Source organism: Liolophura sinensis, chromosome 2 (genome assembly GCF_032854445.1).
Source record: "Liolophura sinensis isolate JHLJ2023 chromosome 2, CUHK_Ljap_v2, whole genome shotgun sequence".
Lineage (NCBI taxonomy): Eukaryota > Metazoa > Mollusca > Polyplacophora > Chitonida > Chitonidae > Liolophura > Liolophura sinensis.
Genome location: NC_088296.1, coordinates 14797953 through 14870041, shown reverse-complemented (window position 1 = coordinate 14870041; position 72089 = coordinate 14797953). Strand labels below are relative to the sequence as shown.

The 72089-nt window shown below is 40.0% G+C and overlaps 1 protein-coding gene and 1 long non-coding RNA gene across 2 annotated transcripts; both read right to left on the bottom strand.

Annotated features, from left to right (window-relative positions):
- Nucleotides 1-10869: 10869 nt before the first annotated feature.
- LOC135462512 (transferrin 2-like) lies at nucleotides 10870-17089 on the bottom strand. Its single transcript, XM_064739738.1, has 8 exons — nucleotides 16936-17089; nucleotides 16233-16496; nucleotides 15421-15725; nucleotides 14227-14410; nucleotides 13465-13708; nucleotides 12817-12941; nucleotides 11549-12271; nucleotides 10870-10877 (listed from the first exon to the last, which is right to left on the bottom strand). Exons 1-8 carry the CDS (start codon nucleotides 17087-17089, stop codon nucleotides 10870-10872), a joined length of 2007 nt encoding a protein of 668 aa, XP_064595808.1.
- Nucleotides 17090-26257: 9168 nt separating this feature from the next.
- LOC135463091 (uncharacterized) lies at nucleotides 26258-57146 on the bottom strand. Its single transcript, XR_010443517.1, has 3 exons — nucleotides 55623-57146; nucleotides 28733-28882; nucleotides 26258-27349 (listed from the first exon to the last, which is right to left on the bottom strand). It is a non-coding gene; the product is annotated as an uncharacterized LOC135463091 (long non-coding RNA).
- Between the last annotated feature and the right edge of the window lie 14943 nt (nucleotides 57147-72089).

Here is a 72089-nt window from a genome sequence, read left to right as displayed (position 1 = left end):
AGCTGCGACATATTCAAAAATCATCACGTAATGCTCGAATCTTTCCCAGGCAAATCGTGTGGGATTCAGGAACTGCGCGTGGCATTCTGTCACCATAGAAACTGTGAACACGTCATAAGTGGACAATACTTTTTATCAGAAACATTATTATCAAGAAGCGACTAAGAATAAGCATTATTTCCATTATATTTTATCTTCTATCAGTAACAAAAAATCAATAGACATATTTTGTTTAAATGTTTGAATGCCTTCTTTCTCTCCTGACGGCCACTTCAGAATCTATCATGTAAGCTCCAACTCACAATCACAATGTGTTCATTTTTACGGCTACATCTGACATATCATCTTACATTCACGTCTTCCATTTAAAAACACTTTCCTGTCATTTGTTTGAAGAGTGACGACGGAAAAATCTGCTATTAGAAAGAACCTTGAATGGTTAGGCGGAGGATCGGCAACACAGAGGTACGATAAGAAAGTGCAAATTTCAAAATCTCAGCACAATTCTGTAAATGTCCAAATCGAAAGTATAAAACTTGGTTGAATTACCCCCCAAAAGTTATACGGCCATAAAATAGAAGGTTGCTTAGTAATATCTCTCCAGAAATGCAATCTCCATCAAAAACGTCAATTTTTCGTTCAGACGAGCCACTGTGTCTTTAATTTACAGTATGAAGATCATCGCTAACCAGAACATTGTCTTTACTGAAGGCTTCATAAGTGTATCCCTAGGTGCTGTCAAAATTTCGTTTTAATTAACGTTTGTCTTCATATGTAAAAAGAAAACTTTATAACATGATCAGTTTTGTCATACTTTTGCATGTTTAAAATTCGTATTTCTGCTGTAGTCCTTCAATCATCCTTCACAGTACAGTGGACTGACGAAGTCATTTTGGAGAACAGAATGTGTTTCGAGTAAAAGTTCGAATCTTGGTGTTTTTTCTTTTCCTTTGCAACATACTTTTTGTGTGAGTAAAAATATAGGCTGTCTTCTATTAAATAAATGTTATCATGAATTACAGCGAATAATTGTTAAGCCACGATATTACATAATGTTTGGCAACTATAGCGAAATAGTACGGAAATCCTGGAAAGCACGTGGTCGTCTAGCTATCATTAACAGTATAAGGCTGAATATTTGATACATATTTATTTAATTGGTTGGTGCATAACTGCGTGCTCAAGAATTTTTCAACTTACATTTGTGGTGCAGTTATTTTCCTCACTTTGCAGTGTCTTATGAAAAAGATATTCCAGTGTGCCTGTGATGACCGATACATTGCTTCAATGCACTCTGTCCATATAACAGGAAAAGAAGAACACAATTGAAAAAGAACCAGCCTTACGAGTGTCTTAACAGCTGTCAATCACAGCTATAGACAGTTTTCGCTTCTTGAGGTGTACAGTTTCTTGCACTGGGGCAGATTCCCCGCCTTACCATACCTTGTCTTTTCTGTGGATAGAATACTTCATCGGTCCATTTAACACAAATTTAGACTATAGGCTCTAAGTGTACCCTCGCTGGTCACCACGGTGAGAGAGGGACAGGTTTGCTGTTATTATCAGGTACTTTTTCAAATCCAGCTCTCGCTGCTTCGACTTACAGCTTTAAATCAGACGGTCTTCCAGATATCAGCTGAAGGACATTGGTTGATACCGCGCACTCCGAATTCTTCAGTTTTGAATCTGATTGGATAAGAGAAAAAAAACGAGGTACGACATTAAACACCTTTCAAATAAGTGAATAAACAAACGTATGCGAACCAGTGTCCTGTCCATCACTCACTGCAGATTAATTGTGAATTTCTGCCCCCCTCCCCCATAGTATAATTCATAACCGTAAATGTAACAATTTGACCCTGATGAAAAATCAGAAATCTCTTACACGTTTCAATGTAAACATTACATATATAAAACATAACAAGCCCCGCAGAGCAGTCACTATGCCTCATAGATACGGTACCGAAAGCAAAGCACTGCGGTAACAAATCCAAGGACGATACATGTAGTTTGCTGGTAGTCATTAAGGCAAAGATTGTGGGGAAAACACGTTTTGTAGTTCAAATAACTGAGAAGGTGTCTGCACGTATAAAATATGGAGGATTAAGACTTTGGATTGTGACAATCTTGTGCGTGTTATTCGGCGGTAAACGTCGTTTTGTGATCTTTTGATCGTTTTGTACATTTAGGTCTTTTGAACATTATTGCTTTCTGGGGCTCTTGATAGGGTTTCTGATGGAAACTCCGCAAGACTTATGCAAAACCAATGTATCCGGCCAATCTCCTTGGATGACAATTGTTCACGAGGGAAGTTGCGTAATACACAGATCAACCGGTAATGTAAGGACAGATCCATTGGAGATGACAAAAGTAAGACAAGCACACAACTGCACATGTGAGAGATATGGGAAATCGTGTTAAATTTTCTAGGCCAACGTGCTTTGAGTTCGCTTGTTTGTTTCTTTGATTGGTGTTTTACGCCGTACTCAAGAATATTTCACTTATATGACGGCGGCCAGCACTATAGTTGGAGGAAACCAGGCGTGGTTTTGAGTTCGCTGCTTGCTTTGATATGCTATGGGGAGGGATTTAATATTACGGATTGTTCCTAGGAATATTTTGGTAGTGATTTTTGCTCTCAGCTAGTTTTTCGTTATATGTATCTCATTACATGTAGTTGTCATTTTTCCCAGAACACATCATTTGCGAACAAGTTAACATTGTTTGTGTTTTGGTATTTGAATGGTGAATTCCATGAACGCCAGTGTTGTAAAACCATGACATATTCGTACAAATACTCATACCCCTGCTTGATACTGACCTCATACTGAGTACACGTGAGCTATTGGCTTTTCACGCATTATCACACGAGATCTGCAATACTGGAGCATAGACTGTAAATTATAATTTGCGAGTCACGTGGTCTATCTGGTCGAGAAAAGCCAATAGAGCAGCGTAATGAAATTGATGCACATAGTTCCCAATGATGTCACCCTGTGGCATATCACTTTGTGCAAAATGTTTGTGAAACCGAGTGGTAAATACCATACAGCGTAGCTCTTAAGGCTTCGCACGCAGGTGTGCCTTGTTGTAACTCTGCAGCCTTGAGTGTCGTTGATCTTTTTGTTCTCGTTTAACCTTAACATATTCGGAGTGACTGCGCTGATGCGAAGGGCCATCGTTCCTAATCTGTATGTCAAAATGCTAATCAATCAAAGTCATCCATGTAATCATATCGATGTGTGTCCAGGTTATGCACGGCTGATGTATCACGTCCTGCCAATAACGCTTTGCGGTGACAAATCAACCGGAACAGGTCTGACTTTCATCAGAGGCGATGGCGAGAGAAATATGTATTACACGCTCTGTTTGACACCTCATATTATCTCCGGAATTTTTCATATACCTGACGAGACACAAATCTCTAGGGTATAGCGACACGATGATGCACTGCTGGTGACACAACTGAAATGAAAAAAAAAATACTTAGCAGTAGTCATGGTTTTTCTTTTGCTCCTGTTTTCTCCCGTATAACTTCCTTAGACAAGGAAGCTGAAGATTTCCCCACACTCACTGTTTACATACTGTACGTACTTGCACACTATGCCACGTTGGTGAAAGACAAGTTTGTCCATCAAAAAACGGCATAAATCAAAAAAAGTAATTTTATGTTTTTATCCCATAATTTGCCTGTGTCATTGATGTAACAACATTGATGTAAATTTTTAATATTCCACTCAGGCGCCTCCGTGGCTCAGCTGGTTATCGGGCTAGCGCAGCGTAATGACCCAGGAGTCTCTCACCAATGCGGTCGCTGTGAGTTGAAGTCCAGCTCATGCTGGCTTCCTCTCCGGCCGTACGTGGTAAGGTCTGCCAGCAACCACCGGATGGTCGTGGGTTTCCCCTGGGCTCTGCCCGGTTTCCACCGACCATAATGCTGCCTGCCCCATCAAATTTAACCCCATGGAATGTGAAAATAGCAGGTTTGATAAAAGGAAATGAAATGCTTGACAGTAAACGCCTAAAACAAGGTACTTACAAACACAAGATCAATCATCGACGACATCAGCATGCCTCAGGTTTTCACGAAATCAAAAACATACTTGCATACCATACGACTTTATAAAGCATCAAAGAGTTGTGTCGTGTGTATCGAACGGGTCTGCAAGATTATTCTTAGATCTAATACATTCTATATGCCACACCATACTCGATGGTCTGGTCTCACGGTGAACTTTTCATGTGTACAGTCATGTGGAAAAGCAAAACAGAAGTAAAATGAGCCTTTTAAAACAGCGTAGACACTTTTGTTGCATTCTACAAGTGTATGTGTACATATACTGTGTCTTCTTGAGGCAGGGCGAGTTCACATACTGCCGTCACTGTATTATTCATAGGACCAGAAATAATACTTTAACCAGTCACATTATACTGACACCAGGGCAAACTGTCCTGTTTCCTTTTTCTAATCGCTCAGTGAGGCAGCAACAAATGCCATTCTTAAAGACTTCGGCATGACTCGACACTAGTTCGACCACAGGTCTCTTGACTTCAAAGCGGGCGCCCTCACCATCAATCCACCTAAACGGTTCCAATAAAATAAGTTATCTCATCGAAGGCGTTCGTTGACCGCCTATCTTCACCATGGCTCTTACGAAAAGTGAGTACAGGGAAATCAACAATACTCTTTGTCCAAGGTCGGAACTCCTCCCGTATTTCGGGTGTGCTTGTCTGAAGAGAAATAGAAAGATAAAGTGGAAAGATCCGCTGGATAAACTAAACTCCTTGGCGAAACTCTGTTGCGCATAAGTGTGTTTCCTTATGGAATCGTTTTCCTTCATTATTTTTCGGCAGAATTTATTTGAGAGATTTTAGATTGATACAGTCTTCGTCTAAGTCCTTTCGCCTGTTAAATGGTGGTCGTGCACAAAATTGATCTGCTCGATGGCTAATTTTTTCAACAATATAAATATCACCCGAAAACTAATTGGCACAAAAACACATTTGACAGCTGACCAGAAGTTTTACGTAGCTATTGCCTGGCAATATGTAACAACAATAGAATCAAATGGTAGACCACTTATCGAATGACTTAGACCGTCGTTGCCATAGACACGGCCAGCGTTTAGTCTGGCAAGCGCGACAAAGCATCACCTGCCCTTGTCAAACTCAGATACTTTATTGCTTCTCATCACAACTAATTAACATGGCTTTGCACAGCAATTGTGCGGACAGGCGCCAAAACTGTCCAGAAAATACCACGCACCTTCTTATACATGTTTGTCCAAATTTCAAAACCAAAAACTGGTCGAGACCAGACAAAGAAATATTTACTTGACTTTTGATAAGGTTACCGGTCGAGCAGGTCAATATCCATGAGTACATTTGGTCGACTTACTAAGAAGAAATCTGACAGCATGACTGAAATATCTGTTGTTCACTGACTTTTCAAATACAAACTCGTCCTTTGCCTGTTTTATTGATTGATTCTGTGACTAAATGATTGACGGACGGGCGAATTGGTTGAATGATTTGCTTTCTTACCTTAATAACAAATGGACTTGCTGACTGGTTGCCTAAATGAATAAATAACATATCTGTGTTTCCATGCATGTAACATACCCTTCGCAATGGGAATTCGGCTGGGTGTGAAATCGTGGAATGGAAATCAGGGATAGCTCCTTCTAAGACCAGTGACCCCAGGCCTAAAAAGGGTTCAGCATGTTTACATCCCACGTGAAACTCCATGAACGATGGATTCGTTTGTCCAATCCACGCTGTCTTTTTTATTTGCACCGAATTCACTGAGTATAGTACTAGAGAGACAATACTTTAAAAACAAAGCCAGTGCATGTAACAGGCAAATGTCTATCACACATCTATCAATGACTTAATCGAACCGACAAAAATCAAAGTGTTCGAACCCGATGCCAGCATGTTGCGCTCGCCGTCATGTCTGGTTTGCTAAAAGAGAGACAATACTCTAAAAACAAATCGAGTGCATGTAACATGCAAATGTCTATCACAAATCTATCAATGAATTAATCGAACCGACAAAAGTCAAAGTGTGTTCTGCATGGCGTTCCAGTGAAAAGGCGCTCTACCACTTGCAACGCATGCGCCGCTCTCTACATTCATGTTACATCACAACCATCTCTCGAAACATTAAAGATGATCAGGCAGGGTCCAGTTCTTCGAAATTGTTTTGGCTAATACCGGTATTAAGTCATATTTTACATTTCAATTCTTAGTCAAATTGAGCAGCCGATGTAGTTCTCCAAAGTGACAGTACAGCAAGAACAGTTTTATTTCATATCTAGCACAGCCTTTTTAGGCCAAGAACAAAATTGATCACTTGGCTTCAGCATAAATCTTGTATTAAGTCTTAAAACCAGATTTGGAGGCTGGACCCAGGAGGCGGTTCACTAAACAAAAACAAACCAAAAAACTGTCTGAATTTTGTTTTCTGTAAATACATGAACTTGATAGGTATATATTTTATTTCTGTAGAGAATGAGTAATCTGACTGTTATGAGGCACCAGCGATTCAGATTAGCTCAAAGAAGCCGCAAAGGCTGTAAAGAAATATGAAAAGGCACAACAATTATTTTGGTAGTGATACCAATATATCGGTAGTCATAAAACGTACATTTATTTGATCATTTAGAGAACAATCAAAGAGAGTTAACAGAAATGTAAAAATGTAGGCCAGGACAATGTCTGTAAGTCATTGTATGGTAATGTGAAGACAACACAGCAAAGACAACACATCGTTTTTAATCCTTCTAAAGCAGCCACGTGCAGGGGCGTGTCATTCGTTACTATTTACACATTTACATGAACAGTTAGAATACACGTGAAACCATAATTAATGTAGATTACTCTCTATGCTGTAAGTCTTTCATTATATAGGGAGAACCTGCCTGACGAAAACTTCAGTAGTTGGAATCTAATTGGTTAAGATTCAATGATCATTACAAGAGCAAAGGTTCCTAATGAAATGAGCCATTGTACCTTGGGCATATTAAGAGTAGCTAATTGCCAACACTTATGAACTTTCATAGGCTGAATACGGCTAATTATTAGCACATTAGGGGTACAAATTCAGCATACTAGACATTGATGAGATTATTGACAATAATGTGAACACCGTGCACGATGATAAAGAGATTAGAAATATCCCGAGTTTTGACTCATCCTAACACAAGGCTAGACATCGCTGCTACATCAGGTCTAATTGGTCACTGAAGCCTCGAGTTCTAAACCACGAAAACCTCGCTGACTCCGCTTCGGTCTAAAATGATGATGGTTACGAACATCGGCTATTTAGTTTAAACGTACAAGGTCAATCCACACGTAATCGTGACCACTTATGAATGAGTGAAATTTTCCTCAGTAAAAAGAAATGAAACCAAAAAATAAATCAGATTATTCTAAAGGAAAACGATGGTTCTAAGTGGAAATAGATAACATACGCTTTTCAACACACGACTTAAAGCAAACCTTTTCGGCGCTTGTACTTTCCTTAGGTTCTTTACTCCGAGTTAAAACGCGTTTATTTATTACGCTTTCCTATATAAGATCTTATTATGCAGGGCAGGTAGAAATGGTCTGAAACAATGCATTAGAAACCAGGTGGCAGGTAGTTATTTTTACATACAAGAGGTACTAGAAACATAAAGCTGTCTATAAAATCCGACCTACTTTCTATCAAACGGCTGTTATTCAGGTCAAGGGAGACAACTGTCGATGACAAAACAATTACACGTGGCCTCTGTTTGCAGAGACCAAACAGCCTCCCTTTATTTCAATGCAATGTCTGTCCCTGAGTCACCATCATGTTGAATGAAATATCCAATGAACCTATAGGACGAAGACCTAATACAGTGCATGTACTCCTCGATCAGCATTACATGTCCCTACCACATGACCTTCTACTGTCCCTACTACATGAACATCCCGATCCCCATTATATGTACATGTACTCCTCCGTCCCTACCACATGTCTATGTACTCCCCGGTTTCTACTACATATGTTTCTACTCCCCGGCCTCTAATACATGTACATGTACTTCCCTATCCCCACCACATGTGTATGTACTCCCCCGTCCCCTACTACATGTATATGTTCTCCCCATCCCTACTGCATGTTTATTTACTCCTCGGTCCCTACTACAGGTACATGTACTCCTCGGTCCTGCTACATGTTCATATACTTCTTGGTCCCTACGTCACGTATGTGTACTCCCTGGTCCCTACTACATGTATAGGTACACCCCGGACCCTACAACATGTACATGTATGTGCATGCTAGAAGAATGCGCTCAGATCAAGTATAGTCAATATCTGACAGAGTGAACCAAACTGAGCCAAATCTTGTACATATACTGTCTGGATATATCTATATTAGTTGTCAAGAAATATCAACAGTCCCAGATACAAAAATGCATAAAGCACTTGCTTTGTCAAAGCTTCGTTACAATGCGCTGTGCTCAGTCGGCTAGCTTGCTAGCGCAGCGTGATGTCCCAGAAGCCTGTCACCAATGCGGTCGCTGTGAGTTCAAGTCCAGGTCATGCTGGATTCCTCTCCGGCCGTAAGTGGGAAGCGGCCACTATAATGCTGGCCGCCGTCGTATAAGTGAAATGTTCTTGAGTACGGCGTAAAAAAACCAATCAAATAAATAAAAAAATAAATAAACAAGGTGCTGCCCATACGGGAAAACATGCAAGAGCAATATGTTATAAACTGCAAGTCCATTTTAACGCTACATCTCTCCAGTGATAATCATTGCCATCGTGTGACATCACATGTACTGATTGGATCCCATGCTGGACTCGCATATTCCACTTACGTGATTATCGAAAGGTATATGAGTGGAGACGACCTGGCTCCTATAAAGACCTCCGCCATCGAGGCAGTGAGCATGCCAGTGCAGCGCAATGACGCAGGAGCCTCTCAACAAAGCAGTCGTAGTGACATCATGTTTGCTCATGCAGGCTTCCTCTTCCGTCGCACGAGGGAAGGTCTGCCCACAACCTGTGGTTGGTGTGGGTTTCCACCCCGTTTCCTTCCATGCTCCATAATGCTGCCGTTGTCGTGTATGTGGAATATTCTTGAGTACGGCGTAAAAAAAAATAGATAAATACATGATTGCTTATAGAGCAAATTAGTGCCCCTGGATAAGTACAAGACATCTTCCTTGTCTGGGAAGAAGCTAAAAAGCTGCAGCGGGAACACTTAATAAGGGAGCAAGGGTCACAAATAATCTAGCGTAATGGAACATTCCACATTTTATTTTATAGTCTGGACCCGTGTTAGCTCAACACAAATAAGGCAACAAATTACTTAATCAATGATTCTTTGCTTGAGATTGTTTTATTTAATTTTCACGCTATGCTTAAGAGTATTTGATAAGACAGCTGCCAGCACTATTGAGGGGCGGCTGCCAATATTACTGAAGGACGGCTCCCAGCAGTATTGAGGGATGGTTGCCAGCATATTTGAGGGACTGTTGCCAGCATTTTTGAGGGAGAAAACCAGACAGAGGCTAAAAAGGTACCCACAAACATCCGCAGATTGCTGATAGAGCTTCCTGCCGTACAATAATAGAGGAAGCCAGTATGAGCTGGAACAAAACTCACGATGATAGCATTGGTAAGAGGCACGTCGATCATTGTACTGTGCCTTCAGTAATAGGTTGAGTTAACGCTACTCAGAAAGACAAGCAAATAGAAGTGTAGTACAAGAGAATGTCATTTTCTTAAAATGTATGACAATTGTTGCTGAGGTGCGTTTTGGGAATCGCTATTCATTGGGTTAATTTATTCTCCGTTTTGTACATCGCACGCAATAATATTGCACTTATACGACAGCTGACACTACTCAACGGAAGACATTGGAAGTATACTATGAATGTGTTAAGATAGAAGCAGGTGTCATGTCTGGTGTCTTTTGAATTAAGCTTCGGTAAGGAAGAACAGCAGACATCATCGTAACTGTGCTGCTACAAGAAGAAAAGCACTGACGTGAACAAAGCTGTCAATTGTGGGCAAAACACTAACAAATGAAACAACATGCTTAAAAGAGTATTTATTTATTTGATTTATTTGATTGGTGTTTTACGCCAAACTCAGGAATATTTCACTTATACGACGGCTGCCAGGATTATAGTGGAAGGAAAGGGCAGAGGTCGCAGGTTGCTTGAAGATCTTCCCACGTACGGCCGGAGAGGAAGCCAGCATGAGCTGGACTTGAACTCACAGCGGCCGCATTGGTGAGAGACTCCTTGGTCATTAGGCTGCGCTAGCGCGCTAACAAACTGAGCCACGGAGGCCCCTCTTAAAAGATTAGATTGAAGACAAAAAATATTATTTATAGATAAAAACAATTCTTGGTGGATGGAATTAATATTCCCAGATATATAAAATTAAACTTTTAAGAGATGACATTTATCTATGTACATTGTTTAATGATAACATTTATTTGTTAATGACACAATATGTATAAAAGCTTGCATAAAAGTTTTATTAGTGTTAGTGCAATAGGGCGTAGACATCAGTAGACATTGGTAAATAACACAATATGCAAGCTCTGATAATAGAGGCAATATTTTGTGATTCAAATATATTTCTGCGTTTGAAATATATCGTCATATAGGATGGGTTTTGCCTCCAGCATCCACTTTGCTTGAGCCACGTCAACATGCATGCTGTAAAAAAGTTTCAGCTTTTTCATCTAAAAAAATTCCCACTAATTCGAATATCCTTACACACCATGGTCATTGTGACATTTGACCCCAGACATGATCTATACATGGTGTGAAAGTTTATGTAAACGACAACAGACAAAAGAAAACACTTGACATAAGCCTAAACACCTGTGGAAGAAACATGGCAAACATTATCTAAAACTTCTTTAATTACTTTATTATACCTGTAGAATTCATGTATATTACTTCTTGTGGCTCACCCTCCTACCTGTAGGTTTCATTTCAAATCGTGCACATGTATTTAACGTTGGAACGTTAGCCTGTGTACGAAAGTGCATACATACATTACACCAAAAACTTCACCAGGTAGCACTGCACAAGATAATAGTCTAAAGTCACAGGCATTCGTTTTTTTTTAAAACTATCGTTAAAAACACCCTAGAGTTAAGCATTTTTACTGTAATTGATTGAAGTGCGGAAAAAGTGAGGATTAATCGATTGACGCTGAATTAATTTGATGTTCTCTTTCATGTTACTGGAGAAAGCAACGTACTTTCCATGTGTTTCGTGGCGTACTGTTCAGAGATGTATGACGAGAATTTTGCCACCAACCCGATTGGAATGTGCGAGGGAGCTTTTCCAGTCGCATATACTTCATTGGACTAGACTGTACAAAATCCAACGCGGGAACAAATATATGCATAACCAATTTTGTATCTTAAAGTTAATCTTACAAAGTTCAGGTCAATGTTAAACAGGGAGACCAGAAAACACCAAAAGCAAAGAACAAAGTACAAAAACCATTCCAGTGGAATTCAGTTTTTGAGACGAACTTGTACATTGGCGAATGTCCAAGGCGGTAAGCGTGTTGAGATAGTCTTCACCTAGGATTTCCTCGTAGTTTTGACGCTCAAGAGAAATCCAGCGAAGCCATACTGTGTCGTCTTTAAAAATTTCATTGGAAGAATTTGAGGGCGAATCAAACATTTTAAATTTCACGTTGGTGTCGTTGCCAAATTGTAACTGCGCCGTCTGGAGGACATCGTAGAAATACCTGCGCGTTTCACTAGAGACGTCACTGTGAGTCAAAATGGCGTGCGGCGGAACTCTTCCGAGATTGCACGTGCGCCAGCTTGTGACTGGCTGTCGGCTTCCATCCTGGCACAGTAGTTCGAAGTCACGTGACCTTCGGTTCCGGGCCCAGGGTTGGGGATTGCGCCCGTCTGTATTCAGTGGAACGGTCGTATGTGCAACGAACGCAACATCAGCATTAAACTGAATGAAACAGCGAAATGCTCCATTGTACGAATAAAACGGATTACTGCTATTTCTGGCACACTTGTCCGCACCGCCGCACATGGAACACATAGTACTCGGATTGTCTCCCTTTGGATTGTATTTCGAATCCAGCGCACCGGGAATGCAGCTGCGGCTAAAGAACTCCCCGACAGATCTGGGCACGTCGCAAGCTTGTTCGGTTATCTCCCCCTTGGACACCAACAAGCCGATAGGGATATTCCAACCAACACTTTTCCCTATACCAGTGTGGCAAGACGTTTTCCCTGAAAATAAAAGCAATAACAATAAAGGGCAGTTATAGGTAGTAGTAACCCGGCCTTCTCCTACCATAATGCTGGCCGCTATCGTATAAGTGAAATATTTTTGAACACATCGTAAAACACCGTTCAAATGAACACGTAAATGCTTCTTTGGTACTACTTAAAATCTTTGGCCTTGTGTGATCGAGTTTAGTTATATGGGTGACGGAAACGTTCGGGTAAAACCGGCGACTGTTGGCAAGTGAAGATACTGACGTACATTCCGACATGTGACATACAGATGTGAACACCATATAATGGTCCTCAGTTGATAAGAGCATGTCCAAAGAGTTACTCACCGCTTTCTTTCACAAAGAACAATAAATAATTAGATCTACTGCATTTAGCCAAATATCAGTACCGATGCGGGTTTGTCGTCCAAGTGGCCACCAACATGGCGGCATTTGTACATTTATGTTGTGCACTGAGTTAAAAATGAACTGGTGCAAGGTTTTATTTGTAAAAAAAAAAAAAAAAAAAAAACATGAAAAAATAAGGTAGTGTTTCACCCTTCAGATTATTGATGTCGATGTCGTTATTGTCTTTCCTGACGACTGCCACCCCCCAGTAACCGTCCTCACCATCCCCTGTTGTTTGGGAACTCTCTGAGGCTATCGGAACAGTGTTATAATATCTGCGAACGGAAAACACGAAAATTAAAAAGATAAACAATGGATAGGAGTTTCATGCTGTACAGAAGTCTACTTTACTTCCACGATGGCAGTAGAGAATGGCGGAGAGCACAAAATAAACCAGCGGCATTTCACAACTGAATGACAAGCTTTCTGGCATATATGGCGTTCGACTTTTCAAGCGCAAAGCGAATTAAAATCAAAAGCTACGTTATTTATTGCAGATGTTGAATAGGGCAAAGTTAATCCAGTTTTACCCGAATTAAACTCTGATTCAGAGCTTAAGTCTACATTTCTACGACTGTGTTGGAGAATATATATCCCAGCTATGTATGATTTCGAAAACCAGGTCAGATGTATATGATTTAAAACAATGATGTACTGGCCAGGCACATTCACGTAAAGTCACTGATAATACGCACGGAGAATGACTAATGGAGTGAGGCACCCTCTTCATGCTATCTTGACTTTTGGGACAACATACCTAGCTCGTTTGCGCGCAATTACAAAATGTATTGCACTTACCGTCCACCTTTGTAAATGTCTGAGCCACCCGCTGACATTAAATCAGCCTCTTTTTGATTAAGTTTGTTCAGACACTGTTCAGCACTTCCGGCTCTCACGCAGCTCAAATCTCGCGTGATTCTGTTCGCCAAGTACGCCGCCTGCATGTCTTTACACTTGACTTCCTCTCCAGCCGAAGTCATGCACAGTCTCATCTTTGTGCGGCAGTTTGTGTAGTTATACATGGTAGCTAAATAACCGGCATCTATGAAATAGAAATGAAATCTTTCATAAATTTACAACCTTCATATTCTCTATATATTCCTTGCCCGGTCATCAGTTATTTTCATTAGACCTTAGCCTTTTTCATTTATTTAATTGTTGCCCAACTACTCAACAATTTTCATAGCTGCAATGTCGACCATTTTGCCACATTCGGTAACAAATAGAGCAAAGCTATACCTGTTATTTACCCACCCACCTACCCATCTGTTGAGGGCAACACAGATCAGGGCTATACCTGTTATTTATATGCACACTTACCAATCTGTCGAAGGTAACACAGATCAGGGCTTTACCTGTTATTTACCCACACACTTACGAGATCAAGGCTGTGTGTGTTATTTACCCATACAGATCAGGGCTGTACCTGTTACTACCCATACACTTACCAATCGGTTGACGGTAGCCCAGATCAAGGCTGCGTGTGTTATTTACCGATACACTTATGCATCGATGGTAATACAGATAAAGGCTCTACCTGTTATATTCCCCCACCCTTACCCATCTGTTGACGGTAACCCTCATCAGGGTCTAGCCCCTCCAGTACACGGGTCCTGTCGCTGAAGATGAGATTTTCTCCACCATAATTCGCTGAGTTGAACATCCGGAACTCTCGACTTCCGGGGCCGAAGAACCTGGCTGCACGGACTAGAACACTCCGGTACAAGCTTGTCATCTCTCTGGGCTAAAAGTACACAGATACATGTGGCACTTTGTAGTTATTTATTTATTTATTTGATTGGTATTTTACTATTTCACTATTACGATGGCGGCCAGCATTGCGCTGAGAGGAAACCGCGCACAGCCCGAGGGAAGAACCATAGCTTCCCACTTAAGGCCAGAAAGGAACCATATAGTTAAAACAATATGGTGGGAACAAGAGCGCTTCCATACAAACTTGTCAGCTCTATGAGCTATTAAAAATACACAAGGCACAAATACACCTTCATAGCAAGCACTCCAGTGAAGTTTGTGATGTACCTTGACTGTAGGGACACAAATCAGAGTGCACTACTTAAATGACGATTTGTCATCTGTCCAGCATAGCATAGATGGTGGAAAGTAATGCGAAGAGCACTAATAGTATGACGGGACACAAACACAAACATTTCAAAACGATACAGTATTAACGCAAACACTGTTGTACAATTTGGCCATGTCCGCAAGTTGTGGGTACACAACTCAGAGTGCATTATTTAGGCTTTACGATACCATCAGAGAGGGCATTGTACACGTTCGTCATCGCTCTGTGAGATCTACCCACATACACAAAACATAAGACAATGGGGAACAGGTAGTATTTAATTATTTGAATGACTACTTAGGAATATTTCACTTACTCTCAGGCAGTCAGTTTTATGATGAGAGGACTTCGGGCAGAAGTGTGCACGATGCATGCAGAACTTGGGAGCGGATACCAGCATGAGCGGATCCTGAACTTACGGCGACTGCATTGGTGAGAAGCCCATAGCTGATTGACCCGCACTGACATGCTAACCACATGTGGTAGGTCCACATACCGCTCTATCTAGTTAATTTTCCAACTAGTAAATTTAGGTCAATGCGTTCGTCAGGCAGTCCTCTTCGTGGCAAAATGGATTGGTTTTTTAGCAATCATACTGATTACCACTTTAAAGCGAAAATACCTCAAATGCGACATCGATAAAATAAAGAAATCTATAAGATTCGCCCTACCTTAGCTGCAGACGTCACTATAGTATCAGAAGGACGTGTGGCCCAGCTACAATTTGCCCAGTTAGCCACTTCCTCTACTCGACCGTCAGGACACAGAAGTCGAAAATCCTCCTGACGTGGAGGTGTCAGTTCTCGGTTAACGTAATACGCTGTAGCGTCATTTAATGTCGTGTGCGTAACGAAAGCCACCTCTCCGCCACCTTCGTGCAGGCATCGGAAAGCGCCGAGATAACCCGAGTACACATCGGCTTCCGAACACGCTCTGGGGTTTTGGCACAACGCACACACATTGCTCGGATTGTTACCTGCGTGAAAAATGCAATAATTCATTATTGTTAACTGTTTCTTGTTTTTGCCTTTCGAAATATAAATAAAATAAGTAAGCCTTATGGTCCTCTTACGTTTTACCATGTTTACAACAAGGTTTATCATTGCAAACTTCTGACCACGGTTACTTTGTACCATGGATACTTATACATGTACATAAATTTGAACCATGCATACACATATATATGTATTTGTACCATAGGATGCATCTATAAACTGGTTTTACGGTAATACCGCGGTATTTCTTTATAGGAGAATGAGCAAAACACCCCAGATATAAAATGAACGAGACAGTGATGCATCATGTACATGCATCCATACTTAACTGGAATCTTTGTCATCTTACTGCTACCTAACGTGTAATATATGGTGCACTTATCATAGAGTTAGTACGACGGATCACTGTATTCAAAGATCAATCAGTTGAGGACTAGGGCAGGGCTAAGCTTTGATGTAGGTGTATTAGAACATTGCATCGATTTCACCGTTTGGGTTGTTCTGCGGATCCATGGCTCCTGGCGCGCAGCTCTCGCTGAAAAAATCTCCTACGGCCTTTACAGAACCTTCACAATCTTGAATCGTCATTAAACCCTTAGTAACGAGATTTGCTACCGGAACCACCCAACCGGAAGTTTTCCCCACGCCGGTATGACAAGACTTCCGGCCTCGCAGAGCATCCAACGAAGTGACGGGCCCACCAGCTTTGATCAGAGCTACAGCCTTATAGCGGAATGCTGCTTCTCCACGAACTGTCCCAAACAGAAAGGTAAAACAGTTTCTTTACGTCAATGCATTGGGATAGTATAGGAAGTGAGCAGAGTTGTTGGCGTGCTAGAGCAGTGCGAAGCCCTATACAATGCAGATGATGTCAAGTCCATTTTACGCTGTCTTGTGCTGATCGCACGTGGAAGAGTTTGCAAACACCATGCGGATGTGTGTGGGTTCTCACAAGAACGTTAACCGACATCGAATGAGTGAAATATTGGCATGAATGAATATTAATCTATATTCTGCATTTTCAAATGCATCACATCAGGAGCATTTAAGAAACATTATAAATAAGAGAATCGTGTTTTAAATGAAGGTCAATACATTTGTTTTCTGTAGTTTAATTTTACAATAACTGGGGTTAGTGTTTCCAGGTAAAACAAAGTGCAGCTAAAAGCAGCCGGCACTCGCATTACATACCTCTGTTGTATTTCTCCGCCACGACGGGAGTAAGGTTGTAAAAAGTTCCTGCGGCAAACAGGTCCGTGTCATCTACCCTGACCAGATCAGCTCTGCCCTCACGTATCCACCTCATGCACTCATACCGGTGACGAGCCTGCCGGAAATGTTTCATTTATTGATTTGATAGTTGTTTTATGCACCATAAAAAACACATTTTAATGAAGCGAAGCATCTTCTGTAAGATATTAAACCTTTTGGCCGTGGAGAAAATTCAAATAAATATAGGCAATTCCTCGATCAGTTAGTGATTTTTTGTGTTATGTATAAGAAATTCGAAATAAATGAATAATCGCTTATGAAAAAATCCAATCATGGCGCATGTCTTCTATCATAACGTGTAGCTGTTTGTATAACACGACAAATACTTGTGCTGCTACAAGACTACAGTGTATTTCCGCACATATAAGTGTCGTTGCCATTTAGCAAAAAAAAAAAAAAAGAAATAGGTAGGGGTGTAAAAACCCAAGCATACATACATGAATACCAGAAAAATGCCACTATCTTCGTAAATATTAACTTTAATATTCTTAACAGCCTAGAATCTCTCGCCATTGCGATCGCTAAGGGTCCAAAGTCCAGCTATTGCCCGCCTCCTCTTCAGTCGTAAGTAAGAAGGTCTGTAAGCCATCTGTGGATGGTCGTGGGGATCTCCCGGTCTCTGCCTTATTTCTTCCTACCACAACGCTGGCAGCTGCCGTATATGTGAAATACTCTTGTGTAAGCGCGTATAACACCAATTAAACAAATAAATAATAATAAAAAAAACAATAATCTTAATTAATGTTAATGGGAATCCGTGGATAAGATTCAAGTCCGGCCAAGAAATGTGGGATCTACGTATAATGACTCTAATGGATGGATCCAACACATCCGATGTTCCATAAACTTTTCTCGTGACAACATTACTTTTCATTTCATTGCCGGTGAAAGCAATTGTGAAGTCACAAAAAATTGCACATCTGTAACTAGTGCGCGGGACACCCAGTTGACCTAGCAACAGCCAGTATCAATACTGCTTATGTTTGGTCAGTGCGTGTTCCTGATTGGAAGTTCGGAAAGCTCTATTCCTGCATAAGAAGCACACAAATAAAGCACACAAACAAAACACACCAACAAAGCACACAAAGTACACAAACAAAACACACCAACAGAGCACACCAACAAAGCACACAGTCAAAGCACACAAACAAAGGTAATCTGTAACAATGTGTACAGATCTACGTTGTACCTGTACACAGTCGAGTCGTGGAGAGAGCCTCCTGAGTGTGAAGTTCCCAATCATATCCTGACACTTCCACTGCTCGGCATCTGACACGGTGCACCATCGGACTGGGGAAATAACATTAAAACATGTTCCAAAAATTCTATATGTTACCAGTATATGTTATTCACCGGTTATAATTATTACTGTAAAATATAGTTATTACATGTATTTATGCAGAGAGACAAAGATTTCTTTATTTGCTTTATATTTATTTGACTAATTTTTACGCGTGTCACGTAAGGGACGGTGGCCCAGCAGTATGGTGAGAGGAAACCGGACAGAGCCTGGCGGAAATCTAAGTCATCAAAGAAAACAGATGGAAAATGTATCTGTTAGACGCGGTCTTCACTTTGCCTGCCACGGACAGCTTTATTTCGCGCTATTGCGCTTAATTATTTTTGTAAAATGCAAGGCTTTTGTGTAAACTCATACTACAAGACAGGAAGATGAGAAAGCTGGTGATGTGCCTGAAAAATTCTCAAAAAATTGGTTTGCTCCAGAGAACCTGGCTACCATCACTCATAAAACTGGGGATTGTCGAGTAAATCGTATGTAAACATACATTGTAAACTAAATGAAGAATTTCGTCTCATATTGCATCCTTCCTGTAAGCGTTCTAGAAGTTTGACATGGCATAGTGACGTTTAATGGTATTCAACTGTTTGTTATCAAAGAGTACAATCCCTGTATGCGGAAACACACAGCTGAAAGTTTTACATTTAACGCAATGTAACTGCAGGTACAGCGCGATTTTTCTTAGGGCCTTCACAAGAGAGATCAGCGTGTGATAAGGAATTCAGCATCTCGACATTAAGTTACCTCCCTTTATATCTTAGCTGATGCGCTATGAGTTATCTAAGAAAGCTCCATTTGTTTCGTCATATTTTTGTTTGGTAATGATCTAAAGCTAAATACCGGATATTACAGTAAGCACGGTGCTTGTTATGCTCAGCTATATGTATAAAGCAAAGAATGCATAACGTTTAATGTTCCACCTACAGTTTTTCGCCGAAAATTAACGTGCGAAGGGAAAAGTACAGTCTTCCTCAGCTAATCATAAAACGGGAGTTATCGGTAAACCGTTTTTTTTTTCGGTAAAACGTTAGGCCTACCTCATATAATACTGCGATGTCTTAAATTAGTCTCTATCCTTTGTTGGCGTATTTGGTTAATTAGCTCAAAGGCTCGAATCCGCCTGCCAGGAGGTTTGAATGTCACTCACAGTGGACATGTTTATTTGCAGTTTAAGTGATGCTCTACCTCAGTGTGGCGTCTTCCTCTATAAACATAAGAGTGTCAGTTTAACAGTGAAGTATTTGCTCACAAATAACGCAGTCTTGTGACATTTCATCTCCCGACGGTATCTGTTGAGAACAGATATGTAGATCACATATGGTAAAGCGATTTGTTGCAGGGCTTCAATTTTGCGTGATAACACAAGCTAAAGGCATGGACCGAAGCAATGTACAGTTCAAATAATTGAACAATGGTAGACTTTTCAGTCACCCTTATATATCTTTTTCTTGCATTAGACCTTGTACGGGTACCATTATGACGTTAAACAACTGGCTTGTTTAACTTTCAGATCAACGATAGGGCTTACACAAAATCAAACAAAGAAACACGAAGACGCTTGAATCAGTTCAATACAAATATTTGAACAAAATAAACAAATAATACGAATGACAATAATATACAAAACAGGGCGAGTCAGTCCATGGAATCGACAGTTAAGAGGAATTTCTCAATCTACGGATGACAGTTCGATAAGTGGTTTATTCCTAACTGCCCGTAAATGTGTAACTTCTCAGGGTGGGCGGGTTGACAATACCGTCCGTGATGCAGAGCAGTTGATGTATGTTTCACTTTTCGGAAGTTTACACAAAGTCACTTTCAGACTAAACTGGGATGAAATGTGCATAATCCCACAACGAGAAAATGAGCGACACAAGCTCCAAAAAATAGCAAGTGGCGAAACACAAGCTCACAAAGTGCCCTGTACAGAAAATTAAGCACAAACGACGAATGTCGAATGGCGTGGAAGCAGATGTTTTCGAACCCAGCAAAATCCTTCACAGTGAATGACGGTAAAGATCACTGCTATCAAATGGACTAAAGTAAATGACAGCTTTCAAGTGGGGTTAAATGAATGACTACGAGCTACACAACTCTCTCACTCACATTTATAGACTAATGTGAAGAAAATTCTGGATGGTTTGGTCGTAAACATGTTTACAACACCGATACATATTTCCAGAATGTACACTCTATTTACAATGACTCCAAACTCATAAACACCGAAGCCTCGAGAACTTCGGACTGAATCACAGTGCTGGATATAACATACACATAGGGAAAAATGTAGGACACCCACTGGCAAAGACAACAAAATATATAATACCATGTTTAAAGACGGGGTTCGCAATAACACACTAGAATGGGGAAAATTATTGATTCACATATGCAATTTTCTGAAAAATTCTTAAGCACGCAGTTGTATACCAATCAATCAAATACATATATAGCAAATTTTCAGTCTCACAATTAAGCTACGCACAACATATTATGTTGATGATCGTAGGCAACCTGCTGGTGGTCGTGGGGTTTTGTCCGCTTTCCTTGCACCATTATGCTGACCACCGTCAAACAAGTGAACTGTCCTTGAGTACGGCGAAAAACACAAATCAAATAAATAAATCAATCAGTCAATGCTAATGATAGTTAATGGACCACAACTGCTCTCAACCAAAATTTATCTTTGATTTCGCCAAAGTTGTCTCACGTTAGGTAATACTCTAGCTTAACCATCCACCTTAATTCATGATAACACTTACTTAATTCAAAACAGCATATATATTTACTCACACCAAAAGCATGTTGCCCAAGAAACAACAACTAAGATTCGAAATCTTCCCCAAGGTAGAAAGTATTCTCAATAGTGACTTCGTTAGTTCACTGTACTATGAAGGATGTCAACCTCTGGCAGAATGTGGATTCTATACCAGAACACGACAAAAGTAACCACATAATAAGGTCTATTTTTACATTAGAAGACAACCGTTAAACAAAACGAAACTTTGACGGCACGTAGAAATACACATACGAAAGTTTCAGTAAAGAGATTTTTCTGTTTAACGTTGATCTTCATATTGTAAAATACAGACACAGTGCCTGGTTTGAAGGAAAAAAAATTGGTCCTCTTGATCGAGAATGCAGTTTCCGTTGGTTGTTACTAAGCAACCATCTCTTTAATGTTCATACAACTGTTATGGGTGATTCGACCAAGTTTTATACTTCTGATTTGGAAATTTACAGAATTCAGCTAGGATTTTGAAATTTTATACTTCCTCACCATCTCCCTTGAGACTACCCCGTAGCAAGTCCTTTGTATTCCTCTATATTATTCCAGTCTGCTCCAGTCTGACGGTATTTTCCCCCTCATCGTCAATAACAGGAACAGCCCCACGGAGGGGCTCACTTGGGTTCGAGCATGGAACTTTAAGAACGTCATTTGGCGAAGATTTTTTTGGCTAATCAGATGAAATATTCAGATATTTTTTTTCGCTAATGAAATGAAATACGTTCTGTATTTACCAAGAATATCTCAAATAACTCTTGCAGTAAAAATCAAACTCGTACCAGCATGTACCATTTATGGTCAAAATGACTCTAAAGTTCGAGAAAGTTATCGTGCGACTCGCTTAATAAAATTTTGAGGAGCTTTATTATCGACTTTGAACAGCAGCACGTGCACAGACGCTTGCACGATAATTTGTGAAAAGATAATTATTTGTGCTAATTGAAAATAACAGCAACGTTCGAATGCATTTGCTCTTATCGACTATTTGCTGAAAATCTCCTGCATAGCCGCTTTGAACAGGATTAAAAATCCAGACAAATATTCAGCAGAGGTTTTGCTTAGATTTCACAAATTGTTTTCAATGTTTTACAATGGTGCAATGGACACACGCATTACGTTTTTTTATGAAAGCTACAACTCTTCACAATATCCTATAGCTGAAATATTTATTTATTTATTTATTTATTTACTTATTATATATCTGAGTAGTGTTTTACGGCCAGCTTTATGGTGGGAGGTAATCGGACAGAGCGCGAGGGATACCTACGAGCATGCGCATGTTGCTGACAGATCTTCTCGTGTATGGCCGGAGAAGTCATTGCGCCGCGCTTGCGAGCTAACCACGGAATTATTTTGTAAGACGTCAACTATATTCGCGGGAATTTAAAGTGTGGAATGTAAAGAATAATATATCAGTAACCATCCAACACCGAATAACATAGTCTTTTCACGTAGTCTTGGTTTTAAAAGAAACAATTAGATCAAATACGTTGGACGGTGGTCTGGGATAAAATAATATCGTACGACGCAAATCTAACCAGCATATGCAGCATTTTAAGTTAAAAGTTAAACAAGCCACAAGACTTACCAACACCACAACTCAGATGTGGAAATTATGAAGGCGAAATGCGCAGGTTTATTTCTGTGTTTATTTATTTATTTATTTATTTGTTTGTTTATCTGTTTATTTATTTGCTTATTCATTTACTTCGGTTTTTATTGGGATTGCACGCCACACTGAAGATTATTTGTCATATATGACAACATTAAGGTTAATGGGTGGAGTAAATCAGAGCGACAGTAACGAACGCCCTTTGCATGTTTAAAGCATCACTGTGTTTTATGAATGATGCTAGAATAAATCACGTTATACAAAACCAGTCATATAACGCACTCTGCTGTTTAACTATTAAATGCTAGGTATTTCCTACGTACGGCCGGAGAGGAAGCCAGCCGGAGCTGGACTTGAACTCACAGCGACCGCATTGGTAAGACGCTCGCTGCCCTAGTGCGCTAACTGAGCCACGGAGGGCCCCATCTTCTGTATCGCACGAGATGTCAGTAAAATGTAACTGCTTTTTTGTCCCGATATTTTCAGAAAAAAAATGAACTAGACAAACACACGCATATATCAAAGTTAAGGCATGCAGTTTAAAACTTCTTACGAAAATTTAGTTCAGCTCTGGAGAACAAAACAGACATATGTATATAAGTGTAAAATACTTACTTCTATTCTGACACAACACAACAGTAAATCCGCCAAGTAAATATACCAGAAGAACGTAACTAGCCGCCATCTCAGCCTCTTCCACCTCCGACCTCAGAAATAGTGTTCTCCAAAATAAGACTCAGGCTGACACTTTAACCTTCGATTCCAGATAATTAAAAATTGCGACGGATATAAAATGTCACTAGATCTTTAGGCCGTAAAGGCTATTATCTGAAGTCGTTCATACGAATGGAGTCCTCTGAAGACAAAAGAATGTCCGGTATTTTCCGAACGTTTTATCACGGCAGAGTGCGATTGGCGCAGAGCACGTTTCGACCGGAGACCTTGAAGTGCTGCGGGCGGACAAGTGTCCGAGCTGTCGTGAGCGTCCGTGCCTTGTGTCCTCTTTGCACCGTGATAGTATGTGCTAATTAGAGCTTGCGTGTCAATTTGTCTTAAATTTCAATAGCGTCCACAATGGAGCCTTTTGTTCTCGCGTGAAGTCAGCTATTGTACATATTCTTGATTGTCATGTTTTCTTTATCGTTTGTTTTTGGTTGAACTAGATGGGCTGTATCTTGTTCCCGCTAACATGTCCTTCTCATGCGCTATATCGGGCATTTAATCACAAAACATGGCCATAGAGATCCGCACTTAGCGCGGAAATCACTGACTTTCACAAGTTTGAGGAACATGGTGAAAATGCTGCATGTATTTTTCTCATAAAATAGATCATGGTATACGTGAATGTGCTTTGCACGTACAGGAGCACTAGTTTCATCTCCAAAATGAATTTCGTCATTGTCAGATACATGTCGTCGCTTAGCGGACATCTGCGGTTGAGACGTAAAGACTAATAAATAAGTACTACCCAGTATCTAATCGTATAAGTGCAGAAATACATCTATTCTTGATTACGGCGTACAACATCAATCAAATAAATAAATAAAAAAAAATAAGTATTAAGTCGTCTCAGGAAGTTGCAAATGTGTAATCCTTGATTCGAGTTGACCATCCTACCCACGAGAGTTACAATACGAGACACTCTCTAATATATGGATAGTGCCGGTGGCACATGTTATCTTTTAATACAACAGCAATGACAGGTTGTGCAACTCGTCAATGTATGTTACATTCGAGTACCGTAGATACGCTATATGAGAAATTACACACATAGCTAAAACTCTTTTCTACGAAGACGTAAAAAGTGACATGGTGAAAATAAAAAAATAAAAAAATTGTTTTGAAACAAAAACAAAGAAAACATGACATTGTAAAGAAAAAAAAATGAGGAGAGAAAATGTTTTTTTTATTGCCGACTTTTAGAGTCGGGACCCCGAGTTTACGAGACTTAATTGGTTAATCACAGGTAGTTTGCTGTCAAACAGCTATTATGGCCGCCACAGCCGCGCATCTCTCACTTATAATTACATGTTTTGACCAGAGTCTTACCATAACATAATCAACTTGTATTTTAAATCGAAAACAAAGATTGCAATGGGCATGATCTCCTACACAGGTCAATTTCAGCCTGTTTAAAAACACATATTCTAAATATATCGTGCAGCCCCGCCCTTATAGAGTGTGTTTGAGCTGTGCCAATCTCAACGGCAACATTTATATGTGAGACACTATCCGGTTGCACTTGATCCAGCCAGGGTGGAACGAAGGCGAGCTTTAGGACCAAAGGCCTTAAATTCATGTCACATACATGTCTGAGGACGGCTGTGATAAGTTTTAAACTTATTATATTGTTTGGCTGAGTGTTGACTTTATTACCTCTACTTTTATTAAGAGATTAAAGAGGTTGATAGAGAGTTTATAGCTTAACACTTAATTACGATTAGTTAATTATATCGGAGCTCCGACCTCTAAAGTCGGGGGTTAAAAAAATTCTTTTCCAAAAAAAGTTTTTTTCACAATGTAATCTGTTTTTCTCTTCCAAAATATATTTCTTTTTCACCATGCCACTCATCTCCTTTTTTCAGAAAAAATCCTGATCTTTTTATCCCAGACTCCTTCGAACAATTAGCCAAGGGTTCATTTTAGATGAGGCACCAAAATACGTAAACTCTTCTGCGACGGAGACAGAGAAATATACTGTACTACACATTTAAGTTCGTGTTCGAACTGTAACCCTCATGTCTTCATCACTGAGTCAATTTACATCTTACATTACAGTTTGCAACTACTTCTCCAGTGGTAATATAACCACCACATATTGATCACTAGTTCTTCTGACCTGTACGATTATCGGTTCCAATTATGCTCTAGACTGCGGCTGTAAGTCATACGTTTGACAGGGTATCAGGCGAAGGGCTGAGGTTTACACCAGTTACACTGGCCTTCTCCGGACCGGCCTAATTGACCATTTTTTTCAGTATGTTACCAAAACACGGTGAGAGTAATCACTACTGTTTTAATTTCCACCATCTCAACATGGGCATTTATCACCACATCAGAACCGCATTGCATTAAACGAGTGAGTGTCAGGTCCGGCGTTCAAACCCCAGTCCTGTCATGTCTAGGGCTTTTAACATCTTGGCGTTCCAGTAAAACAGTACTATATACGCTTGTAAATTTGGTATTGTGTCTGGCCTGCTATAACCTCGTAATTGTCTTGATCAGTGGCATATGCATTTATGTATGTTCATACATTAACGCTGTTGATGACTGTGTAAACAGACCAAAATATTGTCCTGGCGGAGAGGAAACTGGCATAAACTGGACTTGAACTCTCTGCGACCTCAGAGGTGGCAGACTGCCTACGGTGGCCAACATTATAGTGGGAGGAAAACGGGCAGATCCCGATGAAAACGTTTAACCATTCACAGGTTAAGGTAACAAAATATATGTAACATAAAAAATAAACACCAATTATCAAAGTGTACATAGAACGAGTCACGTTTCAATAAATTTCCGCTAATTTATTTCTTGGTGTTTTGTTAGACCGTCAACCAGCATGTGGCTTAATTTGTGTCAGTCTGTGAAATTAAACAGCAATATATCCCATAAATAAGTGAGTGGAACTGACGCATTTTACACAGAAGTTACAAGCCTCAGATTTAAGACATATTTTATTTCTTTCATGTGTGTTAATTTACACGAAGAACATTTGGATATTTTGTGTATATGCGTAGAATTACACAGTACTTTACTTCTTATCTCGCACATAAGTATACCTAATTCTTCAACGCTCTAAGTATGCCAGTTTCAAACCTCATGTAAGTTTTGCTCGAAATGTACCTCGCAGTGGCGTTTTTTTTAAATTTCTAACGCAGTTATGTTTTAATCTAACCACCTTTTTTTTCTCCAAGAGTGTTCATTTTTGGGCCATGTATCTGAACATAATAACCATCGACAATGCATCGCAATTTGTAGGTTTATATGTTACTGTTTTTTTTTTATCCTGGTCTAAATGCAGAATACATCACACACCCATAGAAGCACAAATATAACTTTTTGGCAAAACTTATAATTTTTATCCTCGGTAGAAGACATTAAGTGTAAGGTTCTGTATACCAGTTACGAAACACAGACTAAATATATTTAACGATGACAAAATTCATATTGACATATTTCACGGGAATATTTTTAATTAAGCAGCTGTGAATATTTTAAAGCTTTATTTTACGAATATTCTGTTTTCAGAGTAAAAAAAAAAATCACGTTTTCACATCACACAGGTCGGATGTCAGATATTTGTTCGTTCACAGTTTTATGATTCTGTTCGGTAATTCTTAAATTAATTTGTGCTAGGCATTTTTCTTTAGGCATCCCGTGCTTTGTTCCTTCTAGATTTGTTTATTATAGAAGCAGAGAGGTTGTACAATATGATACTGTCGGACACGTTGGCAAGCATCCGGTTTCAGCACATGTGCAGTGTTCGTCCGGAAGTTTCTTTTTTATCCGTGAACACCGCGGGCAAAGTATCACTGATAACTTCGGCTGGAAGTAAAGCAGTTCCTCATGCCAACAAGTCTACAGAACTCGTTCCATGGCGGAAGTACTGCCGAGTCGCCATACCCACGCTTGTAACCTACAAGTACAGGAAACCTAAATATAACTGGTCATGACAATTATCTATCAAACACTAAATATTTATCTATCTATTTATTTATTTCAATGGTGTTTTACGCCGTACTCAAGAATATTTCACTTATACAACGGCGGCCAGCATTATGGTCGAAGGAAACCGGGCTGAGCTTAACGGAAACCCACAGCCATCCTCATGATATTGAATGACTAACTCAATAGCGATTGGAAATAATCGTAGGTATAAATGTTGGGATAAACATTGATAACGTATTAAATGACCCTGCTCATGCATGTATATCTATACGACGATATATTCACCGTCATAGGGTATTCATTGATTCCATTCTTGCGTTTGCCATGTTGAGTCATTATTATTGATGGCACTATGTGTTGGTTAAAACCGACGTCACCTTATAACAAGCCCCCCCCCCCCCCCCCACCTCTCCCCCCCCACCTCCACACACACACACACACACACACACACACACACACACACTGCACGAACGACGATGATCAGTGCTGTGATTACCCTGTCCGCCAGTGGAACGCATTGCTGAAGCAAGATTACAACACCGTAAATTACAGCCCTATGCGGTATATCAAATCGTATGTCTTGAGTACGCAAATCGTTTGTCTTGAGTACGGCGTTAAACATAAATCAAATAAATAAATTAATGAATCAGACTGTTTGTCATCAGTGTGAATCGTTGCGGCACATCAGGCTCCATGCTACATTGACTCGAGTACCGTCTCGAGTTGAAAATTTTGAAAAATACAGATATGCAAAACTAGAATTGAACTGTCGCCAAAGTCGGTAATGCTGCAGTATAACATACATAGTCATGTGATTTCGTTTGTCCTGTCTATCACCCGCTCTGCGCATGAGTGTAAGTGCCAGCTATCTGGCGTATGGAATCGGTACACTACGAGGGTAATTCTGTGTATGTTAGGGTGTAAAGTCTTTTTTCGCTGCCTGCCTGTCATTTTTGGTGTACATGCTTGGATCAAAATTATCCAACCAACATAGATGTTGAAAATAGTGTAAACTTTGGGCAGGTGTGAATTTTAACGATAAAAGTTTTAAATTCTGGGCTACAGCACACAAGGAAACGTGCTGATGAGGCTGCGAGTGACGTCCCCCTTGGCGTTGCTAGGTATCCTACCAGCTGCTGGCATAGAAAGGTTCTAATTTTGACGATCAACCTATGTCAAGATTTTTAAGGCTTCTTTCACACAGACTGGACCAGGTTAGCCCCAAATCTTATTAGCCAAGGATTACTTGGTACGGAGTTACATTGTACAGCACTAAGTGCTAACATTGTCACGTATGGAAGATTATTAGAGGCCTGCGACCGTAGTGTAGATATGATGAGCGTGGACTTACCTCCTCCTATCGACTTCTCCACTATGTCCGTCCTGGTTTGACGCGACGTGACTCGTACTGTGTTCTGTAACTCGTTCATTGCTTCTATAGACTCTAAAATATGGATAAGCTGTTTTAACCTGGAGACACCCACTTGCTTGGCCAGGTCATCTGAAATATAAATTTATGTAAGTATTTCTTTAATTGCTATGATGTGGTTTTTGCTTATTGTAAGCGTTATGTGTGACATTCATACGCCAATAGTAAACCATGAAGGGGCGCGTTGATCCGATTTTCACAAGATCACGAGTTCCCAATAAGTTTATCGATAGATTCATTTTCAAAAAAATTGCCCATTATTGACGGAAAAATCTATATAATAGATGGGATATATATATATATATATATATATATATATATATATATATATATATATATATATATATATATATATATATATATATACTTCAAACATGATGTTTCACGCTGTTTATAATTTAACATTATTCATTTCCCCTAAAAATCATAATGTTGGATTGAGAGTTCCTTCTTATGTATTTCTGTGGACGAATGCCACGAAATAAAGCTATTGTGTCGATCGGCTGATTCCCGAGGTGTGGCGGTCTGTTCTTGGCAGATGGCCAGGGCGAGATCACCACCGCAGGGACCCGGAACCAGTTGTATGAGTTCAAGCTAATGACCGATACCGAAGTGGATAGTTTATTTATTTGATTTATTTGATTGGTGTTTTACGCCGTACTCAAGAATATTTCACCTATACGACCGCGGCCAGCATTATGGTGGGAGGAAACCGGGCATAGCCCGGGGGGAACCCACGACCATCCACAGGTTGCTAGCAGACCTTCCCACGTACGGCCGGAGAGGAAGCCAACATGAGCTGGACTTGAATTCACAGCGACCGCATTGGTGAGGGGCTCCCAGGTCATTACGTTGCCCTAACGCGCTAACCAACTGAGCCACGGAGGACCCCCGAAGTGGATAGTGATGTCTTGCCGTAAAACCGTTGAGGTTATACAGCCATGCTGATTTTACTGTCCTTTTCTCGTTAGGAAATTATCACAGAAAATATATGCCAAAAAGTGTATTTCAATTTTAGTGTATGTACTATGTTTTGGGAATCAGACGACAACCCCTTAAAATGTTCGCGGGATGTGCCTTACATTTAGTTCGGTATGGAAATTACCCTTCATGCTTGTCCTGGCAATCACACTTCATGCTTGCCATGACAGTTAACACCCTTGCTTGCCTTGCCAATTGCCCTTCGTGCTTGCCATGGCAGTTGCCCCTGGTGCTGCTATAGCAGTTAACCTTAATGTTTACCATGAAAGTTACATTATGCTTGCCTTGATAGTTACCATTTATTCTTGCCATTTATGAGTTGCCATATATGATTTCCACGAGAGTTACCCTTCCTGCTTGTTGTGAGAGTTACCTTCATGCTTACCACGTCAGTTAGCCTTTCGTGCTTGTCATGACAGTTACATGTACCTTTCATGGTATGCTTGTTATGGTAGTTACCTCTCATGCTAGCCATGGCAATTGCCCTGTATGGTGCCATATTCCTTTCTGAACTCACCACCCTAGCTTTGCATGGATGACAGTAACAACTTTTACACATGAATCTTCAGTTACGCAAAGAAATCTTAAACCACACCAGTAAAGACTATGCGAACTTCAGTCACCTCTCTTTCTATTAATGTTTGGTGCATATGTACTCCCAGCCCTGGCAATTTATTGCTAAACGTTGTTCATAGATCCGCAAGTGGACTTAAGTGAGCTCCCACGCGTGAGAAGTATTAAGCAAGTCACGAAACGATTAGGATCAAGACAGTGGCTTATTGTACACCGCACGCATAAAGCACTACACCATAGCTGGCACTTCAGTCAGACATGTCAACACTGACCTAATCAGTTTTTCGACTATACCTTCCTGTTGAGAAAGAAAAAAGTCATTCCATACAATATCACTCGGCAAATCAACCGGATACGAATTATTTGCAAATTTTCAATTCAAGAAAATGTAGAATCTGGAATATTTGCAACGAACAATGAATGCATAAATGCATAAATTAATGGAAACATGGATAAATGGAAGAGTGAATGATTGATTGTATCTTGATATTACTTTGACTCTTTTACAAAAATATCGTGTTGAGAGCATGCCTAAACGATGAAACAACATCTATGTTGTGATACTCTTCAAACGGTTGGGTAACCTTGCGTCCTTGAAGCGACACAATCGAAGACTTTCTGTTAAGAAAATACCCATTTGCGCTGAATGCGCTGAATGTAATGCAATTATATTTTTACACATTTTGCTTGTTAGGCATCTTCCCGGATAAAATTGTTAGACAAAGGTACACAAAAGTCTTTAACGGAAAGACAAGACAAATATCGAGCAAACCCGATGGTCTCTGATGCCACCGCTTTCGGACCAGAGTGATTGGCTTATCTGGAGAGTGTTGACCAGACGTATTATATTATCTCAGAGATCAAACTCGTATGTCAATAACGACTCAGTGACTTTAATTACAAGTCTGATACCCATGATACATAATATATAACCATATCAGACGACAATGGACGCCTCTGCCTTTTTCATCGCTTGTCGGGAATATTGTTAATATATTGCCTATTAAGCCTTAATCAGTACTTCAATCTTAGTGCCTGCTTTTCCGAGGACCGAGATTTTGTGCTACTCAACCTGCCGTAATGAAGTCTCTTTTGACTTCCTCCCTGTTCCCCCGAGATGAGAATACTAGCATATGGCATTCCCTAGATACAGTCTGAATTGTCAGCTTGTCCGCCGCCAGGTGCTTGGTTTGCCGACTACTAATTCCTCTCTAAAGCTCCATTATTTGCAGTGTGTCGTTCGCCTCTAAAGAGGAGAAAGTCATTCTAACACAACCACACCATTCACTTGACTGGTACCTTTCCTGATATGAATACGTGATATAGTGTCTATCAGCCGGTATTAATGTATTGTTTGGATTATACGGTGACAGCCATCAATTTTATCTTCTCTTACAAAAGTGTCTATTTTGTGTACAAAGGAAATAAGGAAAATTCGTACTATTTATATATGAAAGAATCAAACTCGTAACAGAAGGAATACATTAGCTGGGCCTAGTCGGCGTGCCTCAAGTTAGGAGCAAGCACATTAACGTTGCCGTTGGCCAGCAAGAGAGACAAATCTGTTCCTTTTTTGTTTTTGTTTGTTTTTTTTTTCATTTATTCGTCTGGTTGCTTTTTAACTCCATGCTCGGGAATGTTTTACTTAGCTGACGGCTTGCAGGTTTCTAAGTGAATGCAACCGGTGTGTCCGTACTCAACCACAGCTGTTCCACAGGTAGGAAACCCGTGTCCTCTAACTAAACCACAGCGTTTTTCCAGGAAGGAATCAGGTGTACCCAAATTAAATCAGGGTTTTTAAAAGGAAGGAGACCAGTGTGCCCGCACTTAACCAGAGCTTTTCGGCAGGAAAGAAAGTGAAAGTATCTCGAAAGAAACGACTGCAGATTCCAGTTTGGAGTTTTGTCAGTTACGGATTGAAGGGCTGTGATTTACTTCGTAATCCTCCATCCATAAACCCGACTCCCATCAATAAGTTAATGTTCTCAAATACGGTTTTAAGAACTAATAATATGTTTAAATCAAAAACAACTTTTTTCGAAGTATACATTTATCTGTTGATTTTGAATTAGCATAAGCCTATGAGGCGCAATGGTTTCTTTTAGATCAATGTTCAATGAATCCAGATAATTGGTTATACGAACACATAAAGTAGACTGGGAGTGTCCTCATTATACTTGTAGATATAGCAGAATAGATGAGAGAGTGAGCATGCGATACAGGCCAGATATGTGCCAGAAGGGTGGGTGGTGCTCATTTGTTGTATGAATAAATAAACACGGAGAGAAGGTTTCCTGCCTTAAATTAATTATAATGCTCTTACAGGTAAACATGTAAATGATTAAAGGTATCATGAGGATAATAACAGGCTATAAATGATCACGGATTTGCAAAACAAAACCATCATGACAACCAACAATGTACAGGCACTTCCAGGTTATTTATTTATTTATTTGATTGGTGTTTTAAGCCGTACTGAAGAATTTTTCACTTATGCGACGGCAGCCAGCATTATGGTGAGTGGAAACCGGGCAGAGCCCGGGGGAAACACACAACCATCCGCAGGTTGCTGGAAGACCTTCCCCCGTACGGCCGGAGAGGAAGCCAGCATGAGCTGGACTCGAACTCATTTTCAAGTTAGAGCAGTTCAAGCTCAACAGCTGCTTATCTCTGACTGCCGTTGGCTAAACAGTATATTCTTTCTTCAAAAGGAATCAAGTTAAACAAAAACTGAATCAGTCATGGGGTATCTTTGCAAGCCTATCCTAATATTACAATGTATTAAATGAATAAAATATCAAAAGGCCTCCAATGCAATATCTTTTATAATACAATATGAAAGATTTTCAATTGGACAGTGGAATTCCTTTGTTGGAAATTGATGGTCATAACAAGCTATGGATGACGCGTTTGTAGCGGTCTTTAAAGTTCACAGAAAACCATTACCAATACAAGATGCATATGTACATGTAGATCTTGCTTAGTAACATTCACCATTTGATTATTTACTGCAACGCTGACGTTCCTATCATATCCAAACAGGAACTTTCGGATGGTACGGTTCCACTTCACAGGAGCTTATTACGCTTAATCATCTATACTGAAGAACTGAGAGACCGAAAGATTCCTTGTGTCAATAACTGAAGCAGCTCATATCCATTAGTAACACCCTGTTCGCTGACAATCGTCAACACAGCCAACACCTGGTTAGACATGGTCTCACTCCTTTGTCAACGTATTAGTTCGCCACTTCAATAGTGCTCCGCTCTGCTCTAACGTTAAAATGGTCAATCTATTTCCCTTGTCGCTGTAGAAAAGTAGGTCCTCCGTGAATTGGACACGTTGTCTGTTTGATCTAACACAAGTCTGTGTATAGAAAATCTACGTTTTAACCATAAATGTCCACATCTGTTAAGTTGCTTTGTGAATATTTGCTTATCTATGCTTTCTTTATCCCTTCGATTGGTGCTTTACACCGTACGTAGTAACAATTTATTTATAAGACGGCGGCAGGCATTATGGTGGGAGGCGACTGGATTGTATCACAGTTAAACCGATCTGTTCTATGCGTCTTGCACGGAAAACTTTTAAGTTCATTTCACTGGTAGTACTTGCATGCGGTGGCTGCATCTATAATTCTAAACATACTTCGACTTGTCTCTGTAGTAAAACTGTGGAGTGGAAGACGAAGTTCACATTACTGGCAATTGCGCCTGCCTATAATCGACAGAACAGCACGGAGAACCGTGTGACAGTTTGCAGCCTTTTACACGAATTGCCGTTCTTTAATCTTTGTACCTCAGCTGGAGTTTTCTTCCAGTCGTTCATATACATGTAAGTGCTTACAAAGTAGCCACTTATATTTACCCTAGCACCATGCAAGGCATACGTAGAACTAAGTTTAAAAAAAGCTGCAATGATAGCAGCAATTTATCACACGTCACTGGTCTGGAATTATTCAAAATGAGAGCCCGAATGTGGGCAGAGATACAACAGATAGATAAAACTCTCGGCATGTTCTTGCACGTCATAGGACGAGTCTTGTCACAACATGGATATATTCTTGCATGTGTACCCATACACTAGACGAGATGTAATACCTCCCGGATGGTTAGTGAGTGAGTGAGTGAGTGAGTGAATGAGTGCTTGGGGTTTAACGTCGTACTCAACAATTTTTCAGTCATATGACGAGGAAGGAATCCTTAGGGTGAATATAATGTGCCTCCTTGTAGCAGGACGGATTTCAACCGATGTTTTATCTAGTGCTGCTTCACTGAGACGACTTACCAAAGGCAAGTAAGTCACACTGCCCAAGCCATTATACTGATACAGGTGAACCAGTCGTTGCTCTAACCCTTCATGTTGAACGCCAAGCGAGGAATTTAAAACTCCCTCTTTTAAAGTCTCTGTTGTGACTCGATCCAGGACTGATCCTGGATGTACCGCTCCCGATCTCTGATGGTTGGCTACGTGAATCTTTTTTTATCAGTTCACTGCTTTTTAACCTAATGAGATAACTGTGAATTCCATGAATTTTGGACAGGGTGGTAATGTATAGAAAGGTTATAATCCTTTAGGAACAATTGACGATGCCAACACAAGTCACTGAAGTTCAAACAGTTCAGTAGATAAATAATTGCATAAAGGCGCTTTAATTGCGTAATCAGCAGAAAAAGAAAGAGAAATCCTATAATATAAGTGAAACACAGAAAACGTTTATTGCAATTAAAAGAAGAGAACCATCGGTTTAAGTATTAAGAGGTGCGGTTTTATGATTCATGGCCAATATCTATAGTAAAGTAACAGGCCGTGATGCACATACATGTTGTTGTGAAGGAATAAAAAAATTAAATAAATTGCTGTGAGCAATCGTTAGAAATCATTTCTAGTGATAAGCGAAGTCATGCATTGACATGCAATCACTTCAAATCAAGACTGGGCTTTACCAATCTAAACGACAATCGGACGTCACCACAAAACGACGTAGTGATGACGTCTGATGATATAACTCGTACGTAACTGGGTTTAATCAGTTATTTCCAAAACATCTTAATTACCATAAAGTATGTGCGTGCGTACGCATGTGTCCACAATTTGCTCCGCAGATAGGTGTAGAAACAAATATAACCAAATTCTAATTTAGTCACATGATTAATGATGCTCTTAAACTTGCAGTTATCGTGCAATGAACGCAGTTTCGAATCCCATCCACACCTGTTCTCGTGATTTCTCCGTATGCAAGTGCAGATATGTTTTGTGGCATCCCTGATGAAACATGAAAGACCATTCAAACCGTCCTAGAAAATGGTTGGATTTACTTTTGTTTTAAATAGCTCCTTTTAAGGCCACTCGGTGAATGTATTTGTAAATCTGCATATGTATGCATTTGTATTAATGAAATGTAGTTACTGGTTACCGTACAATTCAAACCTTTAATTGCATTTTACTAAGATGCAAAAAAAACCCCACAAAATAAAGCGAACTATTTGTATGGACAGTTTTGAAAGCGCTTTCATTACGTTACTTTACTTCGTACTATTTATATATGAAAGAATCAAGACCACACTAATTAACATCTTATTTATTTGTCCGATAGATGTTTGACCTTCTACTCAGCATATGTTCACTTATAGCATCCCCTTTAGTTTTATGTATGAAAAAAAAAATGAAATGTCCGCGAAAAATACAATTATCTTAACACCCACTTAATACACTGGCGCTCCCAGCCTGTGACGTACGGGATAGGCATACCAGACTGGTGGAAGATTCCCGTTCTGCGACGAACGGTAAACGATTACACGGGTGTCGTCAACTTCTTAGCGTAATGAAAGCCATTCCCATGGGCAGTGTGAGTGTGAACCCTTCCCTACACCCTCCATTCAATTGATAAATATGATGTAATACCGTCCCTTTCTCGTCAACCTGTTGTAACAACTGAATTGTTGGCCTCTAGATTTTCCGCGCGGAGTAAAACATATAACGACCCGTGGAGCACAATACAAAATAATAGCCAATAGAACAAATATTACGCAGGCTCAACAGCTTCCTGGCTGTTTCACTTTAGAGACGTCATATTTCCCAGAGTTATTCAAATAAAGACTTCATTAACGATTCTTTGAGAATCGTCGTGGACGGCAGAACGCCAGTGCGAATCGCTTGACAAGTCATTCACTGAAGCCGTCTATCAGATTTAACAGCCACTTTCTTGGGGGATGTGATTTAAGACTGGTGCTTTAGGTCATATAAGACGGATGGACCATCAGGTTTATTGCCGTCTAAGAGCTTTCCGCGCTAATATGGACAAGTTACAAATGGTCGGAAAGTGTGTAAAAACATGGGCATAAAACACGGCGTTCCAGGCGTCATATACACAGCATTCATACGGAATAGGGTATTTCAAAGACCGGTGATTAACGGGATGTTAAGGTATCTCGAGATTCCTCTGGTAACGTCCTTTGATTATTTTACTCAAGTTATAACATCTGGAATCTAGCTTTTGTACAGAGAAGAAGAGAATGTGTATGGAAAGCTATATGCGTGATAAATATTTTTGAGGACTGCTTGAGCAGGAACTCTATATTAATGCTACCAAGACAGTATATACATCTATTGTGAAGAACCTGTGCGGACATTTTCTTAACAGGATCGCTTATCTTGTTTCTTTCGACTCTAATTTAATTATTAAGCTCGAGACATTCCAACAGAAGTATTTATGAATTTATCGTTGCTTACATGTAACCTCATTCTGTGGAAGATTTTACTTATATGATGTGAGCCAAGTGTATGAGAATCGGAAACCGGAATGCCCGGCATAAACCAGTGTGTTTTGGTAGTTTACTGAAGAACTTTTTGGCATGTGGCGTACATATATGCACAATATAGTGGTAGAAGACAGGCTGTCATCAACGAAAGCACCGTGGACAGCTTATTGCTGTGTCCCACGAACAAAGAGAAGTTGAAAATCTATAAATCATCTGTGCAAGACCAGGTTGGCATCAGCACCTCCTCCGCGATAAGCGCCTCAGACCACTCGACCACAGCACTCTCTCACAGCCAATCAATAACAGTACTATACATGAACTCAGTCAGAGAAGGCCTGGGAAAAAGCTACAGACTTATACACTGTTAACATGTTGTCTGTAAAGGCAGGATCTGTCGACCGTACATGGTACGCCTGGAATAATGAGTTTAACGGGATGTGAAAATGCTCAGTGATGGCACACGCGAGACTACATCACACGTTCCGGTAGATTTGATTTCAATCCCTGTTTTGGGCAGCACGTTTTACACAGCACTACGTCAAAATAATGCCAATGTGCTTTTGACTATTGATTAACTTTTCCGGGGCACCAGAATGAAATTTAATTTTCTTTCGCACGTTATGAACTTTGTGCCGCGAAATTTTCAGGATACACACAAGTTTGTCACACCTTGTTCACGTTGATCACTTTTATTCCGAAGAGAGTCCCTTTGACAGTTGTTGTTGATTTATTTATTTACTTGATTGGTCTTTTACGCCGTACTCAAGAATATTTCACTTATATGACATAGGCCAGCATTATGGTGGGAGAAAACTGGGCAGAGCCCGGAGGAAACCCACGACCATGCGCAGTTTGCTGGAAGACCTTCCCACGTACGGTCTGATACAGTTGTTGTTGATATATGATGTATGATTAAACTCTATGCGAAAAGGGATTTCAAAGGCTAGTGTAAATGGGTTACAATTTTCACCGAAATGCATCATTAGCTGAGTTTTGATTAGAATAATGTTACTTATAACTAAAAAAGCTGGAACGTCACAAATATGTATTTTGTGGTATAATTTATCAATTAGGTATAATCCTGTACCATTCTTATCCACATCACCACAAAAACCAATTGTTAAAACAAAAACAAAAAAGTCGGGATATTTGTAGATTATTGAATGAATTTTTCCTGCGACAAGCATCTCTGTATGCGGGGAGGGAGCTGTTGTTGGTAATGTTGATATTGTTCGTGATTACAAGATGCATTTTTGAAATGCGCACGCATTGTATACTTAGCGGTCGTACGCTGGTTTTTCTTCTTGCTCAATCGGTTTCGTTCATTTTTACTTCGAAACAAGCGAATTTCGTATTTATTCCTCTAGTTCGTTTTCTTATAAATGTTTCACTTGTAATAATTTGCCGTGGTTAGTAATGGCCGTCTGTGTATTAATGATAGAGGCTGCGACATCCAAACAAACACACACGACCATTTTTGCAGACTTTTGGGACAGCTCAGAATTCAGCTGAACTGTATGTTTTTTTGTTTGGTAATTTTGGACATGAAACTGTTATCACGTCCATCTAAAATATCAGATGTTGCAGCGTCTCACAAAAATGCCTGAAATTTTGTGAGTTGTATCTCTGGTGAGGGTTGGCATGGATTTTTTTTTAGTTTATAAAGGCACTTCTTTTCGCCCCCCCCCCCCCCCCCCCCCCACTTGTTGTCCGCAGTTTATAGGGTTATCTGACTTGTCTATTAGTTGTCATTGGTACATTGATAAGGAATAACAGCGTAGATGAGGCCAGCATGAGCTGGACTTGAGCGACCGAACGAACCTGAGTCATAGTACTGTGGTAGCTACACACACGCCACGAAGTGACATCTGAATCACCGCCATAGGAAAGTATCTCAGACATAGTACATATAGCCTGAAGTCAGCAAAAAGAAAACAAAAAAAAAAAAAAAAAAAAAACAACAGGATGGATATCTCCGCCTGTCATTCTGCACCATCTTCATACGGTTTATTCCTAGAAACATTTAGCAAATTCAAGCTGTATAGGGTCACAGTGTCATTTTACCTGCCAGAGGCAAACACTAAGGAAATACGAGATACAGCTGCAAGGTAGTGCAAGGCGAAAGCCTGAGGCCTTTCCAAAGCAGTTTGTTCCCGAAGCAATTTATATGAGAACTCCAACACTACACCACACAGAAATAAAAGAAATTGTCATCAGATCTCTTTCATCTGAACAACGTGACGACTCTCAGTTTGCTGAAAAGTATGGCAAGATCTTTATTTTATTAAAAATAAATATTAGAAAAATCAGAGACACTTCATGCATTGCTGTTGGACAAGGCGGGATTATTATCAGATCGTAGGCAGATGCTATCTTCACTTCATTGTTAGTTTGGCTTTGACCGAAAAAAATTCTGACGGAAATAAATTCTTAAACACCAGTACAGTAACCGCACCGTCGCTATTTCCTTTTATTGTATTTATCGTTTTAACATGTTACCGTTTGTCTGATTTTTACGCCTCTACGAAGTTGTTCACACAGGGGGAAGAATAAGATCGTACAATTTAGCCACCATAGAAACGCACTTCCATTATTTGTGGTTTTAAATACATTACTTACCGGCACTGTAGCTGAACAGAGAACATTTGTTTTAGCCTGAGAAAAACACAACAGTATTTGTGTAGTGTTACTGATTCAACACACCCTACAGGCAAATATTCCATTCGGCTTGTGGTTTTATCTACAACAACGTTATGCTGTATGGCTTGTAATGTACACGTGATATCCAGGGAATGTGTGGAGGACAATGTCTCTTTCTGTGATACACGGTCGCTAAAATAAGTCAATTAAGCAAATACGACCCAATTGGGCTTACTTCTTTATTGTTGGAAAATCGAATAGATTTTACAAAACACAACGTTTGATCTGTCTGTAGTATGGGACAATCTACAAAGTATACGAAATGCCATTAGTTTAAACGGCCTTTATAATTACAAAAGTATATTGCAGGGATTACGTTGTAATTTTTCATATAGTTTACAAGAGAGACTACGGTCGATGGAATTAGAGAATTTGTTACAGAGAAGAAACGTACCGAAAAGGAAAACTTGCCGTTCTAACACCTTTCATCACTGGAATATTCATTATCTTCCAGGCATCATTGAAAACTGATGACCGCTTCTCTTTCTTGTGTTACCGGCTTTATTTGTTGTTTGCATAATTTTTTACATACCTTTGTCTTTGGGAGTTAGTGTTAAACGTTGTTTTGGAAATGGATCTTGCGATTATCGACTTGGAACACCTTTTACCGACTATGAATGGTATATGAATGTCGGACTGACGCTTATATTCATCAATTTATATATATTTATATTTATAAAAAGGAAAATTATTTTAAAGATTTCATTTTAGGTTAAGGACAAACCAACAGCTAGGATCCATGTCATCGATTTTTAGTGAGACAGTGGCGTAGATGGAATTCTACTAGATGCTTGAAGAACTTGGGCAAGGCCTACACCCAGTGGTGTAGTGGTGAAATCTTAAAGAGGGAAGGAAACGCCCAACTCGTATATGTATTTCTACATATATTGCAGCACAGTGTGTGCTATTTACCTTAACCAGAGATAAACAGAGGGGTATTTGAAGTGTGATGTGTACTGATTCAACACACCTATAGCACACTACGTCCGCGTATGTTATTCGTTGACCTGTGCTTTTCTCTCCATGACAAACTGTGCTTTACGGGTTCTCAGATATGTACGCAGGACATATAATGATGCAAAGCCGAACAATCTACCAATAAAGCAAATACTACCCAGTTAAACTTACTGCCCAATTGTTGCTGGATAAATCGAGATCACATATATATACCTGGGACAATTTAATGAACTCTTCCTCATAATAAACAGGTGTAACGCATGAGCGCTGCAAACTGCACGAATGGTTTCACTAATTCAGTGACGTCATAATTATTCAAAAACAAGTTGCATGCTGGACAATGGGCGTGGAGAGTAATTTGTTTTACAATGGCTACACCAACATGCGGTTAGATCAAACTTCATGCAATAAAATGGCCTGCACTATTATCTCCGCGAATAAATAGTTCGCTTTAATTTCCTAATATCCATTTCTAAAACTACTCTGCCGTGAGATCATACACTACAACAGACAAGTAAAATTCATTTATTAAGGCTGTATTATATTAAAACGTGGGAACGATTTCAAACATGGCTGTGTCAGAAACAGGGTTTATAGTAAAGTAGACAGTAGTTCAGGTAACTGGTGTCACCCTCCTTGAAAACATTTTGCACTCCACCCGATACTCAGTATGCCACTGGTTTTTGGATAATTATGACGTCACCCGAGGGAATTGGTTCTTGCCTTCGAAACCAAGCTGATGGACTTAACATTTTGTTTTAACTTCATTTTCCTGGCAAGACTATACGCTTCAAGCATACCCATGTGTAGCGCTTGTGTTGTTACGTGTCATTAGCTAAGGGCAATTTTACCAGCGTGTATGACTGATTTTACTGACAGCTGAGTATAGGCGACTCTCTAAAATTAATAGACTATAGTCCTCTGGTTTTTCTTTTAACGTAATATATGTTATACCTCGATGACGTCATCCTGTCGCGTCAGTGCCTCGAATACCATATCAGTCGATGGAACGATAAGCAAAAAAGATAAAAAGAACAGGAGATTAATGTGACAAAATAGTCCTAGCCTGTAATATCTCTAGCAAGTACAGAAAAAAAAATTGGCGACAGGACCTTTAACCTAAATTTCAGAAATAAATGGCAAACTTACACGGTTCTGAATGATGTATGGGCATCAGTAGAGATTTCGCCTAGTAAATTATAAAACCACAGCCTTGTTGGTCAATTTTATGCAGAATTAATGAGCGAGTGTAGGGTAAAAAAGATTACGAACACGCATTACATTGCACGCACCAAGTACTTGAACCCTGAAGCGTGGGAGTAAACCACAGGATCGCAGATTCGTCCATTTTCTTTTTTTTTTTTTTTTGACCTACTTCGATACTCCGATAGGGAAATGCAAAGCAACAAATTAGAAGGTAACATTACAAGATGAGGTTATGTGAAATTATGAAAGACTACACAGAGAGGAAGATAAACCATATTATAGTAATGAGCACAATGCTTAACTATGTCCAACGTACAGAAATTTATTCACGCTACAAAGGCATGCTTTACATCAAAGAAACCCACATTTTTTTTTTCCATATATATCTGTAATAACTCGTATTTTACGTATTTTTTCTTTGTGTGTATTGCCGATGTGGTATATAATGCTATGTTGTACCGCTTTTCTACTGGTGGGTTGTTTCTCACTTCTTGAACCACCTTATGGTTTCTGAATTCTGAGCTGGCCACAATTAAAATGGCGTCTAGCGTTTGGCATTTGATTAAACTGAATTAATTATCTGAAAATGTTGCCCAAAATGCACAGCTAAATTACTCTGTGACGTAAATGAAAACAGATGCAAGCTGTATTCTGTTGCTGTGCCCTCTGGTCAAATTACTAGGTAGTCACGTGCAGCTAATCGGTTTGCATTCACAGCAACAAAACAATTTTTAATGATGTGTATCCATGTATGGGTATCATTGGGACACACAAGGCTTGTCATCTTACATAATATTTCGAGATCATCGTTAAGTATTTAATTCAGCCTTAAGCTACAACGCCACATATTATCATGGATTTTGTGTATACATGTATATGTACTGCCCATCAGAAGCAGGTGCTAATGTAATTAAAACGCCATCTTTATCTGATTAATATATTTACAAAATGAGAGCTGTAGTTGTTTGTGAAACCATGGTGGCAATAAGCGGACAATTTCGCTCGTGTTAACATTTGCCGGAACATTCGACTGAAACAAGTCCGTCAGTAAATTGCTTATTGTACGAGTGAAAAAAAATCCCGAGTGTTGTGTTAAATAGCAATAAAGGAAATAAGTAAGAATAGAATAAATAAGATAAAGAAATATACAAATTAAAGCTGTAGAGGTTTAAACTTGTTTTCATCACAGCCATTTACGCTTTGATCAGTGAGGTGGTGTGTTCTGATCCAGCTGATTCTACCGTTATTTAAATTTTTTCGACCAAAACCTTTTTTTTTACCCAGTTCTGCATAAAATCCATTGTACTAGTGGGTGTTTTACGTTGTTAATCTTCAAGGATATACATGAAGAGTCAGAATATAACCATGACTGAGGTAAATTTAGAACGATGCAGTGATTTCCGGTAATACTTGCGACCATTTGTCCATTACGCTAACGCCATTACTCTCATTATACACGCTACACAGCTTTTTATACTGACAATTACTCTCCCACGGATTCTTCTTGGTGTGATTTTGCAGCTTTCAGTGAGACCTTTGGTTGAGTACCTTTGGAAGGGCGTTAATTTTTTCCTCCACTGTGCTCAGTTTCCCTCAATCATGAACTTGGCCAATGAAATGTTCTCCAGTCATGTAAATATTTTATTTCCAGGCGTTTAGGCGTGGGAAACCATTTTGTGTATTACAGGCAAAGCTATTTTCTGATACCTTTGCGAAAGGCAAGTCAAAGTTTGCATTTCATCTCTCTCTGAAGAGTGGCAGGGGGTTTATTTTAGATGCAAATTGATGAAAATCCCGTTTTTTCTTCTAAAACAAGCTGTAAAAATGTAATGTGTATCAGAGTTTGGTTTACTTTACCTTTACTACTTTGCGTTTTTATTTACGGTTTTGTCTTTCTTTCCTGTGTTTACCGTATGATAAATGCATCTCTCACACGACGTGGTGTGGTAGATTTGATTGATTTTATTATTGGTCTTTAACCCCGTACTTAAGAATATTGAACTAATTCGATAGCAGTCATTCCATATGATGAAGACACCAGGGCGCACTTCACCAAGTTCACTAAGAAACTCAAAATCTCAGCGGAATCAGCAAAAGCTAGATGCCAATCTGCACCTTAATTAGACGGAGAGAGTTGTCATTAGAGACGTTAATTTACCAACTGTATTCGTAGTACGAGAAACTAATGATGTCGCTAGTCTTTGTAAAATTATGTAACGTTGCAAATAGGTTTTTGAGAACCATGTGGCATCAAGATTAACGTGGAGAATATGCACATCAGCCCAGTGTGAAGTAAGAGAAATGCGGTTGCTCATTCCTAAGATATTTTCGCCACCATGCCACTGTAATATTGACGACAAGGTGTAAAACCATGGCAATCCGATCGTCATTTCATTTGGTCAGAGACGACCGGCCCTGATCCCTAAATACCCACCATTAATAAGATTATTTTCACATCTCCTTTCCCTTTTAAAGAAAACTGAAAAACAATATTGAACATTTATAACAAACTTATGGCACTTTCACACTTATCTGAACTTGTAATTGTCATGTTTTCTCCACTATGAATCATCAACATTTACAAACCTGGTCGTGTCACCTGCGCAGCTCTGAGAGTGTTTACCTGTACGCGGTGAAAACAGATTTCTCCTGATCTTAACTGTAATTCTGAATTCATAATACCTAATAATGATGGGAATAATGTAAGCCAAACGTATTTATACTTATGCCTGGGGTTTAACGTCGCAAATTTTTCGGTCATATCGCGAGAAATATTCATCAGGTGCGCGTACACTCATCGCGTGAAAAAGAATAAACGTTACAACTGCCAGGTATATATATAACCAAAAGCATCTAATCGGACTGCATCTGGCATCTGCATCAACATTTTCAAATCAGGTGACCCCATTCTTTAAGGGTGTAAATTTCCAAACGTTACACAAGGTTGTCATTTTGTGGAAGATACGGAGAGCAGTCGATACGTGTAGAATAGGCGACTGACGAAGCCTAGCTTGCTTCTGACGCGAAAGTTACAATTGTGTATGTTGAGATTGTATATGTTGAGATTATATGGTCTTTATAATTCACGTATGTGGGAGGTTAAGTCACACTTACTGTAGGATAAAAGAAAACATGTTTTCGTAGCGTGCAGCTTTGCGTACAGAGGAATGAGTGAGTGATTAGGGTTTAAAGTCAATCTTTCAGTCATATGAAGACAAAGGAACCCTTACATGCCATGTCCATGTAATGTGCCTCCTTGTTACAGGGCGGATTTCAACCGCTTTTTTTATCTAGTGCTGCTTCACTGAGACGAATTACCGAAGGTAAGTAAGCTGCCCTACCCGAGCCATTAAACTTGTACGGGTCAACCAGTCGTTGCACTTCCCCTTAATGCTGAACTCCAGATGGGGAAGCTACAACTTCCTCTTTTAAGGTCTTATGTGAGACACAACCCAGAATTGACCCTGGATCTACAGCCCCCGTGCATACACACGAACTCCAAACGACCGAGTTCCATATTAGTGAATGAAAGAATCCCCACATCTGTATTTCCGAAGGCTAACCTGGGTAATATAATTTACGTGTGCATGAAAGGCAAGCTTTAAACGACTGCTGCATGGTGCGAAAACATTCGCTTCGTAAGACTTTTTTTTCCTCTTCAGTCGATTGTTTGGCGAACCAACTGGCTTTAAATCCCATGTAAAGGCGTACTCCACGGGCACGACAAACCCTCGGTTTATGTATGACTTGCCTTTGGCGACTGATCTGATTCTTCAGCAGGTTTCACTCGCCAGTTGAGCCTAATATTTCTGACGTATTCAGTTTGGTCGATGACCAGTCATCTTCAATGAATTTGATATGAGACGACGCAAAGGACGCTAAGAGCGCTGTTAAGCACGGGTTACCAGCAGGGCACCAGGAGGATCAAATCGAGGAAAAGAGAAGTCTTGACCTCATTGCCTTGGTGTTTTACGGAGGAGGGGGGGGGGGGGGGGGGGGGGGGGGTGGAGGTATAGGAAACGGGAATCCCATGACCATTCGCAGGATGCTGACAAACATTCCCACGTACGGCCGTAGAGGACGTCAGCATGAGCTGGACTTTTGCTCGCAGCGACTGCATTAGTGAGAGGCTCCTGGTCATTGCGCCGCCTTGGCGTGCTAAAAACCTCGGCCCCACGGAAGTCCCCTAACTCAGTGACACCGGCGACAAGGACCACAGCACGATTTAATCAGCGGCACGATAATTTACACATTGCAATCTTGCCTTGATGACGGCGCCATGCAAGCTACTATATCACATTAACCTGTGAGTTACGACATATAATAGGAACTGGGAGTAAATATTGGAAATAATAAACCCGGAAGAATTTAACTTCCACAGATTGTAAAACCTCACAACAACTGACAAAGAGTTGATTTAACCCACATAGGCGCTTATAAATCACACTGGTGTATATAGTAGGCCAGGTTTCATGGCCCCAGAACTTGACATTTGTAAACTTACTCGGAGGAAAATCTAGCATGGTCGTATGTTTCGGTCCGCCCGTGCCTGCGCGTTGTAAGAAATTTGTTCAAAAAGGTAATTAACGATTACAAATGAGATGGAGCCGTAAAAGTGTAAAAAGTAACATGGTTAGAAAAAAGTGCAATGGTGACATGGTTAGTAAATAGAAAGAAAAATAACAACACGCATTTTAAGGTTTCAGTTGTGTTTTTAAATAAGTCGTTTGCACGACTCAGGAAAGATCCCGAAGGCACAACTTAATACAGATATCGAGAACACGAAATAACTGACCATTTAAAACGCACAATTATGTTGTGCTCACGAGATCTTTGTTAAGCTGTAAGCACGAGATCTTTATTAGGTTGTGAGCACGAAACCTTTACTAAGTCGTGCACGCGAGTTAGCAAGATCTCGTGCGTACGACTTAACAAAGATCTCGTGTGCACGAGATAACTGTGCCTTTTTTATTGGTCAGTTATATCGTGATAACATAACAGGACAAAAACATAACTGACACTTTGAAAGTTGAGTGTGTGTGCTCTTGTTTTTTTCTTTTTATCTTTCTTCCAGCTATGTCACTTTTACGTCTCCGTATATACCGTACATGAATACAGGTCTCACATTTTTCTCTCTTTTTCTCACCACGAAATGGCTGTTTCACTGCCGGAGTGATGTTTACCCATAACTATGTACCTATCTCTCTCGGTTTTCAAATTTAGGCTTGAATATTATCTGGCAAAGTCAGATGGCCTTCACGTGAGGAACATGCCTTTTCCACCACTCTTAAACTACCTTTGTGGTAGGGCCAGTGAATGCCGCCAAATTGTTGCCGTCACTGAAGTATCAGGACTCGCCCTGGGTTTGATCTCTGGCCTCCCGGCTTCGAAATAACTTCTAGGGTAATGGAATAAAATACGAGTAAAACAAAGTAAGTTTGCGTTCATTATTTTCATGTACTGTGAGTGTATTTTGGGGGTGATAAGGGGTATTAGGAGCTTGCCATTCTATCATGGGAAAACCGTTATTCCAGTAAATACCTCGAAAGGGCACGTGCCACTTTATTTATCCAGGCAGGTGAGTGTGTCACGGATATCTGGACAGTAAAGGTGTTAGGCAGTTGACATTCCTATCGTTTACTCTGTCTCGGTCAATTACTATGTCACCTAAGTGAGTCTGGGGGTACAATTCATGTGACGCTTCGACCTACGACCACCTAGCCGGCTGTTCTCATGACAAAGGTATTATAGTCTCCACGCTGTCGCTGAGTTATAGAGAGTCAAGCATCCAAACGTCCCTCAGCTCTGCCCGGAGTCGGGTTGAAAGTGCCTGGGTGGTGCAGTGGGGTGTGGCTTCTGGTGTAGCGCCTAAAGCGTCGGTCATCAACAGACCCGTCCACGCATATTGTAGCATCCTACCAGAGGAAATCGTTATTCCGTTCTTGTGTTCTAATTCGATATCGCGTCAAATTCCGATTACCGCGGAGAGTGTGAGAGGCGAATTGTTTTCTACAGCCATTGTGCTTAAATGTACCCGTACAGGTGCAAAATAAGCATGTCTCAGGTATATCTATTTTAGGTTTCGTAGCGCATGCTTTACAATCATGGTGGTATTATTTGTTGAAATACGATTTGTAATTATAGTTATTGTAATAAATATTCCTAAAACATCAAATGTTGGCGATATCATTGTTCCATTCAACTGGTCATGTGCGGAAGATCACGTGATGTAGACATGAAGTACACGGATGCCTATAAGCGTTGTAAGAGACTTTTATATAGCAACCGTTAAACAAAATTGGCGTTGCAGGTAAAAATAATCGGTATGGCCACTTCTCAAATAACGTTCAAAAACCATTAATAAAATAAGAGAGTATGTAAAGCAATTAATTAAATTACAGGGTATCTCTAAAAGAGAAGCACTTTGTAATGCAGCTCATACGTTGCAAGAAACTTAATTCACTCCCTAAGTGGTGTACAACTTTAACTGTTGTTTTGGGGGGTTTTTTTTCAAATGAAAGTATGTGCGGTGCCTCAGATGTGCTTTGATTACAACTGTTCGTACATCCAACGCAGCAGCTTTAAAAACACGATGCATATACATAAACTATTTAGTAGGCTGCAGCTTCATTGTAAACGACTACAACATAAACCAGATCAGTTACGGCTGTGTGATAGTTGGGAAATGGTTCTGACTTAAAGACTGCGGCACAAACCAGAGCAGTTACGGCATTGTAATAGTTGGGAAATGGTTCTGACTTAAACACTGCGGAATAAACTAGAGCAGTTACAGCTGTGTGATAGTTAGGAAACAGTTCTAACTTAAAGGCTGCAGCATAAACCAGAGCAGTAACGGCTGTGTGATAATTGGGAAATGGTTCTGACTTAAAGACTACGGCATAACCCAGAGCAGTTATGGCATTGTAATAGTTGGGAAATGGTTCTGACTTAAACACTGCGGAATATACTCGAGCAGTTACAGCTGTGTGATAGTTAGGAAACAGTTCTAACTTAAAGGCTGCAGCATAAACCAGAGCAGTAACGGCTGTGTGATAATTGGGAAAAGGTTCTGATTTAAAGACTGCGGCATAACCCAGAGCAGTTATGGCATTGTAATAGTTGGGAAATGGTTCTAACTTAAACACTGCGGAATAAACTAGAGCAGTTACAGCTGTGTGATAGTTAGGAAACAGTTCTAACTTAAAGGCTGCAGCATAAACCAGAGCAGTAACGGCTGTGTGGTAATTGGGAAATGGTTCTGACTTAAAGACTGCGGCATAAACCAGAGCAGTTACGGCATTGTAATAGTTGGGAAATGGTTCTGACTTAAACACTGCGGAATAAACTCGAGCAGTTACAGCTGTGTGATAGTTAGGAAACAGTTCTAACTTAAAGGCTGCAGCATAAACCAGAACAGTAACGGCTGTGTGGTAATTGGGAAATGGTTCTGACTTAAAGACTGCGGCATAAACCAGAGCAGTTACAGCAGTGTGACAGCTGTGAAATAGTTCTGACTTAAAGACTGCGGCATAAACCAGATCAGTTACAGCTGTGTGAAAGTTGGGAAATGGTTCTGATTTAAAGACTGCAGCATATTCCAGATCAGTTACGGCTGTGGGATAGTTGGGAAATAGCTCTGACTTAAAGACTGCAGCGTAAACCAGAGGAGTGACGGCGGTGTGATAGTTGGGAAATGGTTCTGACTGAGAGAGTGATAGCTGGACTCGTTTGTTTTAGGCCTTTTATCGTATTTTAGGAAATTATGTTATATTATGTATTTTCCCGCTACTAAATCTATAGTCAGCGACCTGAGCGAAACTTAATTAAAAAAAAGAAATAAAATTTGACTCTATCCTAAAATTTCCATGGTGCCAAAAATCGCAAAGTTGGGTACCCTCCACCGTTTTTGGGTATGTCTCTTTGACAAGAGGTATGACCTTCACTTTAGTTTCTGGTCTGAAATTCGAATGTCGCTATTTTCTCATGCAAAAATTATCCGTCGCATTTCTGTCACGGCACAGCCAGACTGTCAAGTGACGGTGAAGGCGGCAGAAACGTCTACGTAGGTAATCATTTAAGCTTCAGTTATGGCGCGCAGCACGCATTATAGTCCTGAACAGTGCAATGACTCTGACCATTCGACAGTGAACCCGATTAGGCAATCGTTAAAACAATTATAAGCACACGAGGCGATATCCCTAAAGAAGTTCACGTCAAAACGGACAACTCAATGCCAAGCACAAGTCTTAGGTCTATTGACGAAAACGGTCAGCTAACGAAATCCTTCACGTTGGGATGGCAAAGCTTTTGACACCACAAAGCTTTTCGTGCCTAAAGAAAGACGGTGAATATTTTAGCTTACATGGGCCGCCTGGGAATTCCAATAAAAATTGTACATTTGTCATCATTCACAAGAGCCCGCAATGTAGTAACGGAGAATCTCGAGGGCAAGCTTCGTACGATATGTGGTGAAAAGGGCTATCAAGTTAAAAGCCAACTCCATTAAAACAGGTTGTTTCTTTGCCCTTCGAATGCTAAATTTCTCAAGACTCTTGTGCAATGTATGAGTAATATGTCATCAGTTTTTGCAGTTTTTGGGGTGGGGAGGGACGTCACCAAACTTGTATCTACGCTCTTAACAAAAGTAGTGAAAAAGCGCAAGTCACTTTGATAAGTACTGTTGTGCAATTATAAAAGTAAGATTACAAGTCAAGTGTAACTTACGGATTCTTAAAAACTTAACACTTTAATACAACTACTGTACATGGACATCAGTACTTGGAATGCCTTTGCTCTCCATACTGTTATTGCCCACAGAGAAGGTAAATGATAGAATTTCATTACTAATTATATACGTGTTTAATAAACCCCATCACCGCTACGTTAAAGCCAGGGGCAACAAATCCTTCATCAGTTCCACTACATAAAGGGGTTACCATTCAGGAGATGTTTCCTCGTTCATCTTGTCGCTTAACATTCCCAATAATAACGTATATGTACCACCCGGGAAACAATCTATCACGACGACTACATACAGACATCATGAAAGAGTAATCTTCACCGGGCCCGATCTGTCTAATGCTCTAATGGGTATGCAAAGGATCTGCTAGATTTAAAAAAAACCATGTATATCAAAGCCTGTCACAACTATATGTCCAACAATATTGTACTTAAAAGAAACTACATGCACTGAAGATGGTACATCTTATGTGCATATATATTTGTAGAAAGACCAGTGCGGTTTCCTATCACGCCGATTTTACGACAGGATGGAGAGTTTCAGATTTGATATTGTAAATAACCCTTATCTTGCCGAAGGGTCCTTCAAATACCTCGCCGTGTAGCATTTGTTGTGTCCTGTGTGTTATGTGACGATTTAAACCCACATCACAAATTATCACTACACAACTGGTTTGTCAAGTTTATTCCATTAAACGCGTTCACCAGATTTCTTAAGTTTTAAAATGGGTATAATTCTCTTGTAAGTCAATACTGGTAGAATGTCCAGGGTCTCATAACTGTATTCATAACTGCATTGAAGTCCGCTCAACCCGAGGCATTCTGCTGAATATGATCGACAGGTTGTATATTTGAGAAGCTGCAAATCAAAGCACGGCTGACACATATATGTCAGATTTTTTTACATACTGCTACCTTTTTTTTACTTTCTTAGTTCCTTCGTCATTTGGGTTAAATGTTGCGTTGGACATTGGTCCTGTAGTTATTTACCCACAAGTCCGTTTTTATATATACGGCTTAGTGCGACTGATCTCATATAATGTTAAATAAACAAACCAAACAGACAGGACGTAATTATAAGTCGAGAGATTTACTCTGATGTATTATCATCTACACATATTTATAGATGCACATTTAAAACAGCGCCATATTTTCAGCCTTTTAAAATATTTACGAGGTCAGGATGTGGAGAACAGGATGTGGAGAGCTGTATGTGACATACATTTCTGTTGAAATTCAGTCCGCAATTTTTAACCATCCCATCGTAGTCAACAGACTGTCCGACGGTAAACTTTTCGGGTCATGTAATTCTCAATGAGTACATATGATTTACAGCTATTTGCACAATGTGGCTAGAGAGCATTTACAGCCTATACAAAGCGGAGCCAATCTACGGTTATAAATTTTGAACTACTAGTGCAATTTGACAAGAATTTGATTTCGCAGATAAGAATGGTACCAGTATAGGCCACCATGCGCACTGCTATGCCCTTGAATTCTCCAACTCCATATTCTTTGTAATGATAAAGACGTCCAACAGGGCAATGTGTAGAGCAAGTGGTGTAACGTGTCACTGAATAAAGCCAACTTTGGTATAGCGACTGAGTGGTTTTACAGGGGGGCATCATAGGCGACAAGTTAAAAGAAACAGACCAACAAACTTTCCTCATGAGTTGAGGAATAAATTTCGACAGTTTTGTTTCAGTTACCTCTATAATAGCATAGTTCAAACTTTTGTATGTATTTCGTCTGTTCCTACGCCAGTTCTTTTGCAAACGCTTTGAGCGGAAATTCTTTACTATTTCATTTTTGGGGTATATATTGAAAGTGCATCATCTCTGTGCAGCCTGTCATTTATCTATACACCCGATACAGGTGATTTACAATCAATGTACATTTACAAGATACGCAGTATATGTAAGTGCAAATTTTACCTAAAAGTAGGTCTGATGGTTTCCGAATTTAGATGGCCTAATTACACTCTAGCGCCTATCAATATGTTTTACCATACTAGGTAACTACACCTTATTTAACTATCACTTATTATCATGCTCTAGTGCTTCACTTAAAGCATGCTTCATTGCTTCAATCCCGCTCTCAGAAAACTTGGAAATGACCGACGTTCTCTGCATGCCGTCTCCGTTAAGAATTGGACATTTGCGAGCTACAGATTTTTAAATCGACGTGCATGAAGTTCTTTGCCAATTGCCTGCTGCCTCGAAGTATACGTTAACTTTAACTACAACAGACAGGTCTGAAAGTGGTTTTCGGTGTTTCTGGTGGTCTATGTGTGTGTCGCAAGGAGGGGGGGGGGTGGGGTGCGGATTTAACCATATATTTGAGATCCTTACTGTTGTATATAAACCATTTATTTATCGAAGTGTCAGATTGCAAGGCGTGAACTTCAAGCCATTCTGGCTCGAAACTCTATTGTTCTTGTTAAGATTTTTAGTATTATTCCACCACATTCTGCTCCAACTCTTCAGTCCAGTTTATTGCAGTCAAATTTTGAAACGTTATCGCCTTAAAGTACAGCATTCAAACTGATACCACTTAAAAAGCTCAGGTTTATTACACCCTTGGCGTAGCAGTCATATTGGATTATTTCCAACTTCACTGGAAAACTTTTCTTTCAAAACGGTTGACTACTGATTTCAAACATATACGGAACCGTTTCAAAGATCTCCTCTAGGACTTCGAATTCCATTCTTATGCAAATTAGAATTCTGTGGCCATTGTTAATACGTCACGTGACCAATTTTGTCAGTTGTGTTTCATTTTTGCCGGAACTTTATCCTCAGTTGAGCCAAATTTGATCGTTTTAGATGTAATTTGGTCCAAATATGTAAGATTTCCCATTTCATATTTTATCTAAAGGCCAAAAAAGAAACATATTTGTTTTTTTTTTTTCTTGTTTCTCTTTTTTTTTTGGAGGGGGTGGGGGTGGGCAAAAACTCACACATAAAATACCGTTTTATATGCAATTTGCCATTCTAAGTTTACAGAGCCTAATTTCACAAAGCGACGTACGTCATTTTTTTATCGTACATTTGTCATTTGATAGTTTGAACATCACTATTACCTTACTATTGTCCAATATGTCTGACAAATCGCACATGTGCGACATTTTTGTGAAACTGTTCCCTTGTGTATATCCAATGTTTGCAAAGCACATGGTTTTACTTCCGGCCTGCCTCCGGATATCCACAATTCTGAAAAAAATCACGTTTTACCTGTAGACTGTAAACCGTAAAGACTAGAATGACGACACCTGTAACAAATTGTAACACCTCATGTGGCCTTTTATAGTCTGCTGACAGACATCGGGGGATGTTTTTTTCACACATATTTTAATTATCTTCACATTTACTTGTAGGGCGCAGGTCTACATGTATCCCTTCATTATCAGTTCAGTACAGCGATATATTTTACCTGAGCCTTTACGTTATAGATTCGATCACGCATTACAATGACGTGCAGTTTGCAGTATGAGGTAAACCTATGTCGGAAAATCAGTTTTAATGAGCTAGAAGTCGCATCATTAAAGCCGGAAGTGAGTTATGTCCTCTGCATATGACACCAGGGATATCGAAGTAATGCCCCAATGCATGGAGATATATGTAGAACTGAATAAGGCAGATCTGGCGTCAAATAGGGCTGACATGCCAACTTGAACCCCGGATAAAAGGCAAGAAAGAGCCGCATGCACAGTTTGTTTAGTTATTCTTTAACGTCAGGGACAAGAGGCCGTATTTCACTGGTGTCACAATGTCGCCGCTGCTCAGGTCTTACTCTCTATGTTGTACGTCTTTGCATTTCTGAATAAACCAGAATTCTGCTGCTGGACTAAGTCCCCCAGGACCTAGTCCCTTTGCATTGTTTTAAAGTCATTGTATGTCAAAATGTGATGACAACACGTCAATTTGAGTAATTCTAGATCAGTGACGTCTTATAATTTGCAATCAACATCACTGCATTTTTTCACCTAATTCTGCTAAAGCCAATTTATAATGGGACATTTAAATCGCTACTGTTTATGAATCTACATGAACAGTTAGAACAAAACCCTGACTGAGGTAAACTAACAAGAGGCTTTATTAAGTGTGACCGTCTTACCCTCTATGCTGTATGTCTTTATTTATATTAACATCTTGTCGAATGCGATGGTTGAGAGTTCGAATCTAACTCTGGCTTTTTTGTGATGCATTGCAAGTAGTGAATCCGTCTTACTCTGATTTTTGTCATGACTTGTCCCCATGGATACGTCTGAAAATTGTTTTTCTGTGAAGTAAGCGCCCGGAAGGGGCAATTAACCCGCAGTGCGGAACCCGATTTTACTACGTCATTTGTCATGTGATAAATGTTTCTTCAAAGCATACAGTAGCAGCAGGCCAGGACACAGGTACCATATGGGAATTCAATTTCACCTCAAACTGACACAGTTTTACGTGCATTTACAAATCATATCTCAGGAGTTGTTATTCGGTTTGAATACGTACATTTTCTTTTAAAATTCTGCTAAGAAATCATGACGTTGTGTGAGCTAATGAGGACTTTGTTAGTCCACTTTCTGTGACGCGATTAACCCGTCTAAGCTAAACGGCTATGTGCAGTAATTCCTCACGAAAGGAATTTGTAGTAAACACATATTTTTGGTGTACATATGTAAAACTAAGGTACACATGCCAAGGGAGACATGTATGCATGCTTTGAAGTACTCATATATGCTGCTTTAAAGAAATAGTAAAGAACATTGAGGAACATTTTGTTGTAGATTTTACATAATGGAAAGAAAACCCCTGAATGTACCTCATTCGAATGTTCCAGGTGACAACAATGGCCCCAAAGTAGCGTAAAGTCGTAATTTTTCTTTCACTCTGTACAGAATCACTTACCTTCTCTGTTTAACGTCGTTTCTGTGTTTATCCTGTAAGCCAAAGCACTTGAAATATAGTCCAAATAAGAAGGCGAGCATAGCAAACTTCTCCATCCTTCTGGGAAATAAACTTCTGAATTACTCTTGAAGTATTGTCTCAGAAGACTTTAACGGGGTGTCGACTTCTGCCTCGGGTAATAGGCGCAACAGACGATTTCCACTCCAAAATCTATTGCATCTGGCGTAGTATAAGATATACCAACGATCGACAAATACCTGCTGCTCCCGGAGGCACACCTTCAGCAGAACTTAAATTCCCAATATATCTACCTTTCTAGTAATCCTGGCCAAATTCCTGCTAGCCCAAATAGTAAGGTGTGGGCTAAGTGTTCTTTTCATTTACCCACCATGGAGTTAAATTTAGCCGCTCTCCAGTTTGATATGGTTTTCTCGAGAATACTTGATGACGAGAATATCCGAACGTCTCTTTGATCTAAGCTATTTCTGTACTGCGTACCACGTAATACCTTCCACGTGCACTTCAGTAACAATATTGGACCCCTCTTTTTAAAATCGGACGATGTTGAAGAACACACTTTCACAAAGCCTTTGAAGTTCTTTCCTTGAATACCTGGCAGTTCGGGCAACTTTGGAGAAAATGATTAACGCGTTTTCTGGAAAACTTCAAATAGGCGGCAGGAGTATTGTTCTACCTTGAAAACACCTTGAGCTCCGATTTGCGATGATTCGACGAATGACTTGAATAATTTTGAGAGGTGCTTTTAATCAGGCTATTTCCCCGTTTCCTTGTCACTAGGCAATGACTTTATTACCATGAATTATGTTGTACATCCGGCAAGTATCAATGAGCACTGCTATTGGTTCGATTTTAAAAAGACATTTGCACTGCCCGGATATAGCATTGCCCGAAATACCAGAATCGGTGAAATCTATTACAAACTTACCAAGTTTCAGTCAATAGGCTATTTTCCGTTTATGTCTTTGATTCTGCTCTAATACTTCTTCTTTGAGAAGTCTGAGGCTGTAATACTCAGAATGCTGGCACCGACTAATCCCTAATCCTAGTTATACAGTTTCCTTGGAGACGTCCAGGTAAGCACGAATTTGCGACACTCGAAAGAAAAATGTGACCCAAGTTACAATAAGTAACGTTTTCAGAAGACAGCGAAGTTCATAGATCAACACGGAGAGCAGGTGCTAGATCAGATAATACCTCTGTGCAGGAGAGCATCAGCGCCAATTTCATACACATGTTAGACGCGCCCTTTCAACCTGTAGATAGATTATTACAAATGCAAAAACAACCCAAGTAATACGATCTTGTGATAAGGAAGTCATCGAAGAGATTGTATTTCAGCAACGTAACAATTCCTTGACAGACACGCCCTTATTCCTGCGAAGTTCTTTTTCCACCGTAATCGCTCTACTGGGCGGAGAAGAAAAGAGCACCACGCCCGTAATACCGTTGTAGCTCCCTGCCAGGTCCGCGCTGAGTGGAGTTCGAGTGTATTACCATAATACTGATGGCAGCGGGGAAGACCACTCTGGATTTCTGCGGATTGCGGAGAGCTTGATTGCCCGGTGTTTGAGCATGAGCCACCGCTGGCTGGCGCGTCACAAATACTTAGCTAAAGTCATATATTAAGCAGGCAGAGAGCAGCTGGCACGTGGACCTGCTACGTCACCGCGTGGCAGTGGAGAGTCGTACCCGACGGCCAGGCTGTTTTATTGCCTCTCTATATGATTCGCGCTACACCAACCTATAACATTGCCGCTAGTGACATAACCTCTATTCTAGAAAATATGTTGACAATGCAGAAAATGTACCGCATAAATGTGTTCCGTAACTAATAAAGACATAATGCAATATAATGCACAGTCCAGCTTACAGGGTTTTTTTTTAAATAGGTTCACACACGATTTATTTATTTATTTGAGGGGTGTTTTACGCCGTACTCAAGAATATTTCACTTATACGACGGCGGCCAGCATCATGGTGGGTGGAAACCAGGCACAGCCCGGGAGAAACCCACGGTCATCCGCAGGTTTCTGGCAGACCTTCCCACATACGACCGGGTTCACATACGAGTCTCCTGCCGGGAGCCTGAGTAGTGAATGTACTGATTTATCTTTATCATTTAATCAAGCTATCCATCAATCAGTCAAAAAGTTAGACAGCCCATTTATCAGCGAATCAGTTGATATGTTAAAAAAAGTCAATCAATCAATGGAATAATCGATCAGCAAATAGGTCAGTCAGTTAATCGAAATGTTGTTCATAGACAGCATATAAGTTTTGAGCCAATCTGTTTTAGTCTACTTTTGTCCCTTGTTTACTTCAGCCAAGTTTCTCACTTGTGCGCATGTGTAATGGTTGTGTTTTTGGGGTTTACACCGTACATTGCATTTTTTTAAATCACATCTCGTCAAGGAGTCAGTACGCCGGTGTAAGTATGCTGTGTCTTCATGTGGAACGGTGAGTCCGTGCGGCCTAAGTCCTACCGCACGGACTCACCGTTCTAAGTCCTACCTTGTCGTCATATGACTGAAAAATTGTTGAGTACGACGTTAAACCCCAAGCACTCACTCTAAGTCCTACCACCGCTGAAGCATCCGAGTCTTTCCCACATACGGCGTACAGATTTCCAGATGTTGGTAGAAGACAGGTGGCCACTGATAGCCTGTGCAAACGCTTACCCATGCATTGTTGACTCTTATTGTCACCCACAAGTAGTGATGTTCCATAATCTATAAATTCTATAAAATGTCTCAACTGTTTAAATTATTGTGAAAGGACTGTATTGTTTATCTGATTATCCAGTTTTTTCTTGTTACCTAACCATACGTGGACGATTAAGTCAGCCTTCATGCTGGATGGTTCAAGAGTGCATAAGTTGAACCTTTTGGTTGTTTTAATGTGTGTGTATATAGCATGTGATAACAATACAGACAAACAGCACAGAGAGAAAATCAGGACAGGAACGACAACGTGTTTACTGTAGTTGGCAAATGGTCACACGTAACCCTTGAAATTCAGCCTCTTGTCAATTTACATAAGTTAGCGTTTTATTCAAACCATTCGTGTGAATGATTAAATAGTAAACAAACGCCACTAAAACAATCCATGTGCCGGATAAAAATACTAACTTTGCTACAGCTGGATCCCAGTCTCCGATCTGATTCGCCTCCGCTGGGAGGAAAGAGCAACGCAATGGGCGAATGTGGCAGCGAGAACTAGCACGGACTTGATAAATTTTAAAGTTTCTGTGTCTAAGAGTGTTAACATCTGGCAGAACGTCTCTGGTCTGGCGGCATTCCAAATGCATTATTCATAAGCCCTACAAAAGTTCACCCCAGAAACTACTGCATGCAGATAAAGAAAATAGCATTTTCCATAGCGTCTTCGTCTAGGACATTTATAATTTGAAACATTTGCGTGTGGCGTATCTGAATTGGGTACAAGGAAAATGAAAAAAATAAATCTTATTTTTTGGCCAACAACGTCAAATCGATTGCCAAGCAATTAACATTCAAACATCCCATTTCATTTGCTAATCTTCAGATATATTTAAAGAACTGTAAAAGTGTAGCTCGAAACTGAACACAGCAGAGCTTAGCAACCATATAACTACATGTATGTCTACGACATGTCAGATATGTAGTCAAACCTTAAGCTAGGTGATGGTTTGTTTATGCGGTATGGCTACTTCAACTTCCTAAACTGGACATATATATGCATAAACTTTTGAGCTGTGCCATGGCATACCACCACATGTAACTTGCACTTTTTTCTGTACAACACATCAAACTATTAAAGTAGCATGACCATCATCTTTTAACTGTTGATGCTGGAAGTGAAATTACTACAGTTGTCCCTTTGGTAACCTGTATAAAGGGAGTGAACCGGTACCAACCATGGGTATAAACCTTTCAGTTCTGTTCAAAATTAAAATCTGATGTATTTTAATTAGGTAAAAAAAAATCAGCAGAATTTATATTGTCTGCTCGAGAGTATTATTCAGTCAGTGTCCAACTACTTTTCAGTTCAGACGTAAATCTTGGAGCGAATAGCACGAACTGCGCATGTTGAACCTGCAGTGGGTACTGACACTTTCCGCCGATTGGTTCTTATATTGCATTGTTTTGAGAGCCAATGACGGAAGGTTACCTAGTGCTCGTCATTTACATTCATAGTTCCCAGGTGACTGTGCTTAACGCTGTTTTTTGGGGAATTGATCTTGCGATCACTGACATAGAACGTCCATTTTGATTGACGGCTGGTAAACGAATGTCCGTTTCGACGCAGAGATCTTAAATAGTGAGACACTGTTACGGTCCCAATGTGCAGGCAGGGAACATTGATTTATCCCACAGCATAACAACCATTGTACCCTGTGGAAGCAATGGGCAGTATTGCTATTCAGTAATATAACATAAAGAAACATTTCGCAAATGGGAGATGTGTAAGTTGCTATCTTCAATCATTTGCATGAGATGTTTGTGTAAAACACTAGCACAGGTTAACAAGATGCCGGATTTAACCGGTTACATGTGGTTTTTTGCCAAGGGTCACACTGTCATCAGTGCTTTGTTTTATCTCTACATCTTTCAACCTTCAATTTTATACTTGGACTATTTGTCGACGGGGCTCCCATCCACAACTAGTCGTCAACCTCCCTATACACATAAAGTCAAGGTTTCGCCAACGGAAACTGGCATAGTCTGGACATACAGACCATTGATTGGCTATTAAACCTTGTGAATATACGAGACAAATTGCCAGGCTTGCATTTTTATAGAGAACCCATCAATATACGCCTAAACAGATTTTAAATTAGATATAGATTTTTAACATATAAAATCTTTTCTTGTCAAACTTTTAACTGATGTAAAATTGTCCATTGACCATATATAACTGGTTATGTTCACAGATAACTAGTTGCCAATTACACTGGCGTCCTACCACGCTCTCGGTTCACCGAAGCTGTCTCACATCCTATTCATTCAATGTTCAAGTTATTGATATTTTCATTGTAGAACTGTAGACAGGATTGGCATTGATTTTAACCAAAGTCCTGTCTTATAGACACTGACCAACGGTCAGCAGACAATTCTGTGCCTCAAGTAAGGATTTTCTTTGTCCGTGTGTCACAACCATGTCAGACAAAACTTGAGTGTCAGTAGCCGTGTGGTCAAGCTTTTTCATCACATTATAACTCCGAGTTATTTCCTTGAGTCTATCATCAATTTTGATCCCAAGCTTCAGTGAAAATTGGAGATATGTATTTGTGTGCGCCTATCCATGCCCTCCGGTCTGCTCGTCTTCGATGTTTTGGCTTTCGTTCAGTAATTGCCCTAAACATTGCCTATGATTAACACAATTTTGTATGGAGATGCTCTTTGTATAGCCTTGTTCTTCAAGTTTGAAAACTAACCCCATCTTCACGTGCGCTGTCCATGTTTATAGATTTATTTTCTTTTATTGGTTACTTGTTCACACGCAAGATGTGTTTTAAATATTGTTTAATTTTGATCAAATATCATGTGTAAAAGGTCTCTTTGTGCCCCTCAGGTCGACTTTCAAAAAAAGGTTGCCCATGTGGAAGTGTTACACGCTAAGCTTCAGAAACTCTCTGAATTTACTCGTTCTGTGCAATAAAAATTTTTTTACTTTGGTTGTTTTTAACACCTCACTCAGATATAAACAGACACTATACATACTGTTAACAAGGCAGTAGTTTTCGATGTATTTTTCTCTCCAAAATAAAATATAAAATATGGATAAATTGTATTGAAAATTGCTCTATCATATGCAAAAGAGCTGTGAAATTGAAGTGGTAGAGAGCAAACAGGTCAGCTCCTGTCACATTTTATTAAGATGTGTAACCGAACAAATATATGCACCGGGTAACACTACTGAGTCCAGTTACGTGACATCGGGTAAGCAGAATAAGTCTGTTTATTTATTTATTTGATTGGTGTTTTACGCCGTACTCAAGAATATTTCACTTATACGACGGCGGCCAGCATTATGGTGGGTGGAAACCGGGCAGAGCCCGGGGGATACCCACGACCATCCGCAGGTTGCGGACAGACCTTCTCACGTACGGCCGGAGAGGAGCAGAATAGATACTGAGGATTCTATTGTTCCTTAAGCTTTAAGTTCCTCACGAACATTATCTGGCATTTTTCATCATCATGTTTCTTTCAAATATATATTTATATCATTGTCGCTTAACGCCATACTTTAGAAATTTATAGATTTATGCTGGTTGGAAAAGCTCCTCCGTTTGAACGCACCTTGAAATAGGGTATATCGGGGAGCTATCTGCGTCAAAAGAGCATGAAGGTAATTTCTTCTCTGTGTGAGATGACGTTGCAATTCTCGCCAGTCGCACACAATTCAGTAAATTTTGTGCAGTTCATGAGAATGGTTGTGACACACAAACCCCACGTCACATTTACGATTGACAAAATCAACCACATTAAAACCAGATTGAGCTGAACTTTGGGCTGTCTTCAAGTTTATAATGTTGTTGTTGACAAATGCAACTCGGTTCTAAGCCGTACAGCCTGCTGCTCAACCCTGCATTAGCCGTGACGATTTACTTGTAAAACAGGTAAGATAGTACTCATGTATAACGAGGAGAGTAGGAGCCAGTGTCACAAAGCCTCGTACGACGTAGTGTCATCGTACATTTGTCGTACGATATTTTGTACTTCACTATTACCGAATCATTGGTTCATATGTGCCATTATCTTAAATGTGCGACACCCTCGTGAAACTGGGTCCTGTGGCCTACCCGGCTAGAGCGTGGGTCGCTATTGCGCGGGTAAAGGTTTAACATACGTTTTTGTTTTTCCGACGTGTGGCTCGTTCTGCGTGGACGTAGCTCTTACCCTCTGACAACCGTTACGTGCTTTATTAAGCTGACAAATATACTTACGCTACCAGTGTCTTGTATTTTAAGAGCCGATAGCCGTGCACTTCGTAAGGTAAGCAAATGTTACACCAGTGATGTTAATTGCAATTAACATCACTGCTTTTTTTTTTTACCTTTTTCTCCTTAAGCCATGGTGCTAGGGGGCGTGTAATTTGCTACTAATTATGTATTTACGTGAACACTTAGAATAAAACACTATATGAGGTAAATTGACAAGAAGCCGTATTTTACCGGTTTGCCAACAAGCACTGTTATCGCTACTATGGATTTATTTTATACCCTGTTCGTCTTATATAGTATGGCATGGATATATGTCTAGTTTTATGTGTTGGTTTGCAGAGAAAGCCACATTGTTACAGGTTATTTACATTCTTTGCTTTTTTTTTCTAAATGAAAAAGCGTGCTATTTGAATTCGGCTTTAGCCCCTAGTGTTGGTGGCGTAATAATCTGTTTCTAGTGAAAACGAAAAAAAAAAAAATAACAAAAAATATAAAAGCAAAGTAAACAAGTATGTTTTTCGCCCACACCATGTAATATTCAAGTACAGTTTACAAAAAGACATAGATGTTTTTTTCAAACATCTGTTTATGACAGAACATAAGCTGTAGTTATGCTCACCTACATGTATATGGCCTGAAAATAGGGGAATCTAACCTAAAAGAGTGCTCTTTTTGTCTTAAAAGAAAGATCAAACATTTTCCACAGACGGTTATATTTTTGCAAGCTGATGTACTGTTTGGTACCTAGAAAACCTCATTTATAATTTAACACCGTTTGAAAAGATAATATAAGAAAACATCTAACAGACAAAAAGGTTATACTAAACACGGACTTAAGCTTCTATACATACATCTTGTCATCACAGAAAAAAATGATAAACCACTTCTGATAAACCGGTATTAAATTTTTTTTATTCCTTGTAGAAATATCAAGATAACTATTAATTTTGGTTTCGGATACTGCGGGTATTTAAAAATGAAAGCACGTTTTTGCAAGATTTTGCATCGACTTTATCTAAAGTAAATGTCAAATTTGAATCACAAACAACAGAAAGTAATGTATGGATCCAACACGTCCGATGCCCGACCACTATTTCTCGTTAAAACGTTACTTTTCCATCCTTTCCCCTTAAAAGCAATTGTGACGTCATGACACCACAGAAAGATTGAACATTTGTAACCAATACGTGGGACATCCGGTTGGCCTGTTTGCAACAAAACTGCTTATGATTGGTCAATTGCATGTCACTGATTGAGAGTTCGCAATGGTCTACATCAGCATTAGTGACAAATTAACTTCGAGTTTTGAGCGATTTCGTTCATGGTCGTTTTGTCCTGTTATCAACCCTAATACTTAACCAGCATTCTGTTTATTTTTGATCTTAAAGTGCATGGCTAATTTAATCTGAGTCTTGTTGCGTGGCTCCACCAAAAAGAAATACAGAAGTTCTACGGGCACTTTCTCCATTTGCAACAAATTTATGGACGCGTTTGATCTGATGTAGGCTTCGGTACACAAGGGACCGATTCCACAAACCCTTTTCTGACTGAAGTCAAAGTTTGAAATACGATCTTAAAGTTTATTTTCGTCTTCATAACGTTTACTTTGTCCACCTTATCAGCGTAACCTTAAGCCAAATGTATCCAAATTTCAGTGTTCAGTACCAAAATCTGAGCGTTGTGGAAAGATTTTAAATTTTAACATAAGTCAGAAATGCCTTTGTGGAACCGGCTTCTTTACGTGGAGTAATCTGAGATATATATTGCTTTGGCATACTTCCAAAATGCTTGCAATCAAACCCTTTTAACATTTTTTTTTTCATTATTCTTTTTGCTATGGGTGGGTGGGGCAAATACCTATGTAGGGAATTGGCTTGCAACGCAGTGTTTTCATACATGACTTATTGAGACTGATCAATGATCAGACGTCATCAAATACCATGGAAACAGTCACCATAACAACTAGTGCAACATCAATAATGTATATGCGCGGGAACAAGAAAAAAATACATAAGAAAATCAGCAAATATGATAAATGTAAGTAATAACAACGTTTATTATACATGTATGATGGAATTATCCTGAAAGACGTGTTACCATCACCAAAACTAAAATACATTAATGATGATTTCGGTAAATTTATAAAGCATGCATGCTAAAAATGTGATGCATGTGGCTGCCAATGAAATACTTCTTGGCAAATAAAGAACGCTGTGGGATTTAACAGCTCCAACAATATACAGGACGGTCCAAACCCATGTCGGTGGTGACCCAGACACAGACACACAGGACGGTCCAGACACAAGTCGGCGGTGACACAGACATAGATATACAGGACGGTCCAGGCCCAGGTCAGTGGTGACACAGACACAGATATACAGGACGGTCCAGACACAAATCGGCGGTGACACAGACATAGATATACAGGACGGTCCAGACCCAGGTCAGTGGTGACACAGACACAGATATACAGGACGGTCCAGACCCAGGTCAGTGGTGACACAGACACAGATATACAGGACGGTCCAAACCCATGTCGGTGGTGATCCAGACACAGATATACAGAACGGTCCAGACACAAGCCAGGGGTGACACAGACACAGATATACAGGACGGTCCAAATCCAAGTCGGTGGTGACACGGACACAGATTTACAGGACGGTCCAAACCCAAGTCAGTGATGACACACACACACACAGTTACACAGGATGGTCCAACCTCAAGTCGGTTGTGACACAGACAGAGATATACAGGACGGTCCAGACCCAAGTCGGTGGTGACACAGACACAGATATATAGGACGGTCCAAACCCAAATCAGACTATGCCATTGTAGACTGACACAGCGTGACTATGACATTTATTGGTTAAAACAAAACAATGATGACGTAAATACGAGCTGTGCGTACAGGAGGGGTGGTGTGGGGGTGGTGTGGTGCTGGAGGGGTGGGGTGGGGGTGGGGGGTAATGTGTTGATCTGTAAGGCAAAGCTAACGGACTTAACTAGTATTTATTTAAATAATAAAATACCTTGAGCACAGTAGATGCATTGAGCCAATCCACCGTACCCAAAAGTTTAAGTTAATAATATAAATTATGACACAAAACGAATTGTTAATACACGGGCATTTAAACCAAATACAACATAAAATGTAGTTTGACAATAAGAAATCATAGTGAAATCACATAAGAGGTAGTTTGCTTATGTAGTATATTTTAGAGAATTTGGGTATATCGGTAGAAATAATCCACCGTGCACAGAGAAACGACCTTTTTCGTTTTGCCCTGGAAACAGCATTATGTAGTCCTGTTGTTTACATCAATACAGTAAATACTTACATAATAAGCATATTTACGTTATTGATAACGTTTAAATTTTTTTAAAAATGTATAGTCAATAATTTTGTTGATCTGAAGGTTTCTGATACGTCGGAATTTTCGATGACTTGCGTCAGTAAGTATTTCAGTCACGTGATTTCTATGCCACTGGCTTCTCCCGGAAATCGCCAACACGATTGTCGCGTGATCTTGTCGTGAACAGCAGCATACTGAAACCGAGGCTGACGAGAAGAACCAAGGTAAGAGCAGCAATAGCCACAAGGTAGGGCCAGTTCGCACAATTCCGGGTGGTGTTACTTGGCGGCGCTGAAATAAGAACCAAACGGGTTTGTGTGTAAGAGAACGTTAAATGTTTTTGATAAATCACACGTGTCCATGCATATGTTCATCTGCTTTTATACGATCGTATATTTTATGAAACGTTAACACCAACTGAAGTATCCCCTACTTTTTCAATCGTAAGGCTTATTGCGAAAAAGAGAGTGATAAGATTATAGAAGGGTACGACGACGCTCGTGTGGCCGATTGAGCAGTGTGTGGCCGATTGAGCAGTGTGTGGTCGATTGAGCAGTGTGTGGTCGATTGAGCAGTGTGTGGCCGATTGAGCAGTGTGTGGCCGATTGAGCAGTGTGTGGCCGATTGAGCAGCGTTATGGTGATTGAAGACCGCTTGTATTTTGCAAATATGTATATATTAAATGTGTGAAGGTTCGTAAATGACTGTCCAAACGTCGGTGGTTTATACTGGCCAACATCCATAAAACTCACCGGCATCGTATAATGTAAATGTATTCTGGGGAAGGCGTTAAGCAAGAGCCAAATAAATAAACAATACAAATACTTGAAACGCCATTGGACGGCAACATGTACCAAATTCGATTGATCGGAGAGGGTATGGCTAAAGAGATTCTTGGTTTCCAGGAATGATCAAATATGAAGTTTGGTTAGTTTTCCATAAGTACATAGTCAAAAAGATGTTGTATTGTTCTGTGAACTGGATAATGTGTGTTCGAAGGATTGTTTATTTCCGTTTTCTTTCAAATTTAAGCACTAATTTGAGTGTCGACTTTCTTTGCTAGGTGTTTGGACTTCAAGGAAATAAGATACGGTGCGGTGACTTTTGTTTTATTCCAGCTGAATATCCCACTTCACACACACGGCCGCAGTGCTCTTAAGCCTATTCCATGCAAGTAGAACTTAAGTCGCTGCTTTCTAGCAACAACGTGTAAAATGGCGCCTTAACACTTGAGGGCGTCATATTTTATTCATGGCTTTGTTGACAGGTCTGGTTTAATCTCGTACCCACTTCAGCTTCCATCTTCTGTTGTACCTGAACACGGATGCGTCTGCAGTTTAACTGTTCTTCAGATGTTGTACAATAGCAGCCGTTGCTTTCTTTGGTTACTGCTGCACCAGTGACGGACAATGTTTGACAAACAGATGAAATGTTAAGCACCAACGCAACACCAGGAACTAGTGTTTCTTTACCGTTCTACTAAGTCCTTGCCAGCGTCCCTGATTTAATGGACAAACAGGTTGACTTAAGTGTATGTATATCATCCAACTATATCCTGTTTTTTCTCAGTATCACGTTAATTATTCATATATGTCTTTCCTTGTTGTTTAACAGCGTTGTTGAGGATTTTGCACTTCCATGGCAGTGGCCAGTTTTATGGGATGATGGATCCGCAGTGTCCACCATAAACAATCAGCATTTTCAAAGTAACACGATTTTTCGCTACAGGTAAATGCCACATAGATGTAAGTGTATGCCGTCTATCTTAATCCCCTGTGAGTTCAAGTCCAGCCCATGATGGCTTTCTCTCCGGTCGTACGTGGGAAGGTCTGGCAGCAACGTGCGGATGGTTGTGGGTTTCCCCCGCGCTCTGCCCGGTTTCCTCCCACCATAAAGCTGGCCGCCGCCGTATAAGTGAAATATTCTTGAGTACACAAATCTGAAATGAATCTATCTTAATCGCAGATGTATACAATGCTGGCGGAAGGAAAGAAATCTCCTACGAACTCTATGTTAGACCGTCATGCTGAAATTACTTTACGACGTATTCCGACCCCTCAGTTTAACTAACAGTGGATGTTGGGTCATTTGGATGATTCCTTGCCCAGTGCTGGGATGGTTTAATTAAATATTTAGTTGATCGGTGAATTAAACCGTACTCAAGAATATTTCACTCACAGGTCGGCGGTCAGCATTGCGGTGTGAGGAATCACTTTATCATCTTTCCTACAGCGAAGGCATTGGTTAGAGGCCTTTGCGTGCTTCGGCTGCGCTCACGCCATAGCCATTATACTACAGGAACTCCCAGTTCGTATTTAATCAATAGCATATTTTCTTGTTAACATGTACATGCTTTTTTCAATAAATACTTTTGCTTTGACATAGTGGTCGTATGTGGACATAGGTTGAAACAAACCCTAACTTTATAGTACCCGGTACGTAACTTCAACGCACGTGCATTAGGTAATCTGGTGTGGTGCCTTTTAAGAATTTCCCATGCACAAATATGGGCTAATCTGGCGTCTTCGGCATCTGGTAGAAAACATGGGAACGAAAACCAAGCAGTGTGAAAATTTCTTTACAGATCGAAATATAGCTGCTAACTCATCAGTGGTGAGCGGTTTCACGTCTCAAAGATTGGTCACTCCATGGCCAACACCAGTCCTTTGACAAGCGCTATTCTTGGTATACAAATAGCACCAAGGAACGTCTTCTAGTAGTCGTACAAGGAACATCTTTTATATTTATTTACGTATTTATGCGTTTATGTTTATTTGTTTGTTTATTTGATTGGCGTTTACGACATACTCAACAAAACTTCATTACACTTCGGCGGGCAGGCGTTAGATGGGACGAAAGCGGATACAACTCTGAGAAGCGCACGCCCATAGGCAGGTGATGACATCCAGCTGAACATTCAATATTTCAAAATGGTTACAGTGCACTAATCAAAAATACGTGAACAACAATATACCTTAGGTCCGTTTTTTGAAGAACATATAATAAAAAGGTCGCCACGAAATACGGCCTTGGTGTAACCTTGAAACACCCTTGTAAAGCGGCGTAAGTATGGAAAACGTTTGATGCATCCTGAGAACAGACTTGCACAGCGCACGTGACCATGGACAACTTTCTTCATGCAACTTTGTCACCTACTTGTACAGCTGATGTGATAGTGGAAAACGCTCTTGATGCAACCTTACCATGTTTCTAACATGAACATGGTCATGGTAAAACGGAGGTCACCAAATCATGAACCTTTAATCAACATTGCCAGACCTTTGCAAAACGGACCACTGGACTTTTCACTGTATGGTAAAATCATGTTATTCTTTAAAGTGTACAATAAAATACACTCACAGTTTAGTTTCACAGCCTCCTGTTCTGACAAATGGCCTACACGAACAACAGCGATTACTTCCCCTGATTTCACTTCTGTGTTTTCAGTATCCCTCTTACGTCGTCCGCCAGGAACACAGCTCTGCACAAAAAAAAAAAAAATACCGGTACCGTTATTTTGGGAAAACGTACATTATATATTTTTTCCTTTATTGTATTCTAATACCTGTATCTTTTGTTAATGTGAATTGCATTCATGTTTGGGAGGTGTATATTGCGCCACTTTCAACATGGCCGGATGCTGTCTCACACCATTACCATGTAATGATATCTAACATGAAACTCCTCGCAAACACTGCTACATTCAGACCTCAAATAACTCGTACCAAGCCCATTAACCTATGTCGAAAGCGAAGCGAAGATGTTCTTGTGTTGATCTTCAGATGGATGAGAAGATCATTGCGTCAAAAGAAAAAGGCATTACTATTTGGGAAACCCCCGACATTCGTCCTTCGTCACTGAAACTGTGCGATGGTCCCTAGTTAGTGTGGGGATGGGGGAAGAGGGAGGGCACAAAGTCGAACTGTTGCTGGGCGGCCCTTTCATCCTTCTCTGTCACGCTGTCCTCCGCCGAGAGCGGAAGTGCTTGACTGACGCTAGGTATTAATACCGGTCAGCACGTGTCCACAAGAAAGACGTGGGCATCGATACCTAACCACGCGCGCGCCATGGGCCCTGACAGACTGAATTGTGTGCACGAACTGTCATATTAAAATTTTGAACAACGGTATTTTTGTCAACCTCTACATATCATTGATGTAGACCAATAAAGTCAAATTCCCAAAGAACTTGGTTAAACCTTTGACTTTTTAACTATCCCTTCCACGTCAAAGGTCGCAACATTTATATTCACGACCCTGAATTGATTTTCTCGTTATGTTTATTTGCAAATACCCACATAGAGATTTCTAACGTAGATCAGAATGACAGGAGAGACCAAATGCTAAGAGTGCTACGTCCAAATCAAAAATTAATTTTATAAAAACTAAATGTAGAATGCATGTACATATACATAAGAACTTTGTCTTTAAGCGGGATAATCGTTATGGCTTATTTGGATCACGCCAAATGCAATATTCGTCACTAGCGAAATGGATGACTTAAGGTAATAGGTCAATAAAACGTGTACACAAACTTCTATAGACTGCGACTTCACTACCGAGTATATGTGTTCACTTTATCATCTTATTGTTAAACGAATAACAGAACCAGGTTATAGTTTGTAACCAGAGTAATACGAGGGAAGGGATTATCTTCACGGAGGGAGCTAAGATTTTATCCACATGTACGTGAGCCAGGCCGGATTCTTCACGTGCATAATGCTAACGGATCACTTTCGCTGTCTCTCCATAAACTCAGAAGAATGAAAGCCCCATGAGTATGCATGGTATGTGACAATAACGATCTCAAATCTGACTTGCGCACCTAACATGAACACCCCGATTGGTCGCAGCAGCTCATTTCCTGTGGCATTTTATTGTTGGACACATTACATTCAGAGCCATTTGAAAAGGTCACGAATTACGGCAAATGACCTACAATTTCGCCCATGACAACAGATGCGCATTTTTCCTGATTCTGAAATTTCTTTTGATTTAAACATATTTTTGGGGGATTTGCTTAGAGTACAGGATGACGTCCTGATGGAAAAATATAAATTTTGGCATCAAAAAAATAAACATTCTATGGCATATGTTTGCCTCTAAAATGCACTATTTTGAGGCGACATCTTAGACCTGATCGATTATACCATACCTGTGGTACATTTATGGCATGAATGCAGTTTTTGTTTTATCTGAGCATACAGTACAGAGCTGAATAGGTACCTGTGAACATGAACCATCCACACAAAGCGTCACCATACAGGAGAACATAACGCTAGCCGCATCCTGAATAAGGAACATACTGAAGGGCACCGTCTGGGTGATGTTAGAATCCGTCGGTAGCATAGAGAATCCACTGCTGATTACCTGGGTGGTCGGATTCGGACACCTGCGGAAATTTATTGATTGAGTCCTTCATTGATAAGTTAATAGTTAGTTGACTATACATCTAAAAAAAATGGATGGCTAAATTTTTAGTAACAGCAAAATAATCTTATTTATTTATTTTTTTTTATTTGATTTGGTGTTTTACGCAGTACTCAAGAATATTTTAGTTATATTACTGAACTTGCAGACAATATAAGAGTTCACTGATTTGCTAAAAGCAATAACACTTATGGTTAATCCATATTAATTTAGTCACAGTTGTTAATACCTATCGTCTTTAATCAGGTACACAGTTTATCAAAAACCTCAATGCTGTCTAATAAATAAAACAATATAGACGTACAGCCAAGATTAGCCGTGTTGTGAACACTCAAATGTATGGAATGCGACTGAACGGTTTAATGCCGAAATGCACCGAATGTTGTTGCTTGCTTTGGTCATTATCGCCAAATATCCGGATTAGCCGCTCTAAATGCCTTACACTGAAATCCTCATGATTGAATTTTCGAAAAATATCAACGCGAATAGCTCGCGCCAGCCCTCTGCAAAGGGAAGTAATTATTGTATACTGGGATATGAAGAGCATTGGTGATGGATCTGTGTCAGGGGTGATATTTGTTTCCCTTTACCCAAGGGCGATAAGCCCTTACTTTTTTCAATCGCATATGTCTAAAGATGCCAAGGAAACATGATTATTTATTTATTCATTTGATTGGTGTTTTAGGCCGTACTCAAAAATATTTCTCTTAGACGACGGCGGCCAGCATTATGGTGAGTG

Bases quoted from the DNA above. Each gene is read 5' to 3' on its own strand.
- LOC135462512 (XM_064739738.1), bottom strand. From the start codon at position 17,089: ATGAAACATTTCCGGCAGGCTCGTCACCGGTATGAGTGCATGAGGTGG. The intron at 14,411-15,420 runs GTAGGGCGAATC...GTGTACTTTTAG, and splicing joins TAGTGACGTCTGCAGCTAAG to CCCAGAGAGATGACAAGCTT. The intron at 12,272-12,816 runs GTGAAACACTAC...TTTTATTTTCAG, and splicing joins CGACATCAATAATCTGAAGG to GGAAAACGTCTTGCCACACT.